The sequence below is a fragment of the Pseudorasbora parva genome, chromosome 5 (assembly GCF_024679245.1).
Source record: "Pseudorasbora parva isolate DD20220531a chromosome 5, ASM2467924v1, whole genome shotgun sequence".
Taxonomy (NCBI): domain Eukaryota; kingdom Metazoa; phylum Chordata; class Actinopteri; order Cypriniformes; family Gobionidae; genus Pseudorasbora; species Pseudorasbora parva.
In genome coordinates, this window is record NC_090176.1 from 2,584,733 (window position 1) to 2,655,718 (window position 70,986).

A 70,986-nucleotide genomic window follows, 5' to 3' on the forward strand; every position below is an offset into this window, starting at 1 on the left:
TGTCCAGGCAACACTTCTGCCGCTCTCCACTTTATTCTTATGGGTGACGTCAAGCGACTTTAACGTGCCTGCATAGCATTCCGGGAAGGCAGCGCTGCATTTGAACCGATTTGAACGCAGAAATGACGGGAAGCGGCACAACATCACGCTTCAGTCGTGTCGCAAAAGTGGATCTCCACGGTCTCTGCTGTCACAGGACTTTACCAAATCAATGTTACCAAAGAAGTGTGTTTTTGACGGAGCGGTCCCAACGATAAAGGTTCACGGTCCTGCTTTGGAAGAAGGCGGTGAGTAAAACTGCTTCAAATGTCTGTTGTTGGCTATCGTCGCGTAAGTAAACATCAGTAAAAAACACGAGCATGTATAATTCATTTATCAATGCAGCATGCGATGTATGGTGTGTGTTTTAATACATTTGTTTAGCTGACCACTATATGTGCCTGTTTGTTTATTGTAAAACCACCCAAACAGCGTTCTCACAAAGTGTGCTTCTTCATTCAAATGCGCTAACGGTTACTCCATTGTTGTTCTATGTATAACGTTACACTAGTCTGACGTGCAAAACTGTTTTGCTTGCCACTGCTAAGGTTTAGTCGCATATGATAGTCCATAAACCAAATCATGTCATCATAAACCACGAGTAAACCCACACAAATGCTGACAAGCCACTAAATACAGTCCATACCACAGAGACGGACGTCCTGCTGTTGCTGTTTCTCCTGTTCTGTTTATTTCAGCCTCCGGATCTGATTCTGGATCATATATGTATTAGTTGAATCTGATTTATAGCCATGGTTTATTAGAGTAACGTTTTCATTTCCACGCTTGAGGACGTCACCATTTTCGCTCTCAATGCAACAGCTGCACGTGCTCGTGATTCTTTAGCTCCGCCCACACGATACGCCTCCATCTGCTCGTTTTTTCCCCCGGAAAGACTCGGTACAGCCTATCTTTCTTTTATAAATATAATAAAACATCACAGTGGGGACTTTGTGGGACTTTTATGTTGAAGTTTATCTGTGCATTGTTCTGTGTCCTGTTTCCTGTGGAGTTTTGTAATTCTTGTATTTTTTCATGTTGATTAGTTTTCCCAGGTGTTTCCCATTCACCACTCCCCTTGTTATCTTGTTAGCCTTGTTCCCTGGTGTGTATTTATACCCCTGTGATTCAGTTGTTCTCTGTCGGTCGTTGTTTCCTGTTATGCAGTTGTTCTTTGTTTTTTCTGTTCCTCGTGTTTGCTCTATTATTTTGTTCCTGATTTTTCATCTGTATTGTTTGGTTGTGATGGGCAGACCGAGGCTTCGTGCAGCACTGAAACAGTTGAAGCAAATGTGCCGAAGTTTCGAAACAACACCTGACACCCGTCTCCATGACGCCATCTAGTGGACACTTGCGTGTATTTATCTGAAATAACCTTCACAGTGATCTACTACTAACAAAACAAAACAAAAAACACGTTTTTAACATCTGTCTGACAACTACTTGGCTTTGTAACCTGTAGCCTCCTCTTTTGTTTTTGTTTTTTGTCATGAAAAAATAAGATTATTAAAAGAAATAAAATGTGTAATTTGTTATTCAAAAATATGAATTGCTCTGCTGGTGAAGGATTTAGTCAACTTACATATAAGTTGTATTATTATAGTATAATAATATATTATATTAATAATACATTATATATATATATATATATATATATATATATATATATATATATATATATATTAGGGCTGTAACGATATGCGATATGAAATCGAAATCGCAATATGCAGGTCCACGAACCTGTATCGCGATGTGTGAAGGCAGAATCGCGACACACCCCTTCCAACTCCCAGAATTATCCTTCCTGTCCAGGACCAACATGGATGGCAATCGTGTAGTTGACAAGACCCACACAATTTGCCGTAAGTGTTTCGAGAAGCTTCCCCAACCGGCCTGCAACACAACCAACATGCAGATGCCGGAGACACACTGCAAGCGTGGTGTGAGCGTTTCGTTTCTGGTGCGTGTCAGCCGCGGGGTGGCTGCGTGGCGTTTTCTCTTTCTTTGCACACCAGAAGCGTGTCTGACACAGCGATTCTGCTGGTATTGATGTACAGGATGTAAATATATATTGCCTATTGATACCGCAAAGAAAACGTTGGCAGTAGCCATATTGACCACACAGATATATGGTATTGACGGCAAAATAGGCTACAGGATATTTTGTTCTGCATTGACAGGTTTAATATTTCAAAATCGATAATTATGTTGTTTCTTATTATTAAAATTAGGCCTATATCTGCATTTATGTTAACCTACAGACTTTCGAACATGAAAATGTCATTTATTAATATGCATTCGTGTCAAAATGACATATAAACATCTTTTCCTATTCTATTTTGCCTAGAAACGCTTCCAACACGCTTGCGTGTCGAGTTAAAAATAGGCATATCTTCTATTTGAAGCATGCATGCGTTTTCCGTGCGTGTCACGCAGGCATTATGCAAACTCTAACCGGTTAACATGAGAGCCGAAATAAAAACGGACACGCCACGCAGCAGAGACGCTCACGGCACGCTTGCAGTGTGTCCCCACAACCCAAAAGCAGCAGCCTACACTGCCTAGTTTATTCCAAGCAAAGTTTCCAGCCAATTCAGATCGAGCACAAAAAAATTACAGATGCAATTGGAATCATGTCACTGGATATGCGCCCTTTTTCGGTTGTTGAAAACGAGGGATTCACGTAGCCTATTTACTTAGTGTGCTCGAGCCCCGTTATGCATTACCGAGCCGGGCGCATTTCTCTCAAAATGTGCTACCAAAACTTCTGGAGAAAACAAAGGCTAAGGTGTTGGAAGGGTTGAGTACTGCTGAATCCATCACAATCACCACCGATAGCAACCCCGCCCAAACACGCACTAGAGAGCCAGAGAGAGTAAGCCTCAGTTACCTCAGTGCGAAAAAACATTAACCATTTATTTTTATATTTTCTTTGTAAATGTAAGATTGATTGAAGAAATTTTTTCAAAATGCTGAAATCATCTCCACTATGGACTTTAGTTCTGTTTGTTTTTCAACAGTATTTTATTACAAAGAAAACAGAAGTGTTATAGCTTTGGTTATATAGCTTAATTTACTTAGGTATTTTGTTAATAATTTGCATAGTTAATATTGTTATTTGGTGTTCAGTTTATACAGGTTTTTCAAATGTTATTTAATAAATTAATTTTTTTCCCTTCAAAATATCTTTTGAACTGTTTTGTTTTCCCCCATATCGAGGTTTGTATCGTACCGTGGGTCAAAAATCGTGATACGAACCGAATCGTGGGTTTGGTGTATCGTTACAGCCCTAATATATATATATATATATATATATATAAATTTCTCCAGCCTTTGAAAAAAATCTCTCACAAGGTGGGACACTTGTTGCTGGCATGCACAAATATTTTTTAGCAAGTACATACAAATGAGGGAAAATTACTGAAAATTAAGTTAATGGATCATGCATTCTGGGCCAATAAAATACACACTACACACATCTCACTTTGTGTGGTATTTCCAAATGGAAACGCTCCCACACCAGATGCAGTGTCTATGTGACATCTCTTATGTGGAGCCTCTGTATCTAGACTATCACTTAAGAATATCTTCTATATTCTATATTATATATCTATAATTCTGTCACTAGCCTATATCTATCCTAACTATCTGTTGCTGTCTATACCTATCAGTCCCTATATCTCATTTAAATCTAGCCTAAATATAACTAACCAAAGCGCACTATAAATCTCACTTATATCACAAAATGTATCTTCTCTCACAAAACCCATGAGGTGAAGATGGATTAACTTCACTTTTAAACTGTGGGGAATGAGGTTCATTCAGATGTGTGACTGTGTGGTTTGTTCCCGCCCCTTTTAATCAAAGCAGTTTCGACAGGTGCACCTGATGAAACACTTCAGTGCTTCGTTTAGCTGTAGTCACGTGACATGGGTGTGTCGAAACAGCTCGGAGCAGCGTTTCGAAACATCTGCGCTTCGGGATCACGACACAGTGTCGAAACTTCAGGTTCGCGTCAGCCATCCCTATTGTTTGGTCATTAATAAATTCTCCCTGCTATTGGATTCTACTTCTCTGCCTGCCATCTGTTCCGTGACAGAACAACTGACCCAAAGAATGGATCCAGCGGGGAGATTGATGGTCCCTGTTCCGGTGGCCCCATTTCCGGTGGCCCCATTTCCGGTGGTCCCAGTTCCAGTAGACCCTGTTCCGGTGGTCCCGAGTCTGGAGGTTCTGAGTCCTGACACAGCTAGAAGGGTTGTGCTGGGGTTCTTTGTGGCAGTGGTACTACGTGCTTGGGAGAAACACAGGACCTCCTCTGGAGACTCAGGGCTTGTTTCTGAGCAGCCCGCAGTAGTCTTGGAGGAGTGTCCTGAGCTGCCCAAGTGCATTCCCTTGCCATGGCCGGCCGGTGCACAGAGTCCGGGGAGGACTCCGTCCCCAGCACCCTGCCCAGAGTGGAAACCGTCCCCAGCACTGAGCCCAGAGAGGGCTCCGTCTCCAACACCTAGCCCAGAGAGAACTCCTTCCCCAGCACCAAGCCCAGAGTGGACTCCGTCCCCAGCACCAAGCCCAGAGTGGACTCCGTCCCCAGCACCAAGACCAGAGTGGATTCCGTCCCCAGCACCAAGACCAGAGTGGACTCCGTCCCCAGCCCAGAGTTTTCTCCGTCCCCAGCACCGAGACCAGAGTGGACTCCGTCCCCAGCACCGAGACCAGAGTGGACTCTGTCCCGAGCACCGAGACCAGAGTGGATTCCGTCCCCAGCACCAAGACCAGAGTGGACTCCGTCCCCAGCCCAGAGTTTTCTCCGTCCCCAGCACCGAGACCAGAGTGGACTCCGTCCCCAGCACCGAGACCAGAGTGGACTCTGTCCCGAGCACCGAGACCAGAGTGGACTCCGTCCCCAGCACCGAGACCAGAGTGGACTCTGTCCCCAGCACCGAGACCAGAGTGGACTCCGTCCCCAGCACCGAGACCAGAGTGGACTCCGTCCCCAGCACCGAGACCAGAGTGGACTCTGTCCCCAGTACCGAGACCAGAGTGGACTCTGTCCCCAGCACTGAGACCAGAGTGGACTCTGTCCCCAGCACCGAGACCAGAGTGGACTCTGTCCCCAGCACTGAGACCAGAGTGGATTCTGTTTTCCATTCACCACTCCCCTTGTTATCTTGTTAGCCTTATTCCCTGGTGTGTATTTATACCCCTGTGATTTAGTTGTTCTCTGTTGGTCGTTGTTTCCTGTTATGCAGGTGTTCTTGGTTTTTCAGTTCCTCATGTTTTCTTTGTGTTTGGTCTGTTATTTTGTTCCTGATTTTTCATCTGTATTGTTTGGTCATTAATAAATTATCCCTGCTATTGGATCCTACTTCTCTGCCTGCCATCTGTTCCTTGACAAGTTTTGGTGTTACTTGGTCAGATTTTCCCTAACGAAACAAAAATATATTGCAGCATATTGGGAAATATCATGTAACTGTGCGTTCACACCGCCGTTGGCGAGAGCGGCAAGCTGGCCGGAAGTCATTCATTTTTAATGGGAGCCGGGCGACGAGCTCCGGCGAGAGCGGCGCGGCGCGAACGATTTGGGCGTCGAGGAGAGTTGAAATCAGCTTAACTTTATGGTAATGAGATATGACACGGTTCGGCGGCAACAGGCGGCAACCAGTCAGAAAGTAGAAGTGCTCTGCCTGAGAGAAATCCAGATAACGCAGGCCTGTAAACTTTGGTTCCGACCACATTAGTTCCCAAGCAAATTGTAGGAGAGGTTGATCATTACTGTGCGGGTTTCCCTATCATTTATGACAAGATCATTCATAGTGATGTGTAATTTGTTAAGAAGTCACGCAACACTATTTTGCAATTAATTCTTACTTTCACATTTAAACGATTTTATGAAGTTATTTTATACCCTACTTGTGGTTAGTATATCCATCAACATGCTTTAAATACAGTTTAAAAAATGAAAAAACATTCGATCTATGTCAGAGCGGCAGCACGTCCACGGAGCTTTCTACAGCGTCGTTGTCAGGGCGGCAAGAGCGAATTTTGACGCTTTCGCCGGCGGCGGTGTGAACGCACGGTAATACATTAGACAATATATTCACATATATGGGATTTAATATTTATAATCGCCAATATATTGCAATATATGAAAGCGGCAATCATTTGTATATTTTGCAATATATTACAGGAATATATAATATATTGTATAATACCATCAATATATTATTCCATGTATTTACAATATATTATAATATATTTTGAAGTAATATATTGATAAATATATTTTCCTTTCATAAGGGTTTCCATCATCATCTACCTCAATTACATGTGGGATTCCTCAAGGATCTATTTTGGGACCCAACCTTTTTTCTTTATACATACTTACAATTGGTGAGAGAGTATCATTATGTTTTTCACATTATGCAGATGACACAAATATATATGGCAGGGCCATATATATATATATATAATGCATTAGGGTCTCTTCTAGCATGTCTAAATGATTTAAAAACTTAAAGGCTGTCAGTTTCCTGCATTTATAGGTGCCCTAGAATGATTTGAAACAATGTTAAATTGTTCTCTGATATCTACATAGAGTAGCCTAGAAATCTAGACGCACCCTAGCGGCAGCAAATTTAATTTGCCCGCAAGTGTGGTCTAGCAACTCTCAATTCCTATCTGAGCTGTATTCCTCAGAATCTGGACGACCCAATCACATCGTGTAGGTAGGCTATAGAGTCGGCGGGCGGGGCCATAATGACGATGGCCGAGTTGCGTTTGTGTGCTTCTAGTAACACAGTCTTCTAGTAAACACAGAAACTGGCGAACGGCGGCGGTCTTTCGAATCAGCTCTGCCCGCGCCTCCGGAAGACTTGGAGTTAAGCTTTCCTTTGAGAAAAGAACAAAGAGCGGCACTGAAGTCATTCTTAAAAAGGGAAGATGTGTTCGGAGTTTAGCCGACCAGATACGGCGAATGTTTAATCAGTCAGCAAGCTCCCCTTCACCGTCGTTGCTCCGGTTGGTGTACCGCTATCCTATCGCGTGCAGAGGGAGTTTGAAAGACAACCGTTTATCCCGCCCCTCGGACTGAGCCCTGTCTATGGTGAGTTTCCAGACCAAACATCTTGATGTGGGTCTGGCTTGTCAGGCTATACATAGAGGGTATGTGGCTTATTTAAGGGCAAAATTTGTCCAGATACAGTTTTACAGGTCCATTTACAATCCTATAAATTGTCCCTAGGATGTAATGCTCTGTTTTTGCCTTATTTGGATATTAATGTTGAGCTCTGCTCTGATTGGCTTATTTCAGCAGCTCACAGCACAGGACCATTATAGGATTGATTTTAAGATTTTGTTGCTTGTTTTTAAATCTTTAAATAGTATAGCTCTACACCATCTTTCAGGTCTGTTACAGTTACCACCAAGATCACTTAGGTCCCCTGATCTGGTTATCCCTACCTCAAGACGTAAACTTTGGGGTGATTGTTCTTTTGCAGTGTTGGCTCTGAAGTTCTGGAACAATCTGACTATGCATATAAGAACTATCTCCACAGTGGTATCTTTTTAATTTCTTTTAAAAACCCATCTTTTTTTTCTCTGGCTTTTCTGTCTGACTCTGCTTGCTTATATGTTAATACCTTGTTTTCCAAGGACATGTCCTGTTTTCTGGTCAAGTCCTGTCCTGTCCCAATATAACAATTTTTTATCCATACATTTTACAATAATTTTTTCAATTAATATCTGAATCTTTGAGTAAACTTTGAATATCATTTGAGTATCTCAGTGAAGTGTCCTGGTTTTCGTTAATCAAAATATGGTCACTCTACTTAAACGAATCAAGCAAATGAAGTATACAGTTATAGGAAACCATCCCAGACTCTGGAGTTTACAGCCCGAATCCAATCATCAGACTTATACAGCTTTATTATCATAAAGATAAAGCATTTATCATGATCAACTGCCAACACTTTAAGAGCCGGGCAAGCCCACTGAGAGCTAATAAAGACAAAAAGGGATTGTCTCAGTTACCAGGATCGTTTGACTCAGAATTTGGACATCAAGAACAGGCAGAAAACTTCTACTAGAAACTCATTTATCTTAAGTCACCATCTTCAACTTAAATGCCAAATACAATGTACTTCTCCTAAGGATACAAATGAATCTCCTTTTCTTCTCATTTGGATAACAATGTTGCTTAGGTTACCATGTACACTTAGCTACAGAAACATTACATCACTCAGAGGTAAGGCTAACCCTATTTAGATTGGTCAATTCCCCTTTTTAGCCTATACAGTCCAACCACACTTGAAAATCAGTTGGTGCTCTCCTCAAAACTGGAGTTTAGTCCATTACTAACTTAAGCACAGATTCATGGTAACAATGGGTACAACATTATCTACTAGTTAATAATTTCAGAGAAAAAATTCAAATGTACAACTTTATTAAAAGTCAGGTTAAAATGTATCATGTCAATTTCACAAACAATCAGAAGATAATTAGAAATAATGAATGCATCAATTGCTCAAAGAATGAATCTAAAGCCCTATTCGGACTGGATTAGTTTAACATGGGGACGTGGGGGTAAAGTAATTATTACCAGAGATTCTCGGTGATTTTAGTCCCGTCCGAATGTGCCATCTCGGTAATCATTATGGACAATGTCAGTAAAGATTACCGAGACTTTTACCTTCTGTAAAAAGGTCTGGAAAAATGACCTGGGGTAATACTAATCCCGTTCTAATAGACCCACTGTAAAAATGTATGGTAAAATTCTGTCATTTCCTGTTTAAAAGTTAAAAAAAGCGCATCTAGGAAAGACCTCTAGGAAAGTGTCTATTACCAACATAATCCAATCAGAATCGTTAGACTGGACCTAACTGTTTATTAAAAAACGCATATATATTGGAGACGGAGTTCAGACTGGCGCTCAGGTTGTGTGTTTGCTCACGTTATAACGGTAACGTCATACGCACATGACGTCAAGGAGGTGCGTAAAGCGAGTTACTCCTCCCACTTCTGCTAGTTTTACTGAGATGTCTTATTCCGTGCAAATTGGCCATTAATATTACAGACGTCCTGAGGTAAAATGACTTTACCCCCATGTCCCCATGTTAATCTAATCCCGTCCGAATAGGGCTTATGAGTAAGAAATGACCCTGACAGCAGGACAGTAGGGAGAGTGGGGCAATGTGAGATCTTCTCCAGATTAGTCTTATTGTTTTACTGCAGGGTGTTTTGATCTCATCTTCCGTCTTAGCAGGAAAAACTGTCTTAGTGGTTTTCGCACTGGAGGAACCTTTTCATAATTCCTAAAATTCATGGCAGAAGTACCCACTCTTTGTCACATTCACAGAGTAGGAACTAGGAACGATTTTATGGGGGGACTAAATTAGCTCCTACTTCAGAGTAGAGTCTAACCCAGCACAATAGGAACTACCAGTGACGCAAGTGTACGCCTAGCTAAACCCCCATTTAAAAAAAGCTGTGTACACACATATTATAGCCTATATATTTATACAATATAACAAGCGTGTCTTATGTCACTTCAGAGTCCCTACTGGAGGTGTAAATGCAAACAGGACAATGGCTCTAGGGGAACATTTGGTACTCAGGGAGCCACCCTGGCGGCTAGTTCCCATAACTAAGTTTCTAGAACTACCCAGTGCGAAAGCTGCTTTACACGCACATTCATTGAGGTCCTGTTTGCACATGGTATTAAAGATGTGTTTTGGTTGATCTGATCACAAGTGGACAACGCTAAATACAGATGTAAACAGGGTATAAAATGTTTTGAGCTTGTCCTCTTTCAGCCACTTCCAGAGGTAGTGGAAAACACATTAGACCGGATTGCTTTCATAGTGTGAATGCTCATGTGATCAAGTGACAGCCACTAAAGAGCGTCTACTGACCTAGTGCATAAACATTATGGGAAGCGCTCAAGCCAGATGGGATTTAAACTTTGTCGGCTGGAGACTCAAGTTTGGTTTGGAGACAAAAAAAAAAAACCATACCAAGCACAATGTTCTCTTAGCATTTCTGATTTCTAGCACACTCACAGCAATCAATGTGGTCAGAGCAGAAACAGAAGCTGATGTTCTCAGTGTTTTTCTGTTGTCTCCATGTTCGTTCATATGTAAAAAATGCAAGCTTATTTTGTCCATGGATTTGAAAAAAAGCCCATATATTCATTGACCCTCCCCTTAAATACATTAGGACAGAAGTGGTTAAAAGTGGACAAAAGAAACAGATTAATATACCAAAAACAAGCTTCTCCCATGTCAGCCATGTCTGAATTAGTTCATACTGGAGTATGGCCACACACAATCATATGTACATTACACAAAAAAAGAGGTAAAGGAAGCAACTAAAATAATTGAACAGAACAAAAAACAAAAATGGCCACATTCAACTGCGGTGTGAACGTGTCTTTGATTTCGCACAGGTTTTCTGGTGCCATTTTAAACTGCTGGGCCATTTAAACCTCTTTCTACAAAGAGAACAAGAATATGGTCTCACATTTGCACGAGTTTTCACATGTATCTGTAAGAGTGGGAACAACATTTGTTTATTACACTGTTCAAAATTAAACTGCCTTCCTCCAGAATGTTTGAAAGTGCTTTCTCTCGTTAACTTCTTTCCACACTCAGAACCTTGTAATTTCTTTCCTGAATGAGTTTGCGAATGAATTTTCAGTTCTCTATGATATGTAAAACTCTTTTCACACTGAAGACACTTGTACGGCTTCGCTCCGGTGTGAAGCCTAATGTGAACCTCAAGGTTTCCTTTGAGAGCGAAACCCTTTCCACAATGAGGGCAGGTGAACGGCTTCTCTCCAGTGTGAACTCTTATGTGAACCTCAAGATTAGCTTTGTTTTTGCAAGTCTTTCCACAGTGAAGGCACATGTGAGGCTTCTCTCCAATGTGAATTTTTACATGATTCTTAAGCTGGGTCCTGTCTATGAAATTCTTTCCACACTGATGGCATATAAAACATTTCACTTTTGAGTGAATCCTCATGTGGTGATTAAGGGTTACAGTAAATCTGAAACTCTTTCCACACTGACCACATACAAAAGGCTTCTCTCCAGTGTGAATTCGCATGTGGGCATTAAGAGTTGCTTTATGTTTAAAACTCTTTTCACATTGAGGACAGACGAAGGGCTTCTCTTCAGTGTGAATTTTCATGTGGCTTTTAAGGCTTCCTATTCGAATGAAACCATTTCCACAGTGTTGGCAGGTAAAAGGCTTCTCTCCTGTGTGAATTCTCATGTGGACCTTAAGGCTTCCTTTCTGAGTGAAACTCTTTCCACACTGTTGGCAGATGAATGCACTCTCTCCAGTGTGAACTTTCAAGTGGACTGTCAGGTTTCCTTTTCGATTGAACCTTTTTCCACATTGTTGGCAGGTGTATGGATTCTCTCCAGTGTGAACTCTCATGTGGGCTTTAAGACTTGGTTTTTGAGTGAAACTCTTTCCACACTGTTGACAAGTGAATGGCTTTTCTCCAGTGTGAATTCTCATGTGGATTTTAAGGTTTCTATTTTGATTGAAAGTCTTTCCGCACTGTTGGCAGGTGAATGGATTCTCTCCAGTGTGAATTCTCATGTGGGCTGTAAGACTTTGTTTTTGAGTGAAACTCTTTCCACACTGTTGGCAAGTGAACGGCTTCTCTCCGGTGTGAATTCTCATGTGGATTTGAAGGTTTCTATTTTGATTGAAAGTCTTTCCACACTTTTGGCATGCAAAATGACTTTTAGTCTTTTGAGCTCTTTTTCGTGATGAAGTCTTTTTACTCTGTGAGCGACTGAAAGGTTCTTCTTCAGTTGTGAAATCATGACGTTTCTTAATCTGGTATTTTTCTTCTGTTTCATTCAGTACTTGGCTCTCTTCTTTCAGTGCCTTCAGGTCTAAGGTGAAAAAAGACAAATAACACCAGTTTAAATGGCACAAAGCAACAGACATCAAACATTTTAGACATGTAAAGCATAAACGGGCGATTCCACAGTTTAGGCCTAACTGCAAGGACAATAGCCTGCAAAATCAATCTTCATGGAGAAAGCCATTGTCCTCAGGGTAACATCCTGAGAAAACCTGGGGTACATCTGTGTGAAAGGCAGGATAAATCTGGCAATGGTAAACTAGTAAACTTTTATCAAAGTTGAGTTGATGTAAAATTTAACGTATGTAACATGGACGGAAAAACAGTGTAAATTCAAGCAGAAAGTGTACTTAATCTAATTCAGTTTAATAAAATTCTGGTTGAATCCCAGTTCATGTTTTACTTTGTTCCTAATTTGGTATATTATGAGTCATGTGTTGTGTATGGTTCACAAAATTGGTAATAGGACTTCCATGCAGGCAGGGTGGCCATCTAATATTATCTGTTCTATAAACTTAAAGGTGCATTTTTGATTCTGGTATGTTCATAAACTGAAAGCCAGAAAGATTACTAACAAATACCACAGGTATATTTTTCAAATTTATTTGCCAAATGTAGGAGCCAAAGGAACTCCTACAAGTGTGCAAAGTTATAACATGTGTAAAATAGATGGAAAAAATTAAACAATCCTGCAAGATTGCCTCTGTAACACAAAATAATACCATTTCATGAAAATTGGCAAATAGAACAAGTTCATAATACATTAAAAAATCCTGTCATTTTACTATCAAATTTAAAGATCATACATCGTGAATGAAATAAAATTTGTAACGGGGAAAGATAAATGAGTATTTCTGCTGAATAGAGAACCAATAACTCTTTATGCAAAAGAATATTTGTAAACTAAAGGATAATTAATTTACTGCAGAAGTAATTGAAAGGCAGTTGAGGCAGATGTCGGTTAAGCAGCGGTCAGGGTGAGCCTGATATCTGCCTGGTGACAATCATGGCAGTCAGTATAACCTACTGTGACTGTGTCCTGCGGTCCTGGAATGCTAAAACAACTTCAAAAAAGTCAGAATGGGTTGTGTCCCGTTATGGTAACGGGTCCATAAAAGATCCACATTGGATGAACACACTCAATGTCGTTGTGGCAAGGGGGGCGTGGTTCAGCGAGGTCTGCAGCGGGAGAGAGGGCCGCGGGACGAGCGGTAAGTGAGTGGGTTGGACGCAGATTAATAACACCTGTCTCTTGTTCTAGTAATGAGCGCGGAGACGGGATAAAACACCAGCGGAACCGGAGACCGAGGAGAGAGAGAGTCGGACTGTTGATGCGAGGAGACCCTGAGATATCCGGAAGCCGGAAGTGCGTGACCCGGAAGCGAAACAGTTTAGGGGGAAAAAGCATAGTGTTGAGGTGGCGGTTAGTCCCCACCTCCGGCATCCGCTAATTCTGGGGACGAATTGGCCCGCCTTTTCGGCGTTATTGGGGTCGTTGTGCGCGGATGCCGCTTGGGGAAACAAGGCTAGGAACGGGGCGGTGCGAGTGCAGGTTGGCGAGGCTGATACGGGGCCCTTGGGAACCGCTTCAGAGGAACCGAGCGGGGTTGAGAGACTGATTCTCTCGGACCGCGATGACTTCCCTCTGGAGCAGTCTCAAGACGAGACGCTAAAACATGCGTTTCAACAGGTCCGCACCATCGACGGTCAGCCCCTTCAACCCGCATTGCCCGTCACGTATCCTTATTTTGCCATAATTAAGGATAGGTTGTATCGAGTGACCCAAGACGCTCAGTCAAAAATGGATACAACCCAATTGTTAGTACCAAAGAGCCGCCGGGAAATGCTTTTCCAGGCGGCTCATTCGAACCCGATGGCGGGCCACCTGGGACAGGCGGCCACGCTGAATCGTTTAATGACCCGATTCTTTTGGCCAGGCATTTATGACAATGTGCGCAGGTGGTGCGCGTCTTGTCCGGAATGTCAGTTGGTGAACCCACTGGCCGCCCCAAAAGCGCCATTGCGCCCTCTACCATTAATGCAGGTCCCCTTCGAGAGAATTGCGATGGACCTCATCGGGCCATTAGAACGATCCGCACGCGGGCATCGTTTTGCGCTAGTTATCGTGGACTACGCAACACGATACCCGGAAGCAGTGGCTCTCCGCAACATCTCGGCGAAGAGTGTTGCGGACGCACTGTTTCGTTTAATCTCCCGGGTAGGGATTCCGAAAGAAATCCTCACTGATCAAGGCACGGCGTTTATGTCACGCACGTTAAGCGAATTGTACGGATTACTGGGCATTAAATCCATTCGAACCAGCGTCTATCACCCACAAACAGACGGCTTGGTCGAACGATTTAATCGCACTCTTAAATCCATGATCCGTAAATTCGTACAAGAAGACGCCAAAAATTGGGATCGGTGGTTAGCACCCCTCTTATTTGCTGTGCGCGAGGTCCCGCAAGCCTCCACGGGGTTTTCCCCCTTCGAGCTTCTCTACGGGCGTCAGCCACGGGGGGTGCTGGACGTCCTACGAGAAACTTGGGAGGAGGGGCCTTCGTTGGCCAAAAACGAAATTCAGTACGTCATGGACTTGCGAACAAAACTCCACACATTGGGGCGGCTATCTAGGGAGAATTTGTTGCAAGCCCAGGACCGCCAGAGCCGGTCATATAACAGGGGTACTAAACTGCGCAAATTCACACCGGGAGAGAAGGTGCTCGTTCTACTCCCAACCTCGAGCTCAAAATTAATGTCGAAGTGGCAGGGGCCGTTTGAGGTCGCACGGCAGATAGGAGAGCTCGATTATGAAGTGATACGATCCGATAGGAACGGGGCACGTCAAATATACCACCTCAATCTGCTGAAAAAATGGAATGAGGTGGAATCGGTGTTGTTGGCAACGGTGATCGGGGGAGAGGATGATCTCGGGCCAGAGGCGAGCATTAAAGCGCAATCAGTCGCGCTGGCCCCTGGGGGAGATCACCTCTCACCGTTACAACTCGCTGATTTATCGAAATTGCAGGCGGAGTTCGCCGACGTGTTCTCGCCCCTACCGGGACGTACCGACTTGATTCAGCACCATATCGAGACCGAGCCGGGCGTGGTAGTTCGCAGCCGGCCGTATCGCTTGCCTGAACACAAGAAAAAAGTAGTTCAGGACGAATTAGGCGCAATGCTCGACATGGGAGTAATCGAGGAGTCCAACAGTGACTGGGCGAGCCCGATAGTCTTGGTCCCCAAGACGGACGGCTCGGTCAGGTTCTGTGTGGACTACCGCAAGGTGAACGCTGTGTCGAAGTTCGACGCGTATCCAATGCCACGGGTTGACGAATTGCTTGATCGGTTAGGCTCGGCTCGATTTTATTCGACACTGGACTTAACAAAGGGCTATTGGCAGATCCCCTTGTCTCCATTGTCCAAAGAAAAAACAGCTTTCACCACGCCGTTCGGATTACACCAATTTGTCACGCTTCCGTTCGGCTTGTTCGGGGCGCCCGCGACCTTCCAGCGACTCATGGATAGGATTTTGCGTCCCCATGCTGCATATGCTGCTGCGTACCTGGATGACATAGTGATTTATAGTCACGACTGGCAGCGGCATATGCAGCATGTGAGGGCGGTCCTGAGGTCGCTGAGGAGAGCGGGGCTCACGGCCAATCCGAAGAAGTGTGCGATTGGGCGGGTGGAAGTAAGGTATCTGGGCTTCCACTTGGGTCATGGGCAGGTGCGTCCCCAAATTGATAAGACTGCCGCAATTGCAACCTGTCCGAGGCCCAAGACCAAAAAGGAGGTAAGACAGTTCTTGGGGCTGGCGGGATATTATAGACGGTTTATACCAAATTATTCGGACCTCACCAGCCCTTTGACTGATCTTACTAGAAAGGGGCTACCAGATACGGTCCAGTGGACGGAGCCGTGTCAACAGGCTTTTACCCAAGTAAAGGCTGCCCTATGTGGCGGGCCGCTGTTACACTCCCCTGACTTTTCTCTCCCTTTCTTGTTGCAGACTGACGCGTCGGACAGGGGGCTGGGCGCAGTCCTGGCCCAGGAGGGGGAGGGGGGAGAGCGGCCGGTGCTGTACATTAGCCGTAAGCTCTCCAAGAGAGAAGCTAAGTACAACACCATAGAAAAGGAGTGTTTGGCCATCAGATGGGCCGTTCTCACCCTCCGCTATTACCTCCTGGGGCGGGAGTTCACTCTCTGTTCGGACCACGCTCCTCTCCAATGGCTCCACCGCATGAAGGATACCAACGCGCGGATCACCCGTTGGTATCTGGCTCTTCAGCCGTTTAAGTTCAAGGTGGTCCACAGGCCGGGTGCTCAGATGGCTGTGGCCGATTTCCTCTCCAGAAATGGGGGGGGGGGGGCTGCAGGCCGGACGGCTCCCCGGCCTGAGTCGGGCGGTGGGGGTATGTGGCAAGGGGGGCGTGGTTCAGCGAGGTCTGCAGCGGGAGAGAGGGCCGCGGGACGAGCGGTAAGTGAGTGGGTTGGACGCAGATTAATAACACCTGTCTCTTGTTCTAGTAATGAGCGCGGAGACGGGATAAAACACCAGCGGAACCGGAGACCGAGGAGAGAGAGAGTCGGACTGTTGATGCGAGGAGACCCTGAGATATCCGGAAGCCGGAAGTGCGTGACCCGGAAGCGAAACTGAGCATATACAGAGACAAACACACGCTGAAGCGTGCACGTTTATTGATTTGAGTTATTGAGAATAAAGAGCATCAACAGTCCTGCCGACCCCCGTGTCCTCTTCCTTCCTCACTATATCGAACTTGTTACAGTCGTGTCTCCTTGGCCACGAGAATGAGTTGCATGACGGGTCTTTGTGAAGTTGTTGATGTCCCTCATGTGAAGTTCAAGTTTCTACACAGAGACAGTGATCGGTTACTCTTCCTATGTAATAGGTACGGTCATAAAACACAGCGTAATAGTTGTCCTTTTTGAAGTCTGAACCTGAAAGGCAAAAAGCAGGATATCAGAAAAAATTACTTTTTGCAATTATATAAACACCTATTTATGAACATGATAAAAGAGGTAGTGATTTCACTGCTTACATCTGAACAGCGGCTTTGTATCTAGCTGCTGTCTTTCTGTCTTCTCTCCACTTGTGCTGTTTTGCACTCTAATGACTGTAGGACTGGACTTCTGCAAAATTATATTAGGAAATACATTTGAAAAGACAGAATGCTCAGCTCACATTTTTCATGTGAACTTTAAAGCTTTGTATGGAATTTCAGATGTGGCTTAAATATGGACAATTACCTGAGACTCACTGTTCAACTGTGTTTGGGAGATGCCAGCTACAACAACAGGGTCAGTCTCATGTACATTTGTTGCAGCACTTCGATCCTGAAAGTGATGTGAAAGATTTGTGTTAATATCAAAGCTTAAATTACATTATAAACGTTTCAAAAATTTCCAGTTGTAACCCCTATGACAAAGTATGATCTTTTAGTTTTGATGTGTAGGACACTTTTTGAAGAGAAGCTGACAGGGCATTTACCTCACCTGATATACCAGAGATGTCCAGGGATGGATCTGCATCTGGCTGTTTCTTCAGCTTGATTACCCTATCAACCCAGGGACCTGTGTATGACCTATCAGCACACTCTCCTCTGCCCTCTTCACATGCTTTGCAGAAGCAGGATAACCTGCGAGTCTGGACACTATATGGCTCACGACCTTGAACAACATGAATTTGTCTTGTCCCTGGAACAGTCCCAACATCAACCCGGTTTTGACGTTCACGAACAACTTGCTCAAGAGGTACAAAGTAGAAACATCACCTGGAATGATTGCAGGTACCAGAATCTAGAAGAGCAGGTTTTGACAGTTCTTTCTCACAAAATCTAAAGAAAGATTCTGGAGAGTTGATGATTTCATCACTAGCCTTGACGGTACGAGCTGCTGCAGATTTCACCACGCCCCCTTCCCCATCACATGGAGACTTACCATGACGAGACCCAAAAAAGTGTCTTTCTACATCCAAATCTAGATCCTGCTGACCAAAGGAAATGTCCACAAAAGGAGTTTTAGACTTGTATTGTCCACTACATCCATCTGTGAACTGAATCATCCTGGACAATGCAAGTTGGCGAACTTTTTTCAGATGATCAGTGACAGTATTAACAAATACTGCGACAGCATGGGAATCCTGCTTGGCATCATTTGACACCATTATCACTGAATCTCGTACTGGCTCTGGATCACCACAAGAACAAGAGTAGAAACACACTACCGGGTGAATTGTAACCTGGACTTTAGCCCAGTGGGCACTCTGTACCTCGTTCTGTAAAAGGCAGGTATAATTTTCAGCGAAGTCCATAATACAGACAACTGAATCTTTGGGGGGATTTTTCACTATTTCCCAGAACTTCTGCTGCTGCCATTTAGCTTGAAAAAGATGATTGGGTAAGATCTTGAGTTCACTTTTCATCTCCTGGATCAATTCTTTAAGCTGGCCAGACCTGGGTAGTAGGGCCTTCCTAAGATTTCCACGCACTGTAGTATTTCCCCAGACCTGCCAGGAGACTTCGTTTTCTGCTGCTACATCTAGTGGTTGCAGATATGCTTCTACAGCATCAACACCGCATTCTTGACATTTTCGGTCAATACACTGTAACTTGTGAAGCTTTCTGGCATCATCTGAAGGTGGACAGATGGTGATGTCACTTGCATGGTATCGATCTCTGATTTTGCAGTCCAAATTTTTTGCTTGGACAACCTGGTTTATCACCTTTAACTTCAAGTCCATGTTCTCACAATATTCACAAAGGCATTGGTTCAAATGGGCTTTTACATAGGGCAAAATGTGGCTTGGTCGGAGTGTGCAAAACTTGCTGAAGCACAACTTCATGTTGGGATTCTCATTTTTCCAGGCAGAGTATGTGGACTTCATGCTTTTCTGCAGGATTTGCTTCTGTAAGCCAGCTCGTTTGCTGACTGTTTTCTTGTGAGGCAGTGTGGTTGATACATCAGGTCTTCTAAAAAATTCTTGCACAGAAAGCCAAATTGCATCACTTACTGCATCACAACGTTTTTACGTTGTTCTGGATCATGCCCTGCTTTTCTCAGATGATCATATTTCGTAATGATCTTCTGTGATATTCCTAACTTTCTGCTAGAGGCATCCCTGACTTGCTTACTGGCAGATCCAAGGATGGCTGCAAGATAGGCATTAAACATTCTTCTATTGGCTGTGGACATCTGTTTGCAAGTTTGCTTCACATATCCTAAAACAGAATCCACATCCTTGTCCTTACCGCCAAGCATCATGTCATGGAGAGCAGTTTTTTTTCACGGGCTTGCTGAGGCAACTAAGCCAGCTACTATTGTGCCATACTTCTGTGGACTTTTTGGCATAAGCCTTTTTATCCTCCAGGTTGCCTTCCTTCTAGAAAAATCAGTTTTGTACCCAGAACTGGTAGACACAACAGGTGCTGCATTTAGCTGACACTGTATATTAACCGGATTAGATTCCTGATTACCAGGTGTTGCAGCCTGAGGAGACCTGCCATAATTTCTGAAAAAAATAGAGAAAAGCCATTTATATACAGTACAGACCAAAAGTTTGGAAACATTACTATTTTTAATGTTTTTGAAAGAAGTTTCTTCTGCTCATCATGCATTTATTTGATCAAAAATACAGAAAAAATGTAATATTGTGATATATTTATACAATGTAAAATAATTGTTTTCAAATTTATTATAATTTAAATTATCATTTATTTATGAGATGCAAATCTTAATTTTTAGGATCATTATCCCATTAGCCTTTAGAAATGATTCTAATATGATGATTCATTATCAAAGCTGGAAACAGTTCTGCTGCTTAATATTTTTTCAGAACATGTGATACTTTTTTAGGATACTTTGATGAATAAAAAGTAAAAAATAAAAATAAAATAAAAAACTATTTTTACTGTTTTTAAAATATAAATATTTAGTAACAACAATATACACTACTGGTCAGTATTTTTTTTCCCTTTATTTTTAAAAAAATAAAATCAATACTTTTTTTCAGCAAGGATGTATGTGTTAAATTGATAAAAAGTGATAGTAAAGAAAATATATTATTAGATTATATATTATTAGAAATTTTATTTTTATTTTGAATAAATGCAGTTCTTTTTAACCTTTTATTCATCAAATATATTAGACATCAGAACTGTCTCCAACCCTCATAATAAATCAGAATATTAGAATGATTTCTGAAGGATCATGTGATAGACTGGATGTTACATGTGACACTGGAGGCTGGCGTAATGATGCTGAAAATTCAGCTTTGCATCACTGGAATAAATCATTTTTTTTAAAGTATATTCAAATAGAAAACTATTATTTTAAGTTGTAATAATATTTCACAATATTACTGTTTTTTTTCTGTATTTTTGATCAAATAAATGCAGGCTTGATGAACAGAAGAAACTTCTTTCAAAAACATTAAAAATAGTAATGTTTTCATACTTTTGGTCTGTACTGTGTATATATAGTTATGACCAATTATTTTTAGACACTTTACATTTATAATTATATGTTTAATTATACGATCTGAACACCACAGCAAACGTAATTTACAGAATAGTTTTCATTTCTTGAATATACTTCTTAAAATTAAGAATCTGAAATATGAATGATGACTGTTAGTCTCCATGTTCATGTCAATTACAAGATAAGGATATCATCTTCTCTATGATAGGCTGCAATTTACATAGCCTGATTTACTGAATGTGATGCTGCATGAATAGTGGCCTACATAGTATTTGGAAAAGTTTTTTGATTTCATATAAGGCCTGCCTTTTAAAATAATGAATAGGCTACTTAAGACATTTATTAGGCATGATATGCTAAATATGATATAGAGAAATAATACACAAGACCATCGGCTATTGCTGAGCTGTGGCTGTCGGCTACACTTGAATCGCATGACTAAACGACCAATACAGGTAAGGAAATGAGCACAAATTCACGGTACGCTCTAGCTGCCATCAAACGGAGCTCCGGTGGAACTGAAAGTAACCTCGCGCATCGCCTGTGGACTACATAATTTGGACATGATGAAGGTACACTTGACAAGCTGTGGAGCTTCATTTTACCACAAAGCTAATGTTTAAACTGGCTTTATTGTGTGCCGTCAGTTTTTTTGGCGGAAAATCTGCGTGAATTAACGTGTTAACTTCGGCAGCCTAAGATATATTCTTACGAACATTGGACAAAAAAAAAAAAAAACGGGAAAAAGTTAGCAAATTCATTGACGCTGTTCACTTTCATGAACAGTATTGAGTCAAAAATACTCAGAAAACAACGTTCGAAGTTGGACAGAATAAAAAATTCCGTCTAATTTACGAACAAGATGTGCAGAATCTGTCAAAATGTATACAACCACTATGCATGCATGCTCTTTCACGATGAACACGACGCCCCTCTCGGTCCGTAACCACTAGCTATCATCTGACTAACACACTCTTTTATTCTTTTTCACCACAATGATCCTATTTAATGTTTACTTAACCAAAGTTCACCACGTCCGTATCATTTTAATGTTCTTAAACTTTTGGACAGAAGCCACAAACTTACCCACATTTGTCGAAATCCGTGAAATCCTGTTGTTCTTTCTCCCGTGCAGAACAAGCGTGACCTAGACAATCTTAAATCTCACATGAGAACCGTTGAGACGTTAAAAGATGGAAATTCAGCATCAAAATAAATTTTACGAGCGTTAAGATTTTTGGACAGAAAATCTGCCCCTGTTTTATCCCAATTTATTAACAATTTATCATATAGCCACGCATATGATAATTTAACCCACACAAGATGTTTTTATCGTTTTGCTACTCATATAATTACATGGAAAAATTATATCTCTGTTTTCTTTAGAATCGTAGTTTAACGTTCGTAACTGCTTGGACAGAAGGTGTAACGAACGTTAGTAAATGTTTCCATTGCATCGTGGTGGATTAAGGGAATTATACTTGGAGTGTTAGTAGTAGTATTTTGTAGAAGACACACCAAAATAAATGTTATGCACCAAAATTCAGGATTTTATTAAAGGAAATGAAAGAAATGACTTAGGAAAAATCCAGATGCACTGAATGTCCCACCCTGACATCCGCAATTTCTGGGAACGGAAATAAAAAAAAAAAAAGTCTCATTACATGATAATGCCAAGCCTTAGTGTGATAAAATTAACTTTATTATTTCTTACATCTATCTTAAACAAAAACCAATGTGTATGCTAGATTACACAAGCATTTAGCTAGTATTACAACTTCTCAATATTGTTATCTCTTGGCTTTCTTTAGGACTTGTCCAAAACGCTTTCAAGCTGACAGTTATTAAAACCTTTATCAAGAAACCTATATGACAGAAAAAGTGCTTATTGAAGCTACAAATGACCTGCTTTTGGCTTATGATCATGGCTACATCTCTTCTAATCGCGTCTATTTAGACCACCGCTTGGGGTGCCCATTGAAATCACCACCTTGCCATGGTTGGCATGTTTTAATGACCTACAGGTCCTTCTCAAAAAATTTGCATATTGTGATAAAGTTCATTATTTTCCATAATGTAATGATGCAAATTAAACTTTTATATATTTTTGATTCCTTGCACACCAACTGAAATATTTCAGGTCTTTTATTGTTTTAATACTGATGATTTTGGCATACAGCTCATGAAAACCACAAATTCCTATCTCAAAAATTTAGCATATTTCATCCGACTAATAAAAGAAAAGTGTTTTTAATACAAAAAAATTCAACCTTCAAATAATTATGTTCAGTCATGCACTCAATACTTGGTGGGGAATCCTTTAGCAGAAATGACTGCTTCAATGCGGCGTGGCATGGAGGCGATCAGCCTGTGGCTCTGCTGAGGTGCTCTGGAGGCCCAGGATGCTTCAATAGCGGCCTTAAGCTCATCCAGAGTGTTGGGTCTTGCGTCTCTCAACTTTCTCTTCACAATATCCCACAGATTCTCTATGGGGTTCAGGTCAGGAGAGTCGGCAGGCCAATTGAGCACAGTAATACCATGGTCAGTAAACCATTTACCAGTGGTTTTGGCACTGTGAGCAGGTGCCAGGTCGTGCTGAGAAACCAAATCTTCATCTCCATAAAGCTTTTCAGCAGATGGAAGCATGAAGTGCTCCAAAATCTCATGATAGCTAGCTGCATTGACCCTACCCTTGATAAAACACAGTGGACCAACACCAGCAGCTGACATGGCACCCCAGACCATCACTGACTGTGGGTACTTGACACTGGACTTCAGGCATTTTGGCATTTCCTTCTCCCCAGTCTTCCTCCAGACTCTGGCACCTTGGTTTCCGAATGACATGCAAAATTAGCTTTCATCCGAAAAAAGTACTTTGGACCACTGAGCAACAGTCCAGTGCTGTTTCTCTGTAGCCCAAAAGTGTCTTGACCTGGGGAATGTGGCACCTGTAGCCCATTTCCTGCACACGCCTGTGCACAGTGGCTCTGGATGTTTCTACTCCAGACTCAGTCCACTGCTTCCGCAGGTCCCCCAAGGTCTGGAATCGGTCCTTCTCCACAATCTTCCTCAGGGTCCGCTCACCTCTTCTCTTTGTGCAGCGTTTTTTTCCACACTTTTTCCTTCCCACAGACTTGAGGTGCCTTGATACTCTCTTGGTGCTCTTTCTGCGTCTTCCCCTCTTGCTTGAGGGTGTCAATGATGGCCTTCTGGACAGCAGTCGGGTCGGCAGTCTTACCCATGATTGCGGTTTTGAGTAATGAACCAGGCTGGGAGTTTTTAAAAGCCTCAGGAATCTTTTGCAGGTGTTTAGAGTTCATTAGTTGATTCAGATGATTAGGTTAATAGCTCGTTTAGAGAACCTTTTCATGATATGCTAATTTTTTGAGATCTGAAATATTTCAGTTGGTGTGCAATGAATCTAAAATATATGAAAGTTAAATTTTTATCATTACATTATGGAAAATAATTAACTTTATCCCAATATGCTAATTTTTTTAGAAGGACCTGTAGATTGCTACACTGGCTGGAGCTTCATGCCAGACAAGTTGAAAGGTAGAGACGAGACAAAGTGTGGTGCCTGGTCCTCCAAGTTGGAGGTTAGACACTGGGCTAACAATCCAGTCCCAGAAAAAGACAAATGTTACAGAAACAGCAACAGAAAGAACCAAAACTACTGGATGTAATGGGCTTCCAGAGTCATCGCAAGATATTCGGATGAATGGCAGTAGTGAATGCCTTACGGAAGCTACTGTCAGGAAGATAGAAGACCTGAGCGCCAAAATCAAGACCAGGATAGAATTTTGGAATGTGAGGACAATGTATGACACAGGGAATGCAAGATGGACTTGTGATGCAAGATGGCGCCGCCGTGTTCGGTCGCCGTTCAGGTCGCTCCTCTGAGACTTTGCTTTTATTTATTATTCTACACTCTTTTGTTCTCGATTTTTACTAATCTATCATCAGCCTTGGTCTGCTATGATAGCAAAACACTTTTGGATATAGGTTATCGCTACACTGACCTGGTTCAAGACGCTTTCATCAATCCTCTGTGGCCACCTGAGATTCTTCGGAACGCCGAGTTGAACAAAGGCCACCCGACTCGTAGGCGAAGATTCAAAAAACACCGCGGGAAACGCGCTGGGATCCGCAACAGACTGAGGAAGAGAGCATTCAGTCCCCCTCTCCCGAGCATTCTGCTCGCAAATGTCCAATCCTTGGAGAATAAGATGGACGATCTTAGAGCCAGGATAAGTTTCCAACGGGACATGAGAGACTGCAACATCTATTGTTTGTCCGAAACATGGCTCACGCCCGCGGTCCCGGACACAGCTGTGACGCCGTCTGAGAACTTCTCTGTTTTCCGGATGGACAGAACAGCCGAAGCCGGTAAAACCAAAGGCGGCGGAGTGTGTTTCATGATAAACAAGAAATGGTGCGATCCCAGAAACATCTCCATCCTTTCGCGATCCTGCTCGCCTCACCTGGAACATTTATCAATAATTTGCCGCCCATTCTATCTGCCTAGGGAGTTTTCTTCAGTCGTCGCCACTGTGGTTTATATTCCACCACAGGCAGACACGGGACTGGCTTTATCTAGCCTCCATGATGCCATCAGCGGCTCCACAAACAGCCACCCCGATGCGGCTTTCGTCGTCGCGGGTGATTTTAACAAAGCCAACCTTAAGAAAGTATTGCCTAACTTTCACCAACATGTCTCCTGTCCCACACGAGGAGCAAACACACTGGATCACTGCTATTCTCTGTATAAGAATGCCTACAAGGCTCGTTCACTACCAGCCTTTGGTAAATCGGACCATGCCGCCATTTTCCTTACACCTGAGTACAAACAAAGGCTCGTTCAGGAACCCCCGGTGAGGCGGGAAGTTAAACGCTGGTCGCCTCATTCAGAGATCACACTACAGGCAGCTCTTGACGACGTTGACTGGGACATGTTCCGAGCGAGTTCATCGGACGTCAGCGAGTTCACTGATGTGGCGCTCTGCTTCATCAACACACTGACAGAGCAAGCCACACAAACAATAACTATAACGTCCTTCTCTAATCAGAAACCGTGGGTGGACAGTTCAATCCGCGCTGCAGTGAACGCCCGCACTGCCGCATACAACGCCGGTCTACTAACAGGGAATATGAGGGATTATAAATTATCCTGTTATGCTCTCCGACGCGCCGTTAAAGCCGCAAAGCTCCGTTATAGGGATCGCGTGGAGTCTTATTTCCAACTCAACGACTCCCGGCGGATGTGGCAGGGACTGAGGACCATCTGTGCTTTTGGAACGAAATCCTCTGCAGAAGTGAGAGCTGATCCGTTGCTTGTGAACGAGTTAAACTCTTTCTACGCTCGCTTTGATGGCAATCGCGGCAGCGCGACACCGCCGAGTGACGCGTCAGACAGAATCACTCAGAGCTGCAACAATCACGTGATCTCTGTCTCGGAGGATGACGTTCGTAGGACACTCAAACGTGTGGATGTTAGGAAAGCTGCTGGTCCGGATGGTGTTTCAGGTCGTGTCCTGCGGTCCTGTGCTGATCAGCTCGCTGGACTCCTCACATCCATCTTCAATGAGTCCCTTGCTACATCTGTGGTCCCAACCTCATTCAAAAAATCCACCATCATCCCTGTCCCTAAGAACAGTAAACCCTCTTGCCTAAATGACTATCGCCCAGTGGCTCTCACGTCTTTAGTCATGAAGGTCTTTGAGAGACTCATCAAAAACAATATTTGCACCTCCATCCCTGACACCTTGGACCCTCTTCAGTTCGCTTATCGTCCCAATAGATCGACTGAAGATGCCATCTCTCACGTCCTCCACTCCTCCCTCACACACATCGACAGCAAGAATGGGAACTATGTAAGACTGCTATTTATTGACTATAGTTCAGCCTTTAACACCATAGTTCCCATTAAGCTAACTAACAAACTCCTGGATCTCGGACTGAACTCTTCTCTCTGTCACTGGATTGAAGATTTCCTCACTGGCAGACCTCAGGTGGTGAGAGTAGGACAGTTCACCTCCACCTCCATCACCGTGAGTGTGGGAGCTCCACAGGGCTGTGTCCTCAGTCCCCTGCTCTACTCTCTCTACACGCATGACTGTTTGTCCACACACAGCTCCACCTCTGTCATCAAGTTTGCGGATGACACTGTTGTCCTGGGCCTCATTTCCAACAACAATGAGACCGCATACTTGGATGAGGTGGAGCAACTGACATCATGGTGCCAAGACAACTGTCTCCTTCTGAATGTGAACAAGACCAAAGAACTGATTGTGGACTTCAGGAAGAGACAGCAGCGGTCATATTCCCCTCTCATGATCAGCGGGACACCAGTAGAGAGAGTGAGCAGCTTCAAATACCTGGGTGTCAACATCTCCGAGGACCTGACCTGGACTGCACATATCCAGTCTCAGGTGAAAAAGGCCAGGCAAAGACTGTACCACCTGCGCCAGCTGAGGAAATTCCGGGTCTCACCAGCTATCCTGAAAACTTTCTATTCAGGGGCGATAGAAAGTTTACTAACTCAGTGCACCACAGCGTGGTATGGTAACAGCACCAGTCACGACTGCAAAGCCCTGCAAAGAGTGGTGCGCTTGTCCGAGCGCATCTCAGGGTCAGCTCTCCCGTCTCTGCAGGACATCTACATCAAACGATGCAGAGGCAGAGCTACAAAAATCATAATGGACATTAATCACCCGGCCAACCCCCACTTCACCCGGCTGCCTTCTGGTAAGCGCTTCCGTAGCCTGATGGCCAAAACTGAGAGACTCAGGAGGAGTTTCTTCCCACAGGCCATCAGACTCCTGAACGCTGTCACTTAACTACATGTGACTTCACCTCACTTCAGTATTAACAAACTCACATACTGATATTGCACTGCACTTTATTCTTGTGTTCATGTCACTACTCATTATAATGCTGTTTGCACATTAAGGGGGTCGCACACCGGACGCGGAGCTCGGCGGAGCTCGGCGGCGCGCCACGCAGCGTCTCAGGTATCGCACACCAGACGCGCACATTTTAAAAGGCTACGTTTATTATACATTTCCCCAAAATATGTTTAGACTTTATTCAAGCTGTTGAACTCAGAATGTAAAACAAATGTGTCTTGTAGCAAAGGTTGAAATCAGTATACCTTAATGATAATATACTTTTAATATAAAGCCTTGAAATGGCGCTCCGTGGCGCGGCAGGATTTAGAACAACTTCCTGAGTCGCCGCGGACAGGCGCCGAATGCCGCCACCGGTGTGCGTACACTCATTGAAAACAATGTGTTCGAATTTTAAAGACATGGCGCGCCGCCGAGCGCCGCCGAGCTCCGCGTCCGGTGTGCGACCCCCTTTACACTCCTGCACTTCTGTTATCCACAGATTTATTTTTATAGTCTCCAGTTTACTTTATCTCACTTATTTTATTCCACATCTCTTATTTCTTTTACTTGATTTATTCATAATTCTACATATGTATATATATATAGCACCTTATCCTATTCCTATTTTATCCTATCCCTATTTTATAATTTATTGTGCTTTTTTTGTTAATTGTTATTTGCTGTCCATGGAGCGGACCTGTTTACATTTCACTGCCGGTTGTATTCTGTATAACTGTGTATGTGACAAATAAAACTCTTGAACTTGAACTTGAAACTGGCTCAAGTAACATCAGAAATAAGATGTTACAACTTACACATCCTGGGAATTAGTAAGAAAAGATGGACAGGTTCAGGAAGACTCAGAACCAGTACAGGAGAAACAGTGTTATAGTCAGGAAGAGATTATAGTTAAGATTAGTGTTAATTTTGTCACCTATTTGAGCTGAATGTCCTTGTTAGTTTTAGTCATATTTAGTCATTCACATATCTTTTTTATTTAGTCAAGTTTTAGTTGACTAAAAGTCTTGTCATTTTAGTCTAGTTTTAGTCAAAAGAAAACTCAATATTTCTTGAGTATTTCTCTATATTGCATTCATTAATATTCACTTGTGTGTGCTTATATAAGTATAATAAAATACAAATATTAGGATGCAAGGTATTAATGTTTTAAAATTTCACATTTAAGGACATCTAGTCTAGACACATGTATATGTATTTATTAAAGAGGCATACAGACACCAAGTGGGTAAACCATGGAATTACAAATGAAAGTTATTATATTTCCAGCCACAAAATGACTCTAAATTTGCCTCTTTGCATTGGAATTCTCTATTTTAACCTTAATCAGTATACTATAATATAAATATATTAGAAAAGAAAAATATTTTAAGTGCTCATTAATAGACCATAATTATTGCACAGTTTTTACTACCAAAATATCTCCTCAAAATGTTAATTACTGTTCTGTTTACCTGTATAGAGAAGCTGTTGTCTATCTATTCAATGTATTGACAGCGATGGTTTTGTGTGGAACTATTGAGAGGTCCGTGACCGCGTGCGGCGCAGAAAGATGAACGCAACTCTGTTATTCAAAGGCTCTGGCTTTAACTGTTATGCCACATTAAGTGCGCCAAAACGCTATATATTGTTGGAATTTCGTAATAAAACTTTACAAATTTTGCGTGAGATTACTTGGCCAGAGTGAGAGCTTGAGTCAGAGCCTGAAAGCATGTGCCTCGCAAAATGCGCGACAGTTGGCAACTGTTTTCTGCTTCATGTAGTTTCGTGTTTTCTCCACAGGATGGCAGCGACAGGAGACGGAGCCATGAGCTTCAGCAACAGGGCGAACTCCTTCGGAATATTCTCAAGGCATTTTAGCTCTGGTCTCGTGATTAAAAAATAGAGACGATTGTTGATGAAAATGAAGAGATTTTATCTTAGTTTTTATTTTATGCAAAACATTTTAGTCTCCTCCTTTTTCGTCAACAATAATGCATGTTAATTTTGTCTTAGTCAGCGTTTTTGGACATTGGTGCAGTCTCGTCATCGTCTCATCTTAGTCATGGAAAAAAAGGCTGTTGACTAACATATTTCATCTCGAGTGGAAACCTGTCAGATCAGACTGAGAGGGAAGCAAATCATTACGACTATCATACAATGCTATGCCCCAACAAACGACAATGACAAAGATGCTAAGATGCTTTCAGACCACCTTCTGAATTGGTTAAGTAGCCTTATTGGAATTAAATAGGTTACGGCTCGAAAGAATCTCGGAAGGCATTTAGGCCTACTTCTGGTCATTTCGCATCCAGATAGATACCTGGTCAGAGAAAATGAATTAAGGAACCAGTTGTAAAAAGGCCATAACTCTACCACAGCTGCAGAAGAACCCTGTTTAACCCTTTAACCCTGTCTTGACAGTCGCGCAAGCTATTATGGTCATGTGTTGTTTCCACCAGCGCAGCACATCTCATTATGTCGTTTAATTAATAAAATAAATATAAAACGAAGGAGAAGCCTAAAAAAGGTCTAAAGCCCAGGCAGCGTTTTAGGTATGACGTGAAAATTGGCCCGAAGCCCGGCCCAAGGGGCGTAAAAAAAGTCGGGACCCGTCGGGCTCAGGCATAAATGCAGGGCTCTAGATCTAGGATCTGTCAAATCATCTCAGATATAGAGATGTGGTCAGAGCAGAAATGGAAGCTGATGTTCTCAGTGTTTTTCCGTCGTCTCCAAAAATCTGAATAAGAGATTTTTTAATAAAGTAGTACAAAATAGAAAAGTGTCAGGTCTGTTGTGTGATAAAAGTGTACCAGCAAGAACGAAAGGAAAGGCGATGTTGTATGGTTTGGAGACAGTTGCACTGAGAAAAAAACAGGAGGAAGAGCTAGAGGTAGCAGAGCTGAAGATGTTGAGGTTCTCTCTGGGAGTGACAAGGATGGATAAGATCAGGAATGAGTACATCAGAGGGACAGCACATGTGAGATGTTTTTGGAGATAAAGTTAGAGAGGCCAAGTTGAGATGGTTTGGACATGTTCAGAGGAGGGAGAGTGAATATATCGGTTAAAGGATACTGAGGTTAGAGCTGCCAGGCAGGAGATCAAGAGGAAGACCAAAGAGGAGGTTTATGGATGTAGTGAAGGAGGACATGAAGGTTACAGAGGATAGGACTAGATGGACGCAGATGATTCGCTGTGGCGAACCCTGAAGGGAACAGCCGAAAGAAAAAGAAGTCAAAAATAGGAGTATTTGAAGTGAATAAAGTAGTTATTTGTTTGTTGCGCACAAAAAAAAAAAAAAAAATCTTGTCGCTTTATAACATTAAGGTTGAACCACTGGCGTCACACGGACTATTTTAACAATATCTTTACTGCCTTTCTGGGCCTTGAAAGTGTTTGTTTGTTTGTTGTAATGTCTATGGAGGGATCAGAGAGCTCTCAGATTTCATCAAAAATATCTCATTTGTGTTCTGAAGATGAACGAAGAGCTTACAGGCTTATGAACACTATTTGTATTCTATTGTTTTTTATGTTGTCTGAATAATAGGAGTGATAGAGAGCAATCCAGTTCTCTGGAAAACAGACAAAAATGCTCTACTTAATACTTTTTTACTTTTAACAATAAGCATTATTGTTTTAATTATTAAAATATATAAATTATATATGATCATTTAAATAAAACATTTAGATGGCTTGTTTTGCTGCATTACGTAATCACGTTGGAAAGGTCACGCTAGACCAGGGCTGGCCCTGGCCAATTTGCTGCCCTAGGCCAGATTTTACCTGGTGCCTCTTGAATCAAGGTTTAGTACACATTTGTAACACATTGATTTATTTTTATTTAGTTGTTTTATATGTTAGTTGTGCTTAAAAAAAGTGTTCCCCCCCCCACCCCGAGTCAAGATTTGATTGATTGACTGATTAATTATCAAAGCCCATTCTACCCCATCATTGTGTTCATGATATTATTTTAAAAAAGGCTGATGATGGTTAAACTGTCCAAAAAATAGCACCTACGCCACATTACAGCCTAATCCCAAATAGCAAGATAATTGCTTTTAATGCATTCATGCACAAACTATAGACCCTGGAGTGTGAATTTTAGCAGGCAACCTTGCCACAATAACACACATTTTACCCCCCAAACGCCATTTTTCCACCGGAGAACCCCCCTAGTAGTTGCCGCGTTTTGTTGTAAAAACTTGGTAACAGGGATGGAAATTAACTTTTTTGTCCACCGGCCACTGTGGCTGGTGGATTTCAAAATCTACCAGCCACTCCATGTTTTTACCAGCCACTTTCTTGTTTTTAACCGACAATGTGTAACTGCATGTGAAAATTAATATTACAAGCTCTACAATACCTAAGCTGTTTATTTAATCTCAAATCTCAATGAAATACTGACATTTTTTCACTCTTATACACACACAAACCATGAACTGATATACATTTCATTAAATGAGTAGGGCTCTATGTTCTCTCTTTTTTTTTTTTTTACCTGGATGTGGCATTTGGATGATTCTTTTATGGCTTCCAGTTTTAGGTTTTTAGTACCAACAATGAAACTATTAGTTTTGGCATCTTTTGAAGCGTGTTGACGACATACCGAGCAGAACATTGTCAGTAGGGATGCATCGAAATAAAAATTATTGGCTGAAACCGAAGCACTAAAAGAAATTATGCCAATTATCCATTGCATTTATGGCTAATGCTATGACTGAGTAACTTTACTAAAAATCAAGGCATTGCAATTGCATTAATTAATATTAAAGTTTCAAATAATAAATCAATTACAAATTATGCAAATATTTATTTAGCACATTGCAACATCAAACAGTATAAAATAAAATTCAAAGTAAAATGTTTAACTTGATCTCACTCATGTGTACATTAAATAATAATGTACAGGTCTACTAGCCTACAGAAATGTAATAAAGTAATCAAATGTAAAATAACTGCATATTTAACTGTTTAAATGAAAGATTATTCCTTATTAAACTTACAAAAGCTATTCAATCAAGAGCAGTGAGTGATGTCCTTATCGTTTGTTTGACATTAAACATAGCAGTAAAGGCTACTGCCCCTTTAAGACCTAATAGAGGGATATGCCTCATCTTTCACGACTGTATAAAGTTCACTTAAGGCATATTCAGACTATGTCTGCTAGAATTCTCATCAAGATGAACATGTTGGCATACTTTTTGTGTGAGTTTGTCCGTTTAAGCACAAGACTTGAAAGAGAACTCAATATTTGCGCGCTGTGAGACGGGTGCTCGCTTCCGGATGACAGTGACGGATCTTCTCTCAGTGCGCGCAAGTTATTATGGTTATTATTCGCGTCTTCTGGCACTACATCCGGGTTCTGAACACAGTTTATAAAGAGGGGAAACAGTGTGCTATTTTTATTTACCCGCCAAGGTGGCCGGTAGGTGAAGCGAGTTTACCCGCCACAACGCAAAATCACCCGCATTTGGCTGGTGGCGGGTGCTAATTTCCATCCCTGCTTGGTAACCCTGTCTGCATGCGCGCTGAAATCAGGCTGGAATACACGATTTTTGCCAAAGTTGTTATAATTTAATGATACACAGAGCACTTACCCAACATGATCATCATTTCTGAGAGAAATTGTAAAGGTGATGTAGATACAAACAAGCTCTCCGTTTAGGATTCAAACAAATATAATCCAAGCCCCTTTGATGACGTGATGATTACGTTACTGTTGATCATCTGTCCATCATCGTCTAAAGCCCGCCCTTGATGATTTCATTGGTCCGAACAGTTTCTGTTCGGGGATAATCACTCCTCTATGGAGCAAGGCCAGACCGAATTGCCCGACCTACATTTTTTGTGGGCTGGGCTAAGTTCGGCTGGCATCCAGGCTAGTTTTCACCATGAATTAAACTGAGAAATTTAGATGTTCTTTAATGAGAAATTTACATAAATTGTTGCCAACATAAACCCGTAGGCTATATAAATATCATTAATCATTTCGGCAAACACATTTTATAAATGCCATATATCCCCTTAAAACTGCACAACTGTGGAGTTAAAACATTTTTTAAAAAGTGATATTACGTGAGTTTAAAATTATTTGGGGGACTTAGTTATGTTTTATGTGGGTTTTTGTTTTTTGGATATTTCAAATTAATATTAATAAAATAGTATTAGAAAATAAAATTAGAAATAAAATGGAAAAAGTCACTTATTTCGGCACCCTTATGAAAGAGTGGTGCCCCTAACATTTGCCTATTGTGTGGGGCGGTCCTGCACTAGACGTGGACAGAAGATTAATCCTTTAATGGTGGATCAGTAGCACTGCAAATATGTCTTAGGTGAAGCACAATACCGCATACGGTCCACGAACAGATTGTGTGTGAATGTGGAGAATATCCAGCCTGGTCTCACCCTTAATACGTAGGTATTAATACGTTACTTTCAAAGAGACTAAACGTACGTCTTAGTACGTTTGGAGAAGTGCTAAAATGTAAAATATAGACGTATTTGCAACATTTAAACGTAGTATTATTACATTTTTACAGCTAAAAAACGTAAAATATTTACGAATCCATCATGAAATCTTTTTTTTTGAGAATACAAAACTTTATTTTGGTAAAAACATTTTTTTTGTTTTGATATATCATAAAGATATCTATATAATTTCCCTTTGACCATTTTATTGATTAATCTATGATCCCTTAACACTACCCCAAAACCTAAACCTACCAATTTAATACAGAATATAAAGAAAATAAAAGGTAAAACGTTGGAAAATGACGATTTTGGTAACAATATAGCATTAAAAAAAATATTTTGAACGGCTAATCCTACACTTACCCCTAAACCTACCCATTAGCATTTATTAAAACAACGTACTGTTATAAATCAAAGCATAACAGACAGACCAGTGTACTCACAATCATTTATTTATTGCAAAAATGTCAAAAGCGGTACCAAAAGTAGTTCAAATGAAGATGTGTTGCAGTCGCAGTATTCTCTGGTGGTATATAATGTTAATAGTTTTGTATGAGGTACAGAGCAGAATGTTAGCTTAGCTATTAATCAATGAAAATATTAATCCGGCTTCTCTCCGTGAAGTTGCGCGTTTCCCATTTCAAATACAAATCGACTGAAACACGACATGTCAAAATCTGTGACGAAGCAGGCGAGAGCCAATGAGCGTTCGATGCCACTGCCGTAAATCATGTCGTAACGCTTCATGAGGGCGCGTTTTTTAAATTTGAATTTACGAGCGCGAGAATTGATGTTTGCCGTCGCGCTACTGAGAGGAGATGAAGATCACCGGGCTCAATTTTAGATTTGTTTCTCGCAAACATATGGATTCTAACGATTTGGATTACAGCAAACGAATAAAGTGTTGCGTTTTGTGAATTGATGTTGTGTTTTGGTGTATATTGTGATCGCCAGTTGCTGAATAGGAGAAAATGCCTTTTTATGTCTCACAGCAAACAACAAGCTAAATACTACAAAATGGTTGGCAAGAATGTTATTCATCTGACGGTTTTAAAATTCAGTCTTCTTTTAACATAGTCACCCGAAATGAGTTTGTAGTGATGTCACGAGAGCAAAATGTTATTTTATATTTCTGTTATTTTATATTAGGTTGATTAACTTAGTAAAATGCATTTAATAAATGTGACTGAAAACATGTATTGATGTGACTATTGGATATAAAATAAACAATATTAATGCCACGATTTATGGGAGCCGGTGGCTGGCTGCTTACACGTTAACGTCGATAATTTACATTTTAGTGCTGTCAATACGTCAATATTGTACATTTTAGTGCTGTTAATAAGTCAGTATTGTACGTTTTATTGTGTGTGAAAACGTTAGTAAATGTACGTGTAGTAGAATCACACTTTACGTAAAAATACTCACGTATTTTCATGAGATCACGTTGGAATATCCCACACATGTAAGGATCAAATGAGTTCAGCTTTGAGAATGAAACTAACCTGTTTGCTCCTCAGTTTCTTCATGTTTCACACTAAAAACTTCTTCAATCCTTATGTCTTCACTCTCCTGTTTAATAAATGCCATCTTTATAATAGTGTCTTCTCCAGGAGGTTTCCTGTGTGTTTGGACAAAATCATGTTTAAGAGGAGAATTTTTTTCCCCAATCTCTAGTATTTTGTAGTCAAGAGAACTGTCTGTCAGATTGACATTTAATGGCCTATAATTTGACAAAAAACAAAAACTCAAAGCTAGTTGTCCAAATTCATTAATATACTAATCCATATACAATAATACATGTTCTTGGTTTGTTAAGTTGTCATTATTCGTTGTAGTGTGTTGATCTTACGCCCGTTTCACACATACTCCGTCTGCAGTGCGTGTGCGTTGCGTATTTTTTTCCGTACCCATGTTAACGGATGACAGCTTTCACACTGCACGCGGATGCGGTCCGTCAGTCCGTTCCAGGAGCGTTGCGTCTGCAGCAGTGCACGGATCGTTTTCGTACCGAGTCTATTTTTTGCTGCGCTGCGCTGCGTTGCGTTGCTGCATTAAAGTGATAGAACATTGTTCGGATTAAAATAAACATGTACTGAGGTGAAAATCTAGTAATTTCACCACAGATGCATCTCATTTAAAATATACTCTTGTTTCAAAGTCAACACATGGCTTTTTTTCTCAAGTAAAGCAACAAAACGACACCTTACCTGGCATTTAGGTTAACAAATGTGCCATAATGGAGAGCACTCGTACTTTCTTGGAGGTGAAATGCAAAGTTATTTTTGACCTGCAGGATTTCTTTTCAAAGGGTTTAAAAACGAAAGAAAAGACGAGAGTCGGCTGTTTTTGAATAGCCTATTCTAAGTTTCTAATTTAAAATGTTTATGATTTTAGGCTATAACCTATGTTTAAATGTTTTGCCTTTTGTGTGAGCTAAATCTAAAGTATATTAATATATAAATATGAATTAATGAATTGAAAAAATGTTGTTTAAATGTAGGCTTGTTGCCTACGTTAACCTGTCTACTCAGAAAGATTAAACAAAGAGAATTGCAATTCTGATGAGCCAAGATTAGTAACAACTTCTGGATTTTAAATAAAAAAATCATTAATAAATGCTGTGTTTGTGGTATGTAAAAGCGGATCAGTTTCGGACTGCAAACGCAGCATATGTGAAAGGACTACAGGGTGTGGGGCTCCTGCAACGCATACGCAACGCAACACGCACCGCACACGCACTGCAGACGGAGTATGTGTGAAACGGGCGTTACAGTCTCTGTTGCGTTGATCAGCGGATCAAGCGATTCAAACACGGAATCATTTGACGAAGCATCGGTTCAACTGTTTGATTCAGAAACACCCGTTTCTCCCATTATTGCTGTCAGAGACTGAATTAATGTTTATGATCAACTAATTCACGACATAAGGAGCGAAACGAGACGCAACTTTTCTGTTACTCAACTCACTAAATATCGCTCATTAATGTTAGGCAACGCTACAATCTTACATTCAATAATAGCTTATTCATTTTACAGACATTGTAAAGACTATAAATAGACAGAACTGTTCGTATTGAATTAGACACTTTAAATGTATAAAACACAAACCTCTCTTCAGCCAAATCACAACAGAGAAGCGCGGCGCAGATTTATGATGTCATCGCCAGGGCAAAATAAAAGACTCTGTGTCTAAAATCACAAAAGGGCACAGAAATTTACATACAAATAGTAAAATAGATGTCAGAGAAATTCAGAATTTATTTCTTGGTCAATTTAATTGTACATTGATTTGCTGAAAATCTAACTAATATTAATAATAATGTGGGGTTCTTTCTAAATAGGCAAAACTTTAATCGGTACGGAAACTAGTCTATACAATACAATGTAAAAAAACAAAAACAAAAAAACCAACAAAAAACCAACAACATATTTACTCCCATACTTTTTTAAAGTAACTTGGCTGTTTTTTTTTATAGTTATTATTATACTAAATTAAACTGACATAATTAAAATATTTTTTTTAAATGCTCAAATTATTTTGATGAGTTAAAGTAATGTAAAAACATATGCCCATAGTCATTATGACTTATTAATCATGTGGGTTTTTCTTCTTCTTCCCCCAGTGTATGGACATTTCTGTGCTTAGAGTGAACAGGACTTGTATTTTGCTCTGGCGATGACATCATAAAGCTGCGCCTGTTGTGATTTGGCTGAAGAGAGGTTTGTGTTGTTATTAGACATTTAAAGTGTCTAATTCTATACGAACCGTTATGTCTATTTAAAGTCTTTACAATGTCTGTGAAATGAATAAGCTGTTACTGAATGTAATATTGTAATGCGTTGTTTAACATTAATGAGCGGTATTTAGTTAGTAAAGCTTGAGTAACAGAAAAGTTGCACCTCATTTCGCTCCTAATCTCGTGAATTAGTTGAACATAAACATGAATTCAGTCTCTGACAGTAATAATGGGAGAAATGGGTGTTTCTGAATCAAACAGTTGAACCGATGCTTCGCCAAATGATTCCGTGTTTGAATCACTCGATTCACTGATCAATGCAACAGAGACTCTAAGGACGACACAAACACGAGTAATGACAACTTTAACAAACCAAGAACATGTATTATTGTATATGTGTAAATTAATTAATTTGTACAACTAGCTGAGTTGTTGCTTTTTTGTCTAATCAGGCCATTAAATATTAATCTGATATAATTTAAATATCAGATTAATATATATATATATATATATATATATATATATATATATATATATATATATATATATATATATATATTAATCTGATATTTAATTGAATATAAATCTCTTTACGGTTCTCTGACTACAAACTACTAAAGTTGGGATTTATTTAATTTATTCTCATCTTAAACATGACTTTGTCCATACACACAGGAACACTCATGGAGAAGTCTCTGAGATCCACGTGACACTATTATAAAGATGGCGTTTATTAAACAGGAGAGTGAAGACATAAGGATTGAAGAAGAAAAAATGTATAGAGAAAAAATTCTTAAGAAGTATCAAGAAGTACTGTAGGAAAATGGGAGCGCTCCTTTGTTAAGAGTTATAACATTTGTTAGTGGTTATTTTGAATTTATGCATGTATGTATATGGCATGTGGAGGTATGTGTATGTGTCGGTGGATATAGGGGTATAGGTATATATATGGGTGTATGTATGTATAAATACAAATGTGTACATGAGTATGTATATGTGTTGATGTATATATGTGTATGAGTAGGCGTAGGCATATGCATGTTATTTAAGGAAAAATAATAATTAAAGGGGTAGGAGTATATAAGTTTTACTTCATCCTACTCCTTTTTCGTTCATGGGATAGAATTAATTAATTTTTTTGTCTTTCACCTTTATTTGTTTCTTTTGATAATGTCTGAATATTGTTGTATTTTTATTTCTCTCATGTTCGAAAATAAACAAATAAAAAAAAAAAAAAAAAAAAAAAAAGAAGTGTTCAGTGTGAAACATGAAGAAACTGAGGAGCAAACAGGTTAGTTTCATTCTCAAAGCTGAACTCATTTGATCCTCACACGTCTGGGATATTCTCCACATTCGCACACAATCTGTTCATGGATCCACCATTAAATATACACAATACAATATTATTTAGTTCACTGTTTCTTTATACATTTACCAGCAGCCATATCACCCTGTAGCCCAAGACATGTTTCCCACTGAAGCTAAGCAGGGCTGAGCCTGGCCAGTACGTGGATGGGAGACCAACTGGGAAAACTAGGAGCTGCTGGAAGAGGTGTTAGTGTTTTTTCAGAAGAGTATCCAGCTGGGATGTTTTTCCTAGGTCTGTGTTTAGGCTTTATTCAGGCTTTATAGCAGTTAAACTATAATTGTGCCGGTAAAGATATTTTGCAGCACATGGTGAAGTCAGTATGTACATTAACAATGATTTGTAGACAAATTTAATGTAAATTGAATATAAGACTATGTAAATGGCGCTCTGGGGTGTGGCAGGTTTTTTTGCTGTTGTTGTTGTAGCTGGGCTTCTCGTCTGGTGTGCGACCCCCTTAATACAATTTTCTTCTGATATTTTTCTCTGTACACATCTAATATTAGCTACACAATGAATAATCAACATTGCGGGAAATTAAGGTGTATGAAACATGTCTTTAATTAAATAATTAACTGCCAAATATAGGCTACATAGACTATTTAACGCATCACATGAATCGAAAAAGTTTGCCACCCTGTAAGACGTGATAAACATCACATGCCTATGAAGTTTAAACATTAGATCATCAAGCAAGAAAATTCAATTTAAGAAAACACACAATTACAAACAGTTTTTGCAGTCCCTGACAATTACACACCGAAACAATTTCTTACATGAGCTTCTTTCTTGTCTTTCTCCTTGTAAAGTCATCCACCACTCCATCGAAATTGAGCTCTTTTAAGAATTCAGACTCAATGGCTGTAAGTGTCAGAGAGGTGAGATGTTCTTGGCACATTTACATTCTCAGTTCGTTTTTAACTGTATCAGCCTGTGTTGTGGCACATTCTAAGTCTTTCAATTGTCTTCAGTTCTTCAAAGAAAATCTCTCAGAGTCGAAGTTCCAGGTCTCAAAAGATGTAAACTTTATTGTTAGGATGACAAAGTGAGATGCAGCTGTTCATCTGACTCTTTCATTGTGAAACTTGATTTCTTATACTCTTTTCATATCATCTTTTATCCAGTTAGTGCCCTTCTAGGTATCTTTTCTTTTTAGCTCCACCTAACAGTTTCGACACAATTATACGCAAACTTTAACACGTATCATATTTATTTGTGGAAAATCCCAAGCTTTCAGATTTTTTAAAAAGAGTTGGGAAACTCTTATATAATAGTTCCCAGCACTTTAAACCAGTTTTTCCCATACAACAAATGTAATTTCTCTTGGTTCTCAAGCTTTGATGTTCTTTGACGAGCGACAGACCTTAATTTTCTAGTACACAGCTGAGGCTTGCTATATTGCAGCTGAGGCCTAGTGAGGCCTATTAAGGCCTAGTGAAAATTAATTTCTTCCACACCTGCTGCTTTTGAATCGCTCTCACAGTACTTTGTTGACATACATCACAGTCACGTGGTGTCTCTTTTAAACGTCACTCAAGACAAAATTTCAAGGCCATCTTTATATTGTCCAGCTTGGTGCACAGCGCAGAAGCTTCCCCTGCAAATCATTGGACATTTTACCCAATGCCTCTCTGACCTGTGCATAGGGTTTACAAAGTGCCTTTCAGGACTCTGCTTATATTTCCATCAAGTGTCCGACATATTTAATGTCATATTGATGTTTATTATCATGGAAGACATTTCCCCAGTGGTGTGTGGATGATGAGCAAAAATAATAAATTCACTGAACTAAAAAAAACAAAACAATTATTTTTCTCATTAGGTTGTGGATATGGATATATATTTAGACATTCTCAGACTACTTTTTGTCAAGACTTCATCCAATTTTCAAATTTCTGACATAAACCATTTGTCGAAACTACATTAAGATATTTTGTACAAAAATGCAGTACAAGAAAACCGGTGGGTTACGGCCAATCTTGGACCTGCGAGTTTTGAATCAGAGTCTATCACTGAAAATGCTCACGCAAACAACGCATTTTCGGATGCATCCATTCCCTAGATTGGTTTGCAGCAATCGCCCTGAAAGGTGCATACTTTCATGTCATGTCTCGATTCTCCCTCGCGGGTTCTACACTTTGCGTTCGAGCGACGAGCATATCAGTACAAAGTCCTACCCTTCAGGCTGCCCCTGTCTTCCCGTGTCTTTAGAAAGGTCATGGTTCGCATCCATAACTATCTTGATGACTGGCTCATTTTAGCACAGTTCAGGGATCAGTTGTGTGAACACAGGGACCTGGTGCTCAGACACAATGGACATGCAGTGGCAGGGGTTCATGTCCATTGTTGATGTGCCAATGCAGTCCCATTATAGGGCAAAGATGTATTGGTCCGTATGGACAACGCTGGGACTGCTGTGTACATCATCCAACAAGGTGGTCACCGCACCTGTTGCATGTTACAACATGCCAGCCATCTCCTCCTCTGAGCATCTGAGGTCGCTTCAGACCATTCATGTTCCCGGTGTGCTCAACTGTGTGGCCGAGCTCTCATGAGCTGCGCTTCCAGGAGAATGGCGACTCCACCCTAGGTGGTCCAGCTGATTAGACAGTTCGTCTGAGAGCCTCAGGTCAACCTGTTTGCCTCTTCAGAAACATCTCACTGCCAGTTGTTTCACTGAGAAGACCCTAAAGATGTTCGATCAGTGCAGTAGTTTCCTTCCTGCACCAAGGGTTGGAGTAAAGGCTGTCTCCCTTCACCCTCAATGTCTATACTGCCGCATTGTCTGCTTATCATGACCTCATAGGAGGTAAGTCGGCTGGCAAGCCTGACCTGGTCGTCAGGTTCCTTTGGGGGTGAGTGGGTTAAATCCTCCCTGAACCCTCCCTCCCCTCTTAGGATCTTGCTCTGGTGCTTAGAGCACTTCCAAATATCCCATTTAAGCCTTTGCCATCAGCAGAACTAAAGATTCTGTCTATTAAGACTTTGCTGCTCACCACACTGGCTTCTATTAAGAGGGTAGGGGGACCTGCACGCATTTTTAGATGAACAATTGTACTTAAAGTTTGAGTCCGGTGGTTCCAGCCTGGTTTCAGAGACCAGGTGGTGAACCTGCAAGTGCTGCCCCCGGAGTAGGTAGACCCAGCACTGGCTTTGCTCTTACCCGTCCGCTCTCTGCGACTGTACATGGACAGAAAAAAAACCTCAGGCCAGCAGAAGGGAAAGGCTGTCTCCACTGGATAGTGGATGCCATTGCTTTGGCTTACCAAGCACAAGGCGTACCCTGCCCGCTCAGGGTGTGAGCTGACTCTACCAGTAGTGTTCCATCCTCCTGGGCGCTGGCATGTGGTGCCTTGCTGACAGATATCTGTAGACCTGCGGGCTAGTCTACACCCAACACGTTCGCTAGATTTTATAGCCTGGTAGAGCTGGTGTCCTCCTGTGTTCTCACCTCAAACGGGGAGAAGCACCGAGGGCCCAGGCACTTTGTCGTCTTGCTGTGCCCTGAGCTGTGGCGCTTATATTTTCCAGAGAAAATCCAGTAGAGTCCTCCATCACCCTCGAAGTCGGATGTGGTGGTGTCACTGGCCCCAGGCCTATTCCTGCTGAATCCTTGAGAACCAGTATTAGGCTGGGTACCATATGTGAGACCCTGCAGAGATCCCGTATGTTTCTTCCACTGTTGCTCCTAAATGGAAGCCCATGTTTCTCTTGGGACAGTCCTCTTCTGGTAAGACTGGAGCCACCGCTAAAACCTCCTTGTATTCCTGCCCTATAGGTTAGCCAATATACACCACATAACTCCTTCAGGGTAAGATGTGGCTTTTGCAGTGTTCCAATTCCAGTAGAAATGCATGCTTTCCCAGTGTTATCCAATAGTCACTGATTGGGTCAATGTCAGACAAACCACAGAGATATGTCCTTGGACGTAAGACCAATCCGAACATTTTTAAAACTGATACAAGACCTAACATACAATATCTGTACATAGATGTTATATATCAAAAGAAAGAACAGAGCCTCTGCTTTTAAACAAACAAACGCAAACATTTTATTCTTGCTTCATTATTTTATTTTTTTATGAACACTTGAATGTGGGTAGGTTCCAAAGCAAAACGCTATCTCGCTCTGTCTGGATGCATTTAAATCTACTGTAAGTATGCATGTTTGTCACCTATCACACATGCGTTCTTCAGTAAGCCGACAGAAAGCAGGTTAATGCGTTTACATGCTGTGCAAAATCAGGGTAAGAGGCAAAAAACGACCTGTCCCGACAGGTTTATGCTTACGCCGCTTATGACCTTACTCCGATAATAGTAAATGCGCTACCGCGTTTACATAACCATGTTCATTGCTGGCTTATTAAGCATAATCTGCTTGTAAACGCACCCACTGTTTCTGTGATATAAATAAGTGTTTTGATAACTGCCATCTTGAAAGTATTTCAGTATCTATAAAGAAAACCAGGCGTTAACAATATTAAGAAGTTGCGATACTAGCTAAATGCGAGCATACACATTGGTTTTGATGGTTTACATGTCTGAAAGATTTGATGTCTGTTGCTCTGTGCCATTAAACTGCTTTTCTTTTTCTTTTTTCCCCTTAGACCTGAAGGCACTGAAAGAAGAGAGTCAAGAACTGAATGAAACAGAAGAAAAATATCCGATTAAGAAACTTCATGACTTCACAACTGAAGAAACACCTTTCAGTCGCTCACAGACAGAAAATACTTTATCACGAAAGAGACCTCAAAAGACTAAAGGTCATTTCACATGCCAACAGTGTGGAAAGACTTTCAATCAAAATAGAAACCTTCAAATCCACATGAGAATTCACACCGGAGAGAAGCCATTCACTTGCCAACAGTGTGGAAAGAGTTTCACTCAAAAACCAAGTCTTAAAGCCCACATGAGAATTCATACTGGAGAGAAGCCATTTACTTGTCAACAGTGCGGAAAGGGTTTCACTCAAAAACCAAGTCTTAAAGCCCACATGAGAGTTCACACTGGAGAGAATCATTTCATCTGCCAACAATGTGGAAAAAGGTTCAGTCGAAAAGGAAGCCTTATAAGCCACATGAGAGATCACACAGGAGAGAGGTCATTCGTATGTCATCAGTGTGGAAAGAGTTTCACAGACAGGACCCAGCTTAAGAATCATGTAACAATTCACATTGGAGAGAAGCCTCACATGTGCCTTCACTGTGGAAAGACTTGCAGAAACAAAGCTAATCTTGAGGTTCATGTGAGCATCCACACTGGAGAGTGTAACAACAATGACTGAGTTTAATATCTCGGGGAATAATTAACTCAAAAGGGATTTAATATTCAATATTCATGAAATTATGAATATAATTTGCCAGTTGTTCATTACGTATTAAGATTTTCCGATAGGGAAAAATGTTTAATTAAATACAAGTAACCCTTTACGGAATTGCTTGAAATTATCCTACTAAGTTTGTCCACCAAATTAGTTATAGACTTTTCAAATCAATTCTCAATAAGGGATTACTGCTTTACGAGCGCATAAGAAACATTAAAGGGGGGGTGAAATGCTGTTTCATGCATACTGATCTTTTTACACTGTTAAAGACTTGGAATCCCATACTAAACATAGACAAAGTTTCAAAAGTTAAGGTGGACGTTTGATGGGAGTATTTCTTTGTCAAAAATACTACTTCCGGTTAGTCATAATTTTCGGCAAGTTTTTTGAGATCATGCGTCCCCTTTGACGTTAATGGGAGCGGAATTTCCTTGTATGGGCCTTACGGACAATTTTACCGGAAGCGCGTGAGAGAGAGAGCGAAAGTAACAGGCTACGCCCATCAAAGCGCTGGCTTGTAGGATGCTGGACAGGTGATGTGCACATAACAATGTCACCAAAAAAGTGCGTTTTTGGTTGCCAGACCAAGACAGTCCTGCACAGATTCCCCAAAAACCCCGCGTTAAGGCAACAGTGGATGTAATTTGCTTTTCCGGATCAGCAACTGAGTTGCGCGAATGTTTATATCTGTTCGCTGCATTTCGGTGCCGACTGTTTCATAAACAAGGCCCAGCTCGACGCCGGATTTTCCCAATCGCCTAATGCTGAATGATGGAGCAGTCCCAACGCTAGAACCGCGGGCGGTGAGTGAGACTGCTTCAAATGTCTGTGTTTTTGTCTATGCTCATCAAGTAGCCCAAACATGATCACGTATAGTTAATTGATCAATGGAGCATGCGATGTGTAGTGCGTGTACATTTGTTTAGCTGGCCACTATTTGTGTAACTTTATGTTTGTGTATTGTAAAAGCACTCCAAACAAAAATACACAAAGAGGGGGGAAATATGTTGAACTAAATAAGCGCGCTTCTTCATTCAAATGCGCTACTATTCCGTGTCTTTCTATGTAAACACTAACTTAACCTGCCGTGCAAAACCAGTCCGCTTACTGTCTACACAAACCACGCGTAAACACACAAACACACGTGCACAACTGCACTTCCCACATGTACACCTTCAAAGACAAAAATACGACGATATAATTCAAGTATAAATATGTAAATAACACAAGTCGCTAAGCATATTATATAGTTAGTGTATAACTTGTACCACATAGAGACGTCCTGCTCTAGTCGTTTTTGCTGCTGCTCCTGTTCAACTGCAGCCTCTGGGTCTGATTCCGGATCATAGATGTATGGCTGTATCTGATTAAAAGCCATATTTTTATTTTGAATAAAGTTTTTTTCCGCTGTTAGGGATGACACAGCTTTACGACGCACTCGACTCAACACAATAGCAGCAGCGAGCACACGTCATTATTTAGCTCCGCTCACACGACACGCCCCCACCCGCTCTGCTTTTTTCGGAAAGACTCGGAACAGCGCATCTTTCTTATATAATTATAAAAAAAATAAAGACTTTTCGGAGATATGCAGGATGCAATGCTACTCTATAGGTACTCAAGATTGACATGACACTGACTGAAACTGAGTGTTTCACCCCCCCTTTAACTTTACTGATCAGGACAAGTTCAATATTTCAAATGGTCATAGAGTTTACTTTACTAAAATAGTAGCATAAGCAGTTAGGTAACGTTAGATCGTAAGTTTCATTGACTTTGTGTATGTGGGAGAACAACAGACTCAACTCATTAAATGTCTTTTGGAGGTTTAATAAACACAGACTAAAAATAACACTACGATTCACACAGAAAGTACACACTAAATATGCATCAAGAGAGTAGAAATATAGATATTAACGAAAGAATACATAAAAGAGAATAATGAATAGACTAAAATTAGAGAGAGATAAAAGAGAGAGAGAGAGAGATGGGACAAAGAATTAGGGATAAGAAGCAGCTTTCCTTCAGTTCATCAAATACAACATTCACGGAGTTAACTTGTCCCAACGGGAAAATAACACACCCTCTTAACAGCAGTTTGAATTTGGAAAATAAGAATACTTGCTTTCGTTTTGGCTTCTCGCGTGTGTGCGTTTGTTCCGAGTTCAAATGTCCTGCGTGTCCGGTGGTTCTTTCCGAGGTCGGGAGGGAAGCAGCTGTTTTCTCTAGCGATGCTTCGTGTTCTCCTCCTGAAGAAGGCCCTTGGGGCTAGTAAGTTGATGAGGCAGTAGGGAAGATCGGATTGTAGAAGAGAAGATTTTGGAAGAGAGAAGATTTCGGAAGAGAGGCTGGACTAGAAGAGAGGAGATTTTCAGAAGAGGGCGATTGTGGTCTCCACTGGTCTTTTAAGACAATTAATCCACGCCCCCTTCTGGGTAGTTTACCCAATCCAGAGGGTGAATTCTGAGCGGGAAAAGTTCTCTTTGTCTTGGTTTACGACCTGCTTTGCATGTTTCTGAGGTGTCGTAAAGGGGTGTTGATTTTGTATGGTTTTACTCCCAAGTTGGCTAAACATATTAATGATACATTTCACAATCCCATTTTGTGCATCGTTGAGTAAGTCAAAGAAATAGGAATATTTAGATATCAAACACCTTATGGCTGGGAGATATTAAAACAGAGATACATTTTTACACAGAAATACAAGCATTTAAAATGAACTTACATTGTTTCTACGCCATGATTGAGTAGGCATGAGTCAAGGAGCATGCATATACACACCAAGCTACCTCGTATACAGTCTAGAATAGTCTTAATTAAAGCTTCATAAGGAATGTGTGTGTGTGTTTGTGAGTCCGTGTGTATTGACAGGAATCTTGGCGCCTTTCTGTCTGGGAGAATGTGTGTGTGGGGGGGGGGACAGGGTTTGAGTCATGTGACCCGATCACTGCCTGTTTTATTTGGACTGGGTCGTAAAGCTGTCGAAGGTGTCACTTCCCCCAGACTCTGTGGCGTGGCTCTTAATTTATGTGGCTAAAAGCTATCCCCCTCTTACAATCAACATTGAATTCATCTTTGATCCTCATTGTAAGAGACCACAGACGCTACAAGAGAAGCCGTTCACCTGCCCTCATTGTGGGAAGTGTTTCACTCAAAAAGCAAAGCTTGAAGTCCACTTGAGAGTTCACACTGGAGAAAACCCTTTCACCTGCCAACAATGTGGAAAGAGTTTCACTCAAAAAGGAAACCTTAATATCCACATAAGAATTCACGCTGGAGTGAAATCTTTCACCTGCAATCTGTGTGGGAAGAGCTTCTCGAGAAAAGAAAACCTTGAGATTCACATGAGAGTTCACACTGGAGAGAAGCTGTTCACCTGTCAACAGTGTGGAAGGAGTTTCAGAAGTGTAGAAACTCTTAAAACCCACATGAGGATTCACTCAAAAGAGAACTGTTTTATATGCCATCAGTGTGGAAAGAGTTTCACAGACAGGACCCAGCTTAAGAATCATGTTAATATTCACATTGGAGAGAAGCCTCACATGTGCCTTCACTGTGGAAAGACTTGCAAAAACAAAGCTAATCTTGAGGTTCACATAAGAGTTCACACTGGAGAGAAGCCGTTCACCTGCCCTCAGTGTAGAAATGGTTTCACAACTAAAGGAAACCTTGAGGTTCACATTAGGCTTCACACAGGAGCGAAGCCGTACAAGTGTCTTCAGTGTGAAAAGAGTTTCACTTATCAAAGAGATCTGAAATGTCATTTGAAAACTCATTCCATATTCAGACCATATTCTTGCTCGTTTTGTAGAATGAGTTTCAAATGGCCCAGCAGTTTAAAATGGCACCAGAAAATCTGTGCACAATCAAAAATGCAGTCACAACGAAGTTGAATGTGGCCAACATTTGAAATTATTTTAAGCATACCTTTTAAATGTGGCTCATGTCAGATACTCATCTAAACATTTGACATTCCTACAAGTCTCCATGTTCATCACAAGTGATTTGTCCATGTTCAATTAGTTTAAGCCTAGTTCACACTGCCCGATTTTTGCCCCGATTTTGAGTCGCCGACAGGTTTTGTGAAATCGCCGACAAATGCCCGAGATCACAGGCAAATCGGTGCTCGTGCACGCGAGTGACAATCATGCAGTGTGAATGATCAAAGACGCGATCAGAGAGAATCGCCGACGAGTCGCCGACGCCGGTGAGATATTTGGCATGCTAAATATCTGGACCTGTCGGCGATTCAAACTCCTGCTGTGTGAACAGCGTTCTGACTGAAAATTACACCGACAGCCAATGAGAGAGTGAGATACAGGGCAGCAGGAGGTTCAGAGAGGAGTTATAGAGCAGAATATCAGTATTTTAATAGATATATTTACAATTCTATCAAACAGAAACAAAGGCCAAACATTTGCACATCCAGCCACAGCAGCAGCACATTAAATAATTATTTATTTACCTCAAACTGTCTTTGCAGAACAAAATCCTGACTCCCTCTGTCTCTCCAACAATTTCTTCCGCCATAATCTTTTTTCTTTTTCTCCACAAATCAGCGCACATACAGTTTCAAGCAAACTTTGTGCAGTTTATCATTTTTAATAACAATTCCAAGTCTCGCGCGAGAACTCCGGTCTGACGCACGTGTGATCTCGCGTTGTTTACTTATCACATCGCACGTGTAGTTGGGAAACGTAGTTTGCACACCGGAGAGCGAGAGAGTTGTCGGCGATTCTTCCTCTTGTTCAGTCATGCAGTGTGAACTCCTCTGTCGTCAAACCATCATGCAGTGTGAACACAGCAGTGACTGAATGATACCCCAGATAGTCATGCAGTGTGAATAGAGCAGTGACCCGACGAGTTTGAAAATCGTGCAGTCTGAACTAGGCTTTAGTTGTAAACTTCAATAGTCTTCATTTTATTCATTCTTTAACCTTTTTGTCATGTACATATGAATGTGTGTTGTGTGGCCATTCTGAAGTTCTGGACTAATTCAGACAGGGCTGGTATTTTGGCGTTTCGTTAACATTTTACAATACAGGTGCACTATTATGCATTTATTAATGCTTAACTAATGCACAGATAATCATGAGTTAATGTATGATTAATGAAGAACTAACCGATTTATTAATGATTACAGCATCAGCAACTAATGAAGATTCTATATGATTAATAGATTAAATAATATATGATTTGCTTTTAATTAAATTTGTCATCATGTATTAATCTATGTGCAAAGGGCTTATTGAAGAAACAAACATAAACAAAGCCATAAACAAATGGAACACTGAGAGCACAGGGAACAGAACAATCACCAGGAACAGCAAACAACAACGGACAATACTCAAGAGAAACACAAGGGCTGAATCTGCAACCGTCCCATTTACCCTTAAATAAGGTGTTGCATCTCATGTTGGTATAGAGGTATAAAGAGGATGTACATAATATAATACAGGGATGCAAAAAGGGTATAATTACTGTTGGTATAATTTCACCAACAGTAATTCTCGATTGACACCACCAAACAGTAAATATCTGCTAAGTAATTCAGAACATTGAGAGCGGGTGAACCGCTAGTGTTTCTTCTGGCTGCGCATTAATGTCTGTGGTATCTGCCACTTCAACAGTTCTCCCTGAGACCAGAGTTCGGCGCTGTGCCTTCCCGTCTTACTGGCAAAGTTCTGGTAAGATCACAGCAGGCTTGGTATTGTTGGTTTATAATGTTATACAGGGTTTTTCCTCCATAGAGAATTATGAGACGGCTGCCACCATCTATCGACAAAACTCATACAGGCAGACAATTGCTCAGATTCAGCCTGTCGTGATAATCAGAAATATATATCGTCACATGATCCTTCAGCAAATCACACTTATATAATGATTTGCTGGAACAAATTCATATAGCCATTCCATAGCTGAATGTGCAGGACAAGGATATTATATTAATATTATTTCCATCGTTAAATTAAAGTTGACAGAAACTCGTTTTACCTCTGCTGCAGCTGTCAATCATCATCTCTGTTCAGTATTCAAACTGTGCGTCGCGTTCGGTTACGACAATCAGCAGGTAAAACTCTCCAAGATCATATATTCTCAACAATATATGATATATAATACTTGATCTGATAATAAAGGGCTGTGGATTTGAGCTTATAGCTGTTACCTCGCTCTTTTTTTGACCATACATGTGTTTGCATCCCTGATAATATAAACACTCTTTATTCTGAGCTCTGGGGAGTAAATGGTGAAGAATAAACTAAGGACAAACAAGGTAGCGGTAACTATAAGTTAGTCGCTTTATTTACACATACAAATAACTTACACCAAGGAAACATAAATCAACCAATATTTACAGCTATATACAACCAAGCGAAAAGAAACAAAAGAAAACCAGGATTTAATTAATTAAACCAGACGACAGAGAGAAGAAAAAGGAGCGGTGCAAAATAAACAAAGCAACAAAACCAAAGCCCGTTAAATGAATCCCCACCCTCTACACTAACTGAAAACAAAACAAAAACGTAAGAAATCTTCAGCGTTCAAAACGCCATAACTAAAGCTTCACTGACTAAAACAAAAACATACAGGAAGGTGCACCTGCTTACGTGTGTGCAAGATGTATGTCACGTGATGTACTTCCCTTTTCTTTACTCTCGGGTCCGGCACCGTATCGAACAGGTACGGCGTTCTCTGGAAAAACCCAACAAGCAAAGCGAACCACAACGAAGTCAGTAGCTTCAAACAAATGGCACAGCCAGCAAACACACATCAAGCTCCCCCTACACTGCAATAATGAGTGTAGAGCATATACACAAACAGTGGGTGCTTCCCAATTCTTATTTGTGCATCATTGTTTCCTTTCCTAGCTTCCTTTCCTCGCTCCTTAGCTCCGCCCCTTCAGGATGCGAGGGAAGGAAGCGAGCAACAGACGTGAGGACGGAGGAATTGAATCAAGAGAAATGATATATCCTCACTCCCTTAACGTCACTTCAAAGCGGCGTCAATTAATGATGACACTGCCGGATTTAGTCGGGATTCTTGAACATTAGAGATAACTATTTATATTGTGAGCTTTAGCCTTCACACAATACCACATTTGTCCATATTTTAATTAATATTACCAGTTATTATTAATGAATTCCAGTTATTATCTGCTTTTTATTAATTGTTTATTATTGGTTTCTATTTGTTTCTCTATTTGTTTCTCTATTTTTTTCGTTCATGTGCTTTGATATAATTCTGCAACTGTCAGTTGTGTCTTGTACATGTAAACATAATAATAATGATGAATAAACTGGCACGATATGAAGGGGGAGGAGAATAAAAGCGTGCGCCACGTTTAGTCGATAAAACACTTCCGCAAAGGGGATATTCCAGTGTATCCTTGCTCATGACTCCTCAGGAAGCCCAAAGCATCACACTGCCTCCGCCGGCTCGCCTTCTTCCCATAGTGCATCCTGGGGCCATGTGTTCCCCAGGTAAGCCACACACATGATGGGTAAATAATGACAAATTTTTTTTTTTTTTTTGGTGAACCATCCCTTTTAACTCCCGAATTTAATAGAAGAATGCTTTCAAATGTGTTTTTTTCCAAGGTTTTGACAAAAATAAACGTGTTTAACTATCATTAGTTTTGTCCTGATACTTATTTTACTTTTGTCAGAATTCTTGGCTTTCTTCATCTAGGCCAGAGTTGAATTTGTATATAATTTAAGAAAACAGAAAAAATACCATATAAATAATGTAGTGATTTTCTCATAAATATTTGACTTACTGTTATTTGTCATTAATGATTTAATACTAAAACTTGCAGTCAAAATATTAATTTACAGATATTGTTTGTAATTTTACATTAATGTTTATCAAATTTATGAAAACAGAGATCTACTCTATAAATAATAGTCATTTTCCTGTATAAAAAAATAAGAATTACTGTTATTTGTCATTAATGATATAGTCCTTAAAATAATAGTCAAGTTGTTAATTTACAGATATTGTTTGTAATTTTACATGAATTTTATGTAATTTATGAAAATAGAAAAAATTACAGTATAAATAATAAGGTAATTTCCTGTATTAAAAACTGAGAATTACTGTAATTTGTCATGAATGATATATTTATTAAAATAATGGTCAAGTTGTTAATTTACAGATATTATTTATAACTTTACATGCATTTGTATGTAATTTATGAAAACAGAAAAATATTATATAAAAAATACAGTAATTTTCTTGTATAAAAAATAAGAATTACTGTAATTTGTTATTAATGATATAATCCTTAAAATAATGGTCAAGTTGTTAATTTACAGATATTGTTTGTAATTTTACATAGTTTTAAACATAATTAAAAATTACAAAAAAATACTGTAAAAAATTTAGAGTTATTTTCTGTAAATTTAGGATTTTTTTTACAGTGTAGATATACCTGAAAATATAAAAATTATTGAAACCATCACTCACCAAATTCAGTCAAGTAAATTGCTCCCTTCTGGCACGCGCACCTGTTCACAATTCACTGAATTGCAGTAAACTGAATATCAATAAACCACCCCCATTTTTTTCTTTGCTCATCGAATCTACACGATTCACGTAGGTCACCTATTTTGGTTTCAAAATGGAGAATTTCGCCAAAATTGGAGGGATTTTCATTTATGTTTTTGTCAATACAATGCATTTTGCATCTTTTAATAATTTAAACAATATAAAAAGTGTTAGATCAACATGTCTGTGTATTCTGCTGCCAACAAGTGCTACAGGTATTCGCATCAATGCTGATATGCTGTCCAACATTGCAGTTGCAAGTGTGCCATTATTTGGGATTGTCATATAGGCAGTTTTATATTTTTTTTGGTTTTTTGTGCTATGGCTGAATTGGAACAAGCTTCAAAACATGATCACCTTCACTTTCCAAATGAAGTTATGTGTAGGAAAGTGTTTAACACGGTGGTCCAGCAGAATTCAATTAATCAAAAATGACTTTTGAACCTGTTTTTATGCTGCTTTTTACTCTAGGACACAGAGCCAGAGGACAATTACACAAAGGGCATGAAGATGGGTATCTTGAGTATCGTCAAAGATGATGTTGCCACTATCCACTCCAACCCGACCGTAAGATGCCTGTCAGTTTTTCTTGAGGAGCTAGTTGTGCTGGATAATGTGCAAGACTTTCCCAATGCTGTTGCTCTCCTCTAAGACTTGATTTATTTCCTGAACATGAACTATCCTAAAGAACTGAAGTACACTTTTGAAACGCAAATAATGTTTATTGGCCTTGAACCCCAGTACTCAGCAAGAGTCCAGTCATTCAAAAATAAAGTGTTAATGTCTAAGTAGCTGCATTCGATAAGCAAGGCGAGCACTAATTTGTTTTTCCAGTTGTTCCTTAACAGTACACCATATGCCTAAAAATAAAGCTTTGAGTTTTAATGTAAGGTTGAATGTCGTTTTAAAAGTTGTAATACTGATTGCTTTAGCACTTTTGTTGCATGGACGTACCAAATGTAATAGACAATATTTAAAAATGCCATTCAAGGTGTGTTATAACACCAGGGATGCAGAGCACATTAATAAGGCTTTTGCGCTTTCTGAGAGTTTTTGTGTCGTTTCCTGGGCACAAACCCGCGAGAGCTATCAGAGATGGTGCAGTGGTGATGCAGGTCCTCCCATCATGTGGAAGCCACTGTCAGGACGGTGTTTTGATCAGTGTTGTTGCTCGTTCGGAGCGCATGGCTGTCTTGTTTGTCTGTGCAAACGCTTTGGCATGTTTGTGTTCGTTCGTCATGTGCTTCGGCACGTGTGTGTTCTGTTGTGTTGCCATGCGTTCACTGTCAGTTGTTGTCCCATCCTCTTGTTACCCTGTTCATTATTACACTCACGTCTTACCTCTCATTAGATTCCCGTTATATTCCATTCATTGTTTTTTGTTCCATGCCAGATTACGTTTATGTATTGTTATTCACATCTTGCTTTTCATCTCGTCATTTCTGGTAGTCTAGTTATCTAGTCAAACCTTATTTTCTACAGTTTTGTAGATATTTTTGTTCAGTTTTTTCTATATTATTTAGAGTCTTGAGCTCTGCTTCTTATCCAGCTTTTTTGAGTTTTAGTTTTATCCAGCTATTACTTTTTTGTTTGCATACATTTTTTCTTCTTCTATTGGCTTATTCAGTTGTTTATTTAGTTTTATTTTCACCTGTGGCTCGTCTTCAGATCATTTTGTCTTGTTTTCCTATTTTATTTCCTCTCCAGTCTCCCAGCTTCCCTTCTGCTTCTCCCTCGTTTCTCCCGTCTTACCTGCCACCTGTCTACCCGTTTTCCCAAAAAACTGTATTACCCTGCAAAATTAATCATCTTCTTTGTTCCTGCGCACAGCTGTATAGTAAACACTGAGATAAATAAAGTAAAAAATGTGCTTCTCACTGCTTTTACTTTGTCATACCGGTGTATAATCCGTAATGAATATAAAAGAAGACAGCAAAGATGACGACTTCGTAAGAGAAGTCTTCTGGCCATGGCTCTTGAACGAGTGAGTTGTTTAGCAGGTATAGCTCCACTACCTGGACAGATTTGTAAATGGCTAATTTAGCAAAGTGAAAAAGGTCTTATATGAACAAAATAAAGAAAACCATAAAGATGGTGATATTCATCTTCTGGTTGGCTTGTGTAACAGAGTTAAAAATAAAATTAATTCTAAATGTACTCATGGTGTTTTAGTGCCCCCTAATGGTTATCGCATTGAAGACATTCGTTATTTTGTCCTTGCATGCTTACCGTAGTTCAGCAGAAAATGGCTGACACTGCTGTGGGTAAGCGTGTTTCTTCTCTCCTCTGTGTATTATGTTTAAAATGTTATAAGAGTGATTAAATATGATTTTGTTTCAAATGGTAATTATTGCTGTGCCTCGTGTCTCATACTGAGCGCACAGTTACCCTTAATGAGAGAGTTTGTTCATTTTATGCTTTTCTGATTTCAGTGGTTTATGTCTACAGTGTATTCAACCATTAAAATACATTTTAATGTATTCCTCGGGTATGATATTTTTCATGGTTATTGTTTTATTTAATTTTGTTAACATGGAATTATGTTGAATGTAGTTCAGTAGAAAATGGCTGCGACTGCTGTGGTGGTTTATGTCTGCAGTGTATTCAACCAATATAATACATTTCAATGTATTCTGCAGAACATCATTGTTGTGGAGAATAAAAGTACAGACAACTAGAATTTTGTAGACGTCATCCATTAGTTTTGTGACGGTTGTGTGGGATGTGCAAAGGCCACATCAGAAACTACAATCGTTACACCTGCGGTACCTCCTACAGAGTTCTGCCGGCCATTCTCTACAGTATACCCATGACTACTGCTCAGTAAAAGAGGTGCTGAGGTCTCTCCTGCATCAAAGAGGCAATATAATGAAACTCCCATCCACCGAAGAAGAAAGGAAGGCAATAAGTGAAAGGTTTGCCACGTTGGCAAATCAAAATGCTTTCTTTGGGCGGTATAGATGGTTGCTACATACGCATAAAACCCCCAGTGGGAGATGCCAACTGTAAATGTGTCTATATTCTTTGCAGACAATGTATTCCTCACTCTCAAAGAGAATTATATTCTCAACCAATAGGGTCTTATTGTTCATTTTACAGACATACATCTGTCCTTCTTTGATGTGTTGACAAACTTATCTATTGACAGTTCCTTAAATTAGACTGCTCCTGTAAATCCTCGTCGAACAGGTCCATCTGAGTGCAGCATTTTACATTTTTTATGGGTTTTCCAGGTTTCTTCATCTTTTAAACTTGTTGAATCAAGTTCTGAAATTCTGGGTATAACTTGCTGCAGTGGTGAACTAGGTTTTCTAACCTTTATTTTATTTTACAAGTAGTTTTCAAAAGGAAACCCTGCTATTAAAAGTGTCCATGCACCTACACATCATCAATGATATTTTATTTATAATTTTAGATTACGACGTGCTCGTTTGAAGTCGCAACATAAAAGGGGAATCAGACAACAAAGTCAAGTGAAGGGAATTGAGTTTATTGCTACATGGATAGACCATGTAAGGTCTATACTTACTAAAAAACCTGACCATAGAGTTCCCAAAAATACGTAGCAAATGATCTATGCAGTGTGTTTGCAAAGTCATTTAACAGCAAACAATATGTTGGACTTGCTAATATGTAAATGCTCACAGACAACAACATAACATTTTGTTAAACCTCAATAGTCAGCACATCCCTCAAAACTTCCGGACCCATGTAAAGTAAGAACTGCCTAAGTTCTGATCAAGTGCCCTCGGTCTCCTAGCAAATTCTGAGGGTATGAGCAAGCACTTTGAAATATGGTTGTTCAACTTGCTACAAGTTCCTATCCACAAATCAAGCAGACGACGCACCACACCTAAGTACACTAAATGCATGTAGTCTTGTGGAAATCCACTAACTATAGGTACAGATGTATCACAAAATGGGGATTGTTGTACATGCTGGTCTTCATCCTCCACATTTGAAAAATATATTTTGGTTTTTACTCTAGCTTTAAGTTCTGGAAATGTAATGCAATTATTAATATAAATGCCAGAATTTATCACAGCCACTGTATCCATTGTGTGATTTATTTCCGCTTAATAAAAGTTATTGTAGGAGCATCACAGATAACTGAGTGCACAGTTCAGAATAAGGTCTTTCCATTAACAACAAAACCAGTGCTCAAAGGATTTCAACTCACAGACCAGATCCTTTAGATATTCTGACAATGATTGAGCCTTTGAGCTAAAATTGGCCAGAACTGTAAAAATTGAAACACTGTCAATGTTTAATTAGGGGCCAAGCCCAGAAAGGGCTGTAGCCCCTATTGTATCTGTTAGTTTCCTATATTATTATTATTCTTCCTCCCCTATGGCAGTCAATGGCAGCCCTATGAACCGTAAGCTTCAAGATGATCATAGTCAAAAAATGTCATGCACTTTCACATTTAACACACTTTGTTAAAATTAATACATAAAGTCATATGAATAAGCTTTAAAATAAATAAATAAAACCAGCCTATTAAAAAAAGCTTACTGAGCTTAAATGTTCAATTTTCTCTATATCAACTAAACTAACTTCATAACTTTTACTTGCATTGATGTATACTATTTTTTCTTTAAGTTGTCCTCTTTCGTAGACAGCTTTTCTTCTTGCTGTGTATTTTATTTTATTTTATTATTCTTAATATTTTTCAATCATCTAATATTCTGCAGAAGAGAGAAATTAATCTCACTGATTGTCTCGTGAGAAGTGAATCTCATTTCCACAGTGTCTGATTGGCTGTTCACGGTTTGGTTTTGTCAACTCAATACTATTCCTTTAACCCTGAGTTTGTTAAACTACCATCATGGTACAGGCCCCTGGTCTCTGGAAGTTGAAGTAGGCTCCATGACAAAAATATCCAATCGAATGGGGCACTTTAAAAAAAAAAACTCCAAAAACTTAAAATTCTTGAAATGTATAATCCATTTTTAAAATGAAAGAATTACTATATCACTCAGACCGGCTTACACTAGCCTACATTTGAAAGAAAATAACTTTTTGAAAAGCAAGTTTAATTTAAATTGTGTCTGTTCCTCCCTTTTAGCCAAATATAAGCATACAAAGATAGTACCATAGTTGTTTTTATTCCATTTATTTAGACAATTTATTTAATTTAATTAACTAATTAACAATTTTTAGGAAAACAAACTTTAAAATCAGCATTTAGAAATACACCAACATAAAAACCTGAGACTAATAATTATGAGGGAATTAATTATTAGCTAATTAACCAATCAAAAGTCTTACTTAATACATTCAACATTCAACTATTTGTTAATTATTTAATTGTCTGCTCATTTTTAATTGCCAACTAATTTCCATCGTTTGTAATCAACTGTTTGAAAAAGTATAAAATGGCAAAAATAAAAGACATGTTTTAAAGACACTGAGATTTAAATCTAAAAGAATTTCTAAGAAAATGGCTAAGAACGAAGCTGATTCACAAAACACCATGAATGGATATATACATGCTGTCACACCCATAAAGTTGTCTGCGAAGAATAGCAAGTTTTTCAATGCAGTTATTCAAACGAACCGGGACACCTACCACCAGTGTGATGTGTTTGCTGCGGAAAAACATTTAATGTGGTCAACAGCAGCAAAAAACCACAGTACAGAAATTGACCAACACGTCCAGCAAACCAAGGAAGTATTTGTATTTCTTCATAAAAAATCTATATCATTAGCATATAACATATTAACAACACAATATCATATTAACAACTCTTGTTTTCTTGCCCCAGGCCTGCAGGACAAATCACATTGCTAGAAGTGGTGGAGGTGGATTTTCCACATAAACCCCCAAAAGGAACTGAATTGCACTGCACAATTTGTAAAGTCCCTTGGGCCACATCAGTATGTAAGTAGTTAAATTATTTCCTCTCTCAAATTATATCTGCATTTCTACTGTAGCTTTTATATGATACATGGAACTTCCATTTCAACTGCTTACCATAGGGCTTTTGTTTTTCAGGTGCCCAAACTTAAATTTACAGTATGTACACTGCACCCTAGTACCAATATTAACGGTTGGGACACTGTGTGAAATACAGGAACGTCATATCCAGGACTCATCAGGCCAGATATCTATAACTCTATGGGAAAAACTAATAGCACAAGTCAAACTAAGTGTAACCGGCCGCAACACAGTATTATATAGTATAATCCAGATATCACTGACTACGCCACCTTGGGAATTACACCCAAGGAAATAAGAAAGGAACACAGGTCGGTGGTGCAGTGAAAAGACAGAGTCGGGTCATCCAATAAACCAATGAAGAGTTTTATTTAAAAGACAGAAAGTTAAAATGTTTCACTAGCATCGTTTAATCATGGTATAAATCACTAGCACATTTATTGTAACAATACTAAACATATCAATGCTCATGGATAGAAAAAGACTCCTCCAATCTTGCCTGATTCAGATACTGCATCAGATCAAACAAATGAACACAAAAACAATGCACTGTTTTCACCAAATAAATACATTAACAAAAAAATAAATGAAAAGAAAAATAAAACAAGCCTAGAGCTTACCTCAGGTGCGGCAACCCAGCTGTAAATAAGTGTTCCACCCCTTATGTGTGCACAGCAAACCAAAACAAGAGGTGCCAACCCTGGTGCATCAAACTCACAGCAAATGTGTTTCACCCAGGTGACTAGCCTTCCCCCTCGGCGCGCTCCCTTGACTTAAAAAGAAAGGAAAGAAAAATTAGTACAGTGCAAATATACAAAACAAATCAAACAATTCTGATAATAGACCAAATCAGCTGGTACATGGATAAAATCCCTCCAACCTCAGCAGCACTATAGGACCACAAAGCTATCGATGAGTGAGATGGCACATCCGCTATTGAATACAACAACTTATGGTCCTGGTTGCAATGGCCAAACTGCAATACAAATATAACAAACCACACTAATAAAGAAAGAAAAGCAAAATACAGAGATTACAAAAATTATGAAACCAATTCACAACAAACACCCAAACATCTAATCACGAAAAACAGCAGCACGACCTGGGTTAACCATCACGTGGTACACATGAGACTGCAAAACAAAACATAACCATCAAGCAAAGATTTACTCCAAGTCAATCAAATTTACTTCTGTAATACGAGCATTCACTAGATCATACATACCCCTGATGTCAGGATACACTCGCGAATGTCCTGTTAAAAACACACAATAACCCCTTTTAAACCCAACTAACAATAAAAACCTGCACCACAACGGTGATCGCCGACGTACCTTAAAGCTTTCAATGAGCGCTTAACGCAACTCCCAGGGCACGTCACTGAGACGACTACAGCGATCACTTCAGAGACAAGGAAACATACTTTAACAACTTTACAACCACGCAAAGCCGTACATCACCTCCGTCACCTACCTCCACTCTAGTGACACCGATAACCGGAAGAGGGGCGGGTATGACAATCTATGTTCGAAGGTTTCCTGTCTACACATTTAAATACACTGGCCCTAATTATCATGCACACCCAGTCTCATATAAAGGATAATGAACGCGAAAGAAAAAAATAGTAAAACCCCCTACTACTACATAAGGAAAGCGTATGAGTTCACAAATCTAAAGACCAAAGCTTTCAAAGACGGCACCACACTAACGACAACTAAATCAACTTCCATAAACTTAATCAACCAGACACTAGTGTTTCCTACTGGCCAGGATCTACAACTTACACCAACATCTTCAGACACCAGCCAGGCAATCTCAAAACCACAAGGTGCAAGAATTCAAATCAACAAGCTGTGCCCTAAATGTCACCGACCACAAAAAGAGTTTGACTCAAAAGCTACATACCACCGCTGTTCATTGTGCAAAATCCTCAGAACAACAAAAATGATATCACCAAGTGCAGTGGTATCATTGAAGTACTGAAGGACGAGGAAGCTGTGACTCTCACCGTGTCAAATTCAGTAGTTCAAAGTTTATCAAATCCAAACTGGACTTGTCTGTGGTTGATGAGCAAGATATCGAAGAGATGTTGCTCTCAAGTGAGCCAATTCTCTTTACTTACACAAACACATTTCAAATAACTGATATCAGTGACATTACCACTAACAGTGATGATTAACTCCTTCGTATGGATGTCACTGAAGTGACACAGTCCCTCTTTGACAGCCCCAAAGACCAGTTGTCCCCTTCTGTGGTTCCAGCTCTTTCCAAAAAAGAAACTGGAGGTCAATGCAGCAGTGCAACAGTGTTATGGAAAAGGCTCCGCTTTTAAAGTAAGTTTTTTCCCCCTTGTCATAATTCACTGTCTGCTAAACTGCACTTGTCAGTTGTTGATTAGATAGATGTTGCACATGAATGAGCCACTTATTTCCATACACTATCATGCTTGAAATCACTGATAGGTCTACAAACAGTGATGAAGAATTTCTGCATATGGATATCCCTCAAACCACACTGTCCCTCTTCAGCCCTGAACATCACTTATCACCTGTATCTCCAGCTCTGTCCCCCAAAAACCCTCTAGAAGCACCTGCGACATCAAAGAGATAATCGGTCACCATGGTAGAAAAGGCTCTACCTTTATCTAAAAAGTAAGCTCCCCCCTTAAAAACATTTAAGTGCCTCTGATATTGTTATTATATAGGGATACAATGCCTCTAATACTATTGTTTGCTATACAGAGATGAAGTGCCTCTGGTACTCTTGTTTTAATGCAGACATCAACTGCCTCTAATCTGTTCAACTTTCTATTAGTTATATGCCAGTTTATGTGTGGAAAAAATAAAAAACTACATTTTCACAGGCTGCATGTGTTTGTGTCTTTATGCTGGTTAGCTTAGCATGTTAATTGGAAAATGTACTTTTGTTCCAGACTGAGTGATTTGAATTATTTTATTTGTTTAAAATTAAATTCTTCATTTGAGTTGATTTGGCTGTGACAGCCCTCTGACCCTGAGGTTGTGGGTTCAAGTCCCATGGGGGACAGCTTTATAAAATTGTGTGTAATGTTGTGGCAAAAGCTGCGGTTCTGCCTTCAAAATCTCAAGCGTTTATAAAATTAAACAAACCAGTGTATGAGTGGCATGCTGTTTAAAGCAACAGGCTAAAGCTTTGGAGATTGATTGGTCAAATTCAGTGTGTAGCAAGTTAAGTTGAAGTTGTTAAGCATGTGAATTGGGCAATGTTCAAAAGTTTCCTAAGAATATCCAAAGTCCAAAAAGGGCCATAATGGGCTTGGCCCCGCAATTGCCGCTAGCAGCTATATTTGTAATTTGAAACTGTGACTCCGGACACCTGATCAACATGGCTATCTTCGCCACTTGTTGATTCACTTTCTTTAGGTAACTACTTCAAGTTCAACACTGTTCTTCATTAGTACAATCCATAACACATCAGTCCTCATGATTCAAACTGGGTAACTCTTTTAACAGCCCCCTTTCCTTAAAATGCTGCAAGTAATATTCTTCTTCTTTCTCTCTCTAAAGCATTAAATGTACCCGCAGCTACCCTTAACTCTTTCTCCGCCAAACACGGAAATTTCCGTTATTTGTGAGAAAACGCTTCCAGGCCAATAACGGAATTTTCCGGGTTTCCGTGTTTTCACTGTCGGGCGCTAGGGGGCATCTTCTGAATGAGTCCTGAATCTCCTGATCAAAACACACGTGAGGAAGACGCAGTGAAGCGAGCGATCGCATGTAATCACATTCATATTAAAAATAACGTGATCATCCTCATTAAACAGCATATGAATCAAAACTGCCTAATGTTCCTGAATGAGATGTGGACCCAGGATGAGCTACAGGACTGTGTAAGCATTAGGGGTGTTGATGGACTCGATCTACTCCATCTGTGTTTGTTTATCGCTCTGAATCTGATCTGGAAACAGTCTTTCACAAAAATTTGATTTTCTCAGCTTTTTGTTCAAAATGTTGCTTTTTTTATGAAACCTACCCATATTCAAGTGTTTATAAATAAGGAATCAGGGTATCTGCAGGTTTCACCAAGTCAAATTTAAGACTTTTTAAGACCTTTTTAAGACCATTATGAATAAAATTTAAGACCTATATCACGCAATAAAAAAACATGCATAGGAAGTGCAGAATCACTCAATTAGGCTACTTAAAAATATATTATTTAATTTATTTAAAATGAACAAAGTATTAGTAAATGTATTATTCATAGCTCAATCCCACCAGGATTAGCGCATTATATATATATATCAATTGACCAAAATTAGTTTTTATTTTGTGGTAGTCACTTCCATAAATTTGCAAACATTTTTTTTTTTTTTTCATAATTAGGATGCAACATTAACAATATTATTATGTTAGATGCACAATAGTCACACATGGGAATAAAACTGACCAAATGCATGAATCTTGTTTTGTTATTATCAAAAAAGGCTGGTTCAGTTGTGTGCGATCTATCTTTAATAACACGATCGCTTGGGGTGGGAACGTAAACCACAGCAATAATTGCTTAATTTAAGTAAAAAAAAATTAAGTAATTACGTAATCAAGTAATCGGTCAGTAATAAAATATATAATTATAAACAAATGACAATAGGACAAATAAATACAACATAAAGATGCATATCTACAAAGAGGAACACTCCACCGTTTTTAGAAATAGGGCTTATTTAACTTCTTTAGACGTTTAGATATGTGGGCAAATGCATTTGTCTCAGTGCATTGTTTTAGTTTGGCAGGGTCGCCGCTAGCTTAGCTTAAAATGCATTTCCCCACATATCTAAATGTAGCAAAGTACCAAAGTTGAATAAGCCCTATTTCTAAAACAGTTGGAGTGTTCCTTTAAGTGTAAGTGCTGTTTCCCCGTTTGTGTTGTTGTTAAGCTACATTAGTTTGCTTTCACTTTGAGAACTTACTAATGCCCAGATCCAGTGCTTACTGACACGTCCCAAACTTTTGAACTCAAATCAGGATATAGACATATGCATAATGTGTATATTTGATCGTTCAAGAGTAACGTTAGGCTAATGAGCCTAGAAATAACACATCCAATACACTCGCGCGAGCGCTGACAGGCAGCAAACACACGCCGTCTGACATCGGAGTTTACATCACTGTTATTAACTCTTTTTACTGCAATCGGGTATATTATACTTTTATTTGGTCATAAAGCATGATGAGAAAGATTCGCCTTCGCGTTCACGATCGCGGAACTGCAAGAACCGTCAGACTCAGCTGAAGAATAAAATCCGTTTAGTGCTGTGGAGTACGATCAGAAAGAGGCTCGTGCCAATAACACGAAAGCTGATTGGCTGCAATATAAGATGCACACTGGTCTAATTTGTAGTTGTAATAGAGTGAACAATAGTTGGTCTAGCGAAAGAAAAAACTACAAACACCACAGAACAAACACACACACACACGTGCGCGCGTGCTGCGGGAGGCGAGAGCATTTCAATGAGGTAGCGTTTTTTACGGTCTATGAGCGTTACATGGACGTAGGAAAATTAAGACCTGTTAAACATTATTTAAGACCTAGAACGCAATGCTTCCGCGAATTTAAGATTTTTTAAGGCCTTATATTTTGATTTTGAAATTTAATACTTTTAAGACTTTTTAAGACTCCGCGGGGACCCTGGGAATGCATGAAGCTAGAATAAAACGATTTTTTTTGTTTAAAAGAAGAGGGTCAGCTCTTTATTTTGATATAGCATGCTCAGATATTCATTTAACAAAATATTCTATGGGCTATTAAATTTTGGTGAAAATTGTCAAAAACCCTGGCGGTGGATGGCAACTTTTTTTTTAAACGCTGGCGGGGAAAGAGTTAATGTTGACAGTAAACTTGACACTCTGTATTTTATGGGCACCAACAATTTTCTGTAACAAATCACATTGACTGTTAAGCTCAAAAAGCCCTTTTCGGACAGTAGTTGTTTCTTGTGGGGTCATAAGGTATTTTCATCTTTGACAGGGGCTAGTGAATAGGCTATATAGGTGAAATTTACAGCATTGAATTAACTTATTTCCGTTCATTTCCACATTTTTAAAATGACATCTTTCTATTTTTAAATAGGAGATTTAAATTATGAAATGATTTCCTATTATTAAATTAAATATGATTTTATTCCAAGCATATGAAATTTTTACAGCAGACAATCATTTGAATGACCACGTGACCAGTAGCGGTGGGAATCTCTAGGCACCTCACGATTCAATTACGATGTAGAGGGCTGCGATGAGTTTATAAGTGCATAATTTTTTCCATATAGATTTAGTTTTTTCCTCATTTGGTAATTTTAAAGCAAAGTATTTGTAATGCCCATGGTGAATTTATTTCCAATATATTTTATGAATAAAACAAATAGAAGCGAATTTACAAGTCAACACGAAGATCACTTTTGCCAGAATATGTCCCAACATTGCAAAGAACCAACAGGAAGTGTCTGTAGCAGCATACTGCAGTAAAGGAATACATATTTCAGCATATTTTGAATCACTAACAAAGCAATTGGTTCATGATTCAGATCGCATGTCAAACCGCCTAACTGCTGAAATCACGCGACTTTGGTAGGGCTGCCCCCAAATAGTCGACTGTTAGTCGATATGAAGAGAATACATTTTCATTAGTTGGTTAGTCGCAAAAAAAATCCTGTGAAAAAATTATGCAATCAGGGGCTGTGCAGTCACGCCCGTTTCACACATACTCCGTCTGCAGTGCGTGTGCGGTGCGTATTTCTTTCCTACCCATGTTAACGGGTTACAGCTTTCACACTGCACGCGGATGCGGTCCTGCAGCAGTGCGACGATCGTTTTCGCACCGAGTCTATTTTATGATGCTGTTTTTGAATAGCCTATTGGAAGTTTCTAATTTAAAATGTTTGTGATTTTTGGCTATAACCTGTTTAAATGTTTTGCCACTTGTGTGAACTAAATCTAAAGTACTAGGCTATATAAATATGAATTAATGAATTTAATAAAATGTTGTTTAAATGAAGGCTAGTATACGTTATCCTGACTTCTATGAAAGAGTAAACAAAGAGAATTGCAATTCTGACGAGCCATGTTCAGTAACAAGTTTTGGATTTTAAATAAAAAATAATGAATAAATGCTGTTTGTGGTGTGCAACAGCGGATCAGTTGCGGACTTCAAACGCAGCATATGTGAAAGCACAACAGGGCGTGCAGATCCTGTACCGCATACGCACCGCAACACGCACCGCACACGCACTGCAGACGGAGTATGACATGACATCAAAGCAATGATCGGTCAACGAGACCTCGCGCCTCGCGTCAACATCGAATATGTCTTATCATTTAAAGCATAAGTAGTAACGTTTCCTTTTTGTAGTGTTTCTGTTTGCTATCTGTTAGGCTATATAAAAAAAACGAGTATTTTATAATTTTTATTTATTCGTTTTTTATAAAATGCAGAAGTTGTTTTTTATTCTGTAAGAAAAATTTGTCTGATGTTTGCAACTTGTTTCAGTTCAAGACTCATCCGTCGTCTTAATGGCAGTTTGCAGGCTTTGCTCTGATATTTTTGATCTGTATTAGTGTTCTTTAAATTATTTGTTCTGCATTTTGTCTTAAATATAGTTGTTCTAAACAATTTAATCTAACACTTAGGCTGTTGATTTGTTTGCAGCCTTCTTTTTTTTATTCTAAGTTTTGGCGATGTGCCATGTGCATTTATTAAATTGTTCGTTTTTGTTAATTTTCTTTTTGAACAATATAAAAAGTATATAAATGTTCCACTGTATTTTTATACCAAACAGCGTTTTAGCTACAGTACTTGTTTTGTACTAGGCCTAAGTTATGATACGTTTATTTAATTTATTTTAAAGAACGAATTTTAGTTTATTTTATTCAAAACTGTTGTTTTTTTTTTGGACATGTAACTGTTACAGTTTGCATTTTTGATAATAAATTATTAAAATGCACAGGCAGTCTGATTGCTGTTTTTAATGTTATTTTTAGCCTATAACGTTCCGGCCACTGATTTTTGTGTACGTAAGCGCTGTATACTTTAAACGCTTTACTATTCTGTTTTAAGCACTTCATTTTTATTTTGAACACGCTAATATCATGCTTTTGCATTTTCTGTTATAAGGAAGTGTTAAACTTCAACTTGGACTATACCTTTCCTTGTATATACGCAAGTTTTTATAATAATATCATAAATAAATGATTATTCGACTAATCGCTAAAATGCAGGAGTGTTAGTCGACTAGGAATATCTTTAGTCGGGGGCAGCCCTAGACTTTGGCGATTCGATACACTGATTCATAACGGTGCGAAGCTTCAGGAAGCAGTGTTTTGAAATCGGCCCATCACTATATAAGTCATTATTTAGTTTTTTTTTTGCGCACAATTTTTTTTCCGTCTCTTCATAAAATGATTGTAGAGCCGCTGTAGTGAGATGGGCTTTGTAACGACGTCTTTAGTGCCTTTATGGGTCTTGAGAGAGGAAATGACATTGGTGTCAATGAAGGCCTTTCTGAGCCATCGGATTTCAACACTAATATTTTCATTTGTGTTCTGAAGATGTGAGATTAATAAATGACAGAATTTTTATTTTTGGGTCAACAAACCCTTTAATAGATCTAGAGTTGAACTGACAAAATACTTTATCTTCAAATAGAAAGTATGCTATTATTTGCTAAAGTATCATTAACTCTAAATACTAAATAACATGCGGAGAGCAACTAAATATAATGAAGCAATTGCTAACAAAAAAGCCAAATTTATCATTTACATCGTACCTTGACTTTTTGCAGGTTTTGTCCGCCCTCCAACTGGCAATCCTCGGACGGTTTGTTTTTGGGCGCCTTCTCGTCGGGCTTTCCAGCTACATTTAAATGTAAAGATCCGGGAACAGGAAAAGGTCTGTGTACGTTTTGATAGTTTGTTTTCCTATTCCTAAATGAAATATGCAGAAACGAGAAAGTGGTCGTTTCCCGTTTTTCCGTTTGTAAAAAAAAAAAAATTGGAAAAACGAAATTTTGGCTTGATTTTTGTTTTTTCACGTCACGGATAGAAAACAGAAACATAACTTCAAATCTCGTTTTCCACATGTGGGCGGGCATTACATGCCCCTTTCAGCCGATTGGTGAATCAAATCTGAGACAGTGACATCATCATCAGGTCATTCACCAAAATAACACTCACAAAATCCTCTGCTGCTATATCAGAATATCATCTTTCTTCTGTGTCTTTCTTCTAAAGGGTCCTGCACACTGTGCGACTTTTCAAATTCCTTTGCGAATGTCCCTTGTCAGACTGTACGAACATGATCGCCATGTCACACTGTAAGATCTCAGTTGACATTAATGTCAGACTGCACGATAGTGAAGGCGCGCTAAAAACGGACGCGCGCAAGAAAACTCGTCTGGAGTTTTATATCATCAATGAATGACGCGTTGGGTGACAGTGAGCTGCATTACACGCCGGACTGAATACTGGCTACAAAGAAATCTCTAGCGCTCGTTTTGGTCATAGTTTGTCTTGAAAAACAGAGATATTTGCCGGTCGTCGTAGGAGAAGTCACACTGCAGGATTCTGTGCCAAATCTTCTGACACTGCCAGAATTTCGTCTGAGGTCAAATTTGATCGCAGCGCTCATTAATCGGCTGTCGGTGAACATGTCAAACTAACGACCAAAGACGTCAGATTTTAGCCTAGGATCTGAGGAATCTTTTAGGATTTCCTAAATTTGTCTCAGACGGCCAAATCGTGGCCAAAATCGCACAGTGTGCACCCGGCTTTAAGCATATTTCACGTAAATATTTATTTCAGGTCAGGTTTTTAAAGTTAATCAGCATGCAGGCAGTTGTAATGCTGTTTGTCGTTTAATATGCATGATGAAACTGCGCTACCATGCCAGGAGTGGAGAAGCACAGATTTAAAAAACTACAGTTTTTATTATATTCTATTTTAAAGTCACAATAAATAGTGTAAGAAATTAAAAAAAAAGAACAATAGCTTATTTTTCTTTTTTGTTTTGTTGATATTTTATTTTTTATATTTTGGATAAAAGTGTTGATATTATATATGAAGAGTTCAGATGCAAAAGCCTCTAAGTGCCATCTGAAATTTTCTATCAAGCTTGTATGTTTATGTTCAGTTAATTCACTTGTATGGCAATGCAAATTACCTATTCGTTTAAATTAAAGTGAAATTAAACATACTTGATTAAAATGCTAATTTTAGAAGAAAATTTCAGATGGCACTTAGAGGCTTTTGCATCTGAACTCTTCATACATATAGCCTATATATATATATTGTTGTTTTCAAGTCACATCCGCACTTCATTATAGAAATATATTGTTTGCATACTGTGGTAAATATACACAGTGTAGTAGATTATGGCCAGGGACAAAACCAGCCCGCAGACGTCTTTCCATAGGTGTGTAGTTTGCTGGCTTTTCCTCTTCTGCTGGAATTTTCCCACACGTCAATTCTGACCAATCGAAAAGCAGTTTAGGAAATACGCCATGGCCAATGAGTGATGTGGATGTTGTCACGTGCCTGCATTTTGGTTTGTTTCAACTGGTTCGGACCAAAGCAATCAGTGTGGTGTGAAAAGGAACCAAAAAAGCTGAAAAATGCAACAATGTATAATTGTTTGCCCTTGGTTCGGACCAAATGAACCCAACTATAGATGTGAAAGCACCCTAATTGTGTAAAAGTTCAATGGAAAAGTAACTAATTGTTTACTGAACTGTTCAAGGAAAGATGTGTTAAAGTCAATATGAGAGTATTTCAGTCACTTGATCAGCTGCGGCCCAATCACAGCCATACTGATATTCAGATCAACCGCACTCTTACTCATGTGATATGGATTACACACTTTTGATAGTTTAACGACAGGAAAAATGATCGGTTCATCAGGCGCATGGTCTAAAAGGTTTGTCCCTTGTATCTTAATGAGGCATGGGTGTGTGTTACGCCCCGTCTAGGGGGAAAGGGTGCAACATGAAAACTCTGAAACTGGTGAATTGGAATAAAGATGAATTTATTGATTTTAATTGGGACCTAAGATTCAAGAGCTGACTGGGCCAAAATAACAAACAAAACTTCCTTGTTTTAAACCTCTTTCTTAAGCCCTAAACCAAAAGAAAGAAAAAGAAAATACAGTATATAAACCTAACTCCCTAACCAAAACAGAGATCAAAATAGTTTACAATAAACAAAAGTGGCGTCAGACTCCCTACTTTCCCAAATACTCAGTATTTACAATATTTGTACAACCAGGCAAACAAACTGAAAAGGGCAGTCCAAATCAGTATCAGAAAACAGGCAAAGGGTCAGATATACCAATTACGTTCCACTGATACAAACAGTGTCAGATTTAAACAAACAAACAATACTCACAGTTTCTAATATTCCTAACACAGTCAAACTTTTATAACACACAAACAAACTCTGCATACACAGGTCAAAACTCTCTCTCAAAACACAAGATCTCTCAATCAATTAATCTTCCTACAGGAAGAGATGACAAGCTTTTTAAAAGACTGTGGACCAATCAGGACATGACAGCAATCAGCCTGCAGGAACCAATCAGATGAACTTCCTGGTCAGACAGAGACAAAACAGAGAGGTCACAAAATACAAAACATAGGGTTGTAACAGTGTGTTTTGGGCAAAATGTGCAATAAACCAATCAAATCTCATCTTCCATTCGCTTTAAAAGCCAGTTCCTGTCATGTCAACTCTCTGAGTGTTTGGTACGATAATGGTATGACAATGTTAATGTTACAGTTGGCTCAGGTAAGAAGGCAAAGACAGGAACAGACGTTGCTCAAATGAAGTTTACTGATAACGGTTTCAAAAATACAAGCAGAAATTCTTGACATCACAGATAAATACAACTGTATGTAACTGACCAGACAAGGAGTGAATGAACAAGGGGAACTTAAATACAAACTCAGATGACTAAGTGAGGGACACAGGTGATACAGATTAAGATACCTAAACAGAACTAGAGTAACAAGGGTAACCAAGGAAACTTAGACAAGTGGCGGGAAACGTAGACAAAGGAACATGTGACAAATGAAAACAGGAAGTACATAGAGCAAAACACATCCCAAACAGACCAAACATGTGCCAGTTAACATTTTTGGTCTTGGCAGGACTGATCTGCTTTTCAATTACGGGACTTGCTACTGCCAATACATACACGACACGCTGCTGTGAGCAAGTAAGACATGCTGCTGCTGGACAGTTAAGTGCACATGAATGACCCCCCAACAGAGCATGT

General features: G+C 39.7%; 3 protein-coding genes across 6 annotated transcripts; 1 reads left to right on the plus strand and 2 right to left on the minus strand.

The window, feature by feature from the left end:
* Positions 1–8,165: 8,165 nt before the first annotated feature.
* LOC137074942 (zinc finger protein 235-like) lies at positions 8,166–36,959 on the minus strand. 3 transcript variants are annotated; one of them, XM_067443044.1, is made up of 3 exons: positions 36,888–36,959; positions 35,283–35,398; positions 8,166–11,948 (listed from the first exon to the last, which is right to left on the minus strand). In XM_067443044.1, exons 2-3 carry the CDS (start codon positions 35,365–35,367, stop codon positions 10,447–10,449), a joined length of 1,587 nt encoding a protein of 528 aa, XP_067299145.1. In that variant the 5' UTR covers positions 35,368–35,398; positions 36,888–36,959; the 3' UTR covers positions 8,166–10,446. The 3 variants fall into 3 exon arrangements, with proteins under 3 accessions (XP_067299145.1, XP_067299146.1, XP_067299147.1); XM_067443045.1 differs by lacking the exon at positions 36,888–36,959 and adding an exon at positions 36,552–36,606; XM_067443046.1 differs by lacking the exon at positions 36,888–36,959 and adding an exon at positions 35,688–35,815.
* Positions 16,716–19,494, minus strand: LOC137074944 (uncharacterized). Of its 2 annotated transcripts, none has more exons than XM_067443049.1 (4): positions 17,438–19,494; positions 17,192–17,278; positions 16,984–17,074; positions 16,716–16,882 (listed from the first exon to the last, which is right to left on the minus strand). In XM_067443049.1, the coding sequence occupies exons 1-4, from the start codon at positions 17,471–17,473 to the stop codon at positions 16,785–16,787; spliced, it is 312 nt and encodes a 103-aa protein (XP_067299150.1). In that variant the 5' UTR covers positions 17,474–19,494; the 3' UTR covers positions 16,716–16,784. Both variants share the same exon structure in this region; 1 of them encodes a protein (XP_067299150.1).
* A 1,760-nt stretch (positions 36,960–38,719) lies between the features above and the next one.
* On the plus strand, positions 38,720–48,743 carry LOC137075800 (oocyte zinc finger protein XlCOF6-like). The gene is made up of 3 exons (XM_067444754.1): positions 38,720–38,807; positions 43,489–44,148; positions 47,151–48,743. Exons 1-3 carry the CDS (start codon positions 38,720–38,722, stop codon positions 48,095–48,097), a joined length of 1,695 nt encoding a protein of 564 aa, XP_067300855.1. The 3' UTR covers positions 48,098–48,743.
* Positions 48,744–70,986: the final 22,243 nt, after the last annotated feature.

What these genes read in the sequence shown, in the direction of transcription:
- LOC137074942 (XM_067443044.1), bottom strand. Translation starts at nt 35,367, where the DNA reads ATGGCATTTATTAAACAGGAGAGTGAAGACATAAGGATTGAAGAAGTT. An exon ending in AGAAACTGAGGAGCAAACAG is followed by an intron (nt 11,949 to 35,282) that starts GTTAGTTTCATT and finishes TTTTCACCTTAG; the next exon opens with ACCTGAAGGCACTGAAAGAA.
- LOC137074944 (XM_067443049.1), bottom strand. Translation starts at nt 17,473, where the DNA reads ATGCAGATCCATCCCTGGACATCTCTGGTATATCAG. An exon ending in GGACATCTCTGGTATATCAG is followed by an intron (nt 17,279 to 17,437) that starts GTGAGGTAAATG and finishes CATCACTTTCAG; the next exon opens with GATCGAAGTGCTGCAACAAA. An exon ending in TACAAAGCCGCTGTTCAGAT is followed by an intron (nt 16,883 to 16,983) that starts GTAAGCAGTGAA and finishes TTTGCCTTTCAG; the next exon opens with GTTCAGACTTCAAAAAGGAC.
- LOC137075800 (XM_067444754.1), top strand. Translation starts at nt 38,720, where the DNA reads ATGTTCGAAAATAAACAAATAAAAAAAAAAAAAAAAAAAAAAAAAGAA. An exon ending in AGAAACTGAGGAGCAAACAG is followed by an intron (nt 38,808 to 43,488) that starts GTTAGTTTCATT and finishes TTTTCCCCTTAG; the next exon opens with ACCTGAAGGCACTGAAAGAA. An exon ending in GAGCATCCACACTGGAGAGT is followed by an intron (nt 44,149 to 47,150) that starts GTAACAACAATG and finishes TGTGACCCGATC; the next exon opens with ACTGCCTGTTTTATTTGGAC.